At 42.7% G+C, this 60,948-nt stretch overlaps 1 pseudogene; it reads left to right on the top strand.

The window, feature by feature from the left end:
* Positions 1-19,130: 19,130 nt before the first annotated feature.
* On the top strand, positions 19,131-28,955 carry LOC101411418 (acyl-protein thioesterase 1-like; annotated as a pseudogene).
* The last annotated feature ends 31,993 nt before the right edge of the window (positions 28,956-60,948 follow it).

Here is a 60,948-nt window from a genome sequence, read left to right as displayed (position 1 = left end):
TCTTGTACTGAATAGCAGAATCTTGGGGAGGGACTTCCAGCAGTCGTCTTGGGGTTATTGATGTCTACATGGACTCTCTGCCAGGTTCCAGATCCATCTACTGATTCCCTGCCTTACTAGCCTGCGTCATTACTGCCTGTGGCCCTGTGTATAGGATTGGCAGTGAGGAGACTCTCTTGGGACAGGCTAAGGGGAGCTCTGAATTTGGAGAAAGGGTTGGAAGAAGGAAATTACATTCAACGGTAGTTCTGCTTTCTTTCTTTTTCCTTCTTTGAGGTCCCAAGCTGGAAACTGAACCCAGGACCTCTTACGTGGGAAGCAAGTGCTTAGCCACTGAGCCACATCAGCTCCCAGTGGTAGTTTTTATATGCAGGGCTAAATAAAATTTAAAAATACACATCCGTGTGTGGGATTCCTATTGGTTTTTTACCTTTGTGTGGTTTTACTTTCCTCTGTCATTATCCTAATGGAACCAATAAAACAAAACAAAATTAAGATTTTGTCCCTGTAGCCTGTATTTTAACTCCAGGCCCAAGCTTTTACTGCATTTTCTAATGAAATATGACTTGTCAGAGTTAGAGGACTCATTTGAAATTCAGGACCCAGCACTCCCCTTTTCCAGTGTGGTGCCGTGGTGAAGGTGGCACCCAGAGTCTGAAATTAGGGTTAAAACATGGGCTCAGCCACTTGCTGGTCTGGTTCCCTTGGCGGAAGTGATTTTTCGTCTGCTAGCCTTCAGCCCTGATATGCCCCTGGAAATGATTTTAACAATTTTCTGACACACCGCTATAACTTCTTAAGAAAACGAACTTGGAGAAGAGTAACAAACATTTGGACAAGGCAAAAGCTCTTTTCCTACTGGTGTAGTTGAAATACTTTGGTGGTGCTCAAGGAGGACCACAGTCATTTCGTTTGCATTTCAAAGGCTTTTAGTGATTATCTTTTGCAAACACCTTATTTTACAATGCAGAAAAACAGGCCAGGAAAGCAAAGTGTTTTCCAGAGCCATTTTGCCTGTTCCTTAGGCAAGGCAGAGGTACCTAGACAAAGGCAGAGCTGGGTAGAGCTGGGCAGAGCTGGGCAGAGCTAGTCCCTCTCTCCTGAAGCATCATTTTACTAAATACTGTTCTAGAGTGTCAGAGTACTTTTATATATCGAAAATGCCCTCCTAGTTCATAAAGAACAATCCAGGTGTAGCACATGCTTTGTGTTTTCCTCCCATTAAAAAATAAAAGGCTAAAAATAATGCCATCAGCGTCACATAATTATTTGGCAACTATTTTCATACTAATTTCACATTTTAAAAATAAAGTTACAGTCATAATGTATACAGTTTATGCTACACTGATTTAACTTAGGGTTATGCCTGGACAAGGGCAGAGGTGGGTGGAGCTCGTCCCGTTTCACCACCGAAACGTTCAGTGCACAGTCTCCAAAAGGCATCTCCCTCCTGAGAAGTCTGCCGATGCACCTTGGGAAAAAGCTATCCACTCCCCAGGTACCTTGTTAGAAGGCTATTCTAGTGTTCTGGGTCTGGATTCCATCAGCCTCTGTCCTCTTCCGGGGAGGTGAAGGTGATGGAGAATCCAGGCCAAGAGTTTTCAAGAGTTTCCAAGGGTGATTTTTTTAAAATGAGAAGACAATATAAAAATTTGTCCACAGGTGGAGGCTTGATCTCCCTCTTAGGAATATAAAGTGCCACAGAAACCACAGGGCTGAGGTGGAGCCACGCACTTCCCTGCTGTACATTTCTGAGAGCTCACAGCAGGGTTAGCCTCTGTAACGGAGCTAGGCGGTAACTCAGACCTCCACTCGCCAAACTGTGTGGATTTCGTGGAGATAGCTTATGTACAGGCGTCGGTACCTGTCAAGTGCCAAGCAGATGAAGAGTTTGCCTGACTGTTTGAGTTACACTGGGAAAGCCAGGGCCCACCACAGAGACTGATGCATTGGAAATGCTTAAGGCAGGTCCATGTGAAACATCAGGAAGGTTAAAAATTGTCTGCTCGTTACATTGACCATAACCCCAATCTTAAACCTACACCTAATCTAAAATTAACCCTTACCCTAGCCTTAACTCTAATCTATAACCTAAACCCTAATTCTAACCCTTTCCCTAGCCCTAACCCTAACTCTAACACAAACCCTAAGAAAACAAACAGGAGAGTGGATGTGGCTCAAGTGGTTGGGCACCTGCCTCGCACTTCAGTTCGTGGTGCCTCCTAAAGAAGACAAGCAGACACAAAGAGCTGACATGATAGGCAGACACATGAACAGATGCAATAAGCAGTTGGGCATCTGCCTCCCACATGGGACATCCCAGCTTCAGTTCCCAGTGCTTCTTAAAGAAGATGAGCAGACAAGGAGCGGAAATAATGAGCAGACATGATAGGCAGACACATGAACAGATGCAATAAGCAGGGAGAGGATGTGGCTCAAGCAGTTGGGCACCTGCCTCCCACATGGGATGTCCCAGCTTCAGTTCCCAGGGCTTCTTAAAGAAGATGAGCAGACAAGGAGCGGAAAAAATGAGCAGACAGATGAGGGAACCAACTCAAGGGGAGCAGGGGATAAAAATAAAAAAAACAAACAGCAACAACAACAAAACCTACAAATTGCCTGTGTAACAGCATATGTTTGTCCCAAGGCAAAACAGCTTTCAGGATCTTGGTACTATTCCCAAAGACTGACTGTGACACTATTAGGCGGGTAGTTACAAGCCCTAAATAATGCTCCCCTAAGTGTTTCTTCTGCTCTTACTGCCTCCCAGCCCTTGCACACCCATCTGATTTGGAAGCATGTACAAGCTACAGTCAGGATCAAGTGCAGCCAGAAGCAGAGCACAGAAGTGGGAGACACCCAGAGCTGGCAGGGCAAGTTGCTGCTTGTCTCCGACCCTTGTGCATTTTTTAATAGACTTTATTTTTTAGAACAGCTGTAGGTTTACAGAAGTACACAGAAAGTGGAGTTCCCATACACCACTCTCTCCCACATAGTTTCCTCTATTATTAACATTTGGCATTAGTGTGGTATGTGTGTCACAACTGATAAACCAATATTATTATGATTATACAATTAACAAAAGTTCATGTTTACATTACGGTTCACTCTGTGTTGTATGATTCTACAGTTTGCTTGTTTGTTTTTAAAATTTATTGTGGTTACATATATACAAAATAAAATTTCCCTATTTTAATCACTTTCAAATATACAATTCAGTGTTAATTACACTCACAATGTTGTGCTACCATCACCACCCTCTATTACCAAAATTTTTCCATCATCCCAAACAGAAACTGTGTACCCATTAAGCAAAACCTTGGGTATGTTTTTTCATTTGTTTGTTTTGTTCTTTGGTATGGTCTTAACTGCAGAATATGGGCAAGAATCCCTTCTGAATCGTCCCACCCTGTTGGAAGGAGGCATTCCAGGAGAGTGGAACCATGGGGTGCCTTGTTGTCTACGCGTATTCCGGGGCTGCAATGCCGGGAACCCACCTGAGAGCCACCCACTTTTGGGGCTGCTGATCAACTCTACCCTCCTGACAGCACCACCCTCCTAAATCATGCTGGCCCTTCTCAGAACACACTGTGGGACTTTCTCCGCCACAACTGCTTCCTAACTAAGGCTGCTCCTCTGCCCTGGGGTGAAACATTCCTTTGCATCCCCTCCCTCTGGCTTTATCAGCCTTCTCTCTCTCCTGCTTTCTGTTATTCCGGATCTCCTGCGACTCCTTCGACTCCTTCGCTGCCCTGGCTGATTCTCATGTCTGGGGTCAGGGTCATCCTCACCTCCACACTTGGCCTAAGGCTGGTTGACTCCAGCTTTCCACAAAGTGGACCCATGGAGCACCTTAACTTTAACGTAACTTAACGTGGATCACTTGCTTGCTGCCTCCATTTGGCTGCATGCCCCCATGACCACGCTCTAGGTTGGACTAACGTCCAAGATAAGAAACTAAAGCAGGATACTCTCTGGCCACAACTCCTGGCTTTCTATATTCTCTTGTGTCCTCCCCATAACTTTGACCTTATAGAGACTCCTAATGCCTGGATCTCTGGACTTTCAGTCCTACCCAACTTTCTTTTACTCCACGAGGGAAACTGAGGCCCTCGATGCTCCAGGTGTTGGCCAAATGCTGCACTCTGTCCTGGCCTGTGGACAAAAGGACACAAAACTGGGCAGGTGCCCATTATCCCCGAGCTTCTCCCCCCAAAACATAAAGTGAGTCATGTGTATAATTTTAAATTTTGTTGTAACTACATATAAAAGGTAAAAGAAGACAAGTGAAATGAGTTTTTATCATATATTTTATTTCACCCAATATGTCAAAAATGTTATCATTTCAACATGTCATGAACATAAAAATCAATGCGGTGTTTCACCTTTTTTTTTTTTTTTCACGCTGTCTTCAAACTCCAGGGCATATTTTTCACAGACAGCACAGTTCCATTCGGACGTGCCACGTTCAAGTGCTCAATAGCCACGCCTGGTGCATGGCTCCTGTCTTGGACGGTGCAGGTCGAGGGAAGGTAAACTCCCTCACACTGCCCTCGTCCCTCACCCGCCAGCCCGTGGACAGCCACAGATGTCAACGGAGGCTCCGTCCCTGCTCCTGTGGGAGGCAGTATTTCCTGATGGCCGACACTGTCTGGGTTGAACCTGAGCGCTGAGGCACCAGGGGTGAGCGACTCAGTCCAGACCCAGGTGAGAACGAGGCTGGTGGTGAGGATTCATCAATGCATGAACAGAGCTGTGCTCTGGGCTCTTCTCCCGGGGGCATTGCTCCACCCGCCAGCTCATCTCTGCTTTTGAGCCATCCCTGCCCTTCAGCCTACAACGGCAGTTGAGTTTCCCCCTTCTAAAGAAAGTGTTCGTGAAAACCTGCGTCCCCTCCATCTAAGACCTTGCTCCTTCCCGTCTCACTCACACTTCATCAGAGGGTATTTTATACCCAAGCTCTTCTACACCTCCCTTTCCTTTCTCTCCTCACTGCAAAAAGCTCTCACTCACATCCATCCCCTGGAACAGCAGTAGCTCTTTAAACTTAGGGCTTCCATCAGCTTCCAGGTCTTCGATGTAATTCTGAGAGGCAAGAAGCGAAGCAAGAGGTCTCAAGGATGGAAGAGGTGGTGGTCATTGGACCGTGGCGGAGTCCGTTTGGATTTGGTATTGCAAGGAGAAGGGAAGGGGAAGCCTGTAGTCATCTATTATGAGAGGATTCAGACAAAGCAGCAGCAGGTCTGGAAAATGCTTTTTTTTTCAGACCTTACCAGCTTGTGAGTACAAATAAAGCTGCTTTAAGATAAATGTCCAGATGGAAACAACCCAAATGTCCATCAACTGGTGAATGGAAAAGCAAAATGTGGAGTGTCCATCCAATGGGATATAATCGTCATAAAAAGGATGAAGCACTGGTACGTGCTACAGCATGGACGAACCTTGGAAACATGAGGCTGAATGAAAGAAGCCAGTCACGGAAGACCATGGAGGGTATGATTCCATTTGTATGAAATGTCCAGAAGAGATGAATCTATAGAAATCTGAAGTAGATTATTGTTTGTTGAAGGATGGGGATGGGGAGATAGTGGTGGGGGTGATAGCTAAAGAACACGGGGTATTTTTTTAAGTGATGAAAATGTTAGAAAAAAAGCATTTAAATAATCATCAGGTGGTTCCTCCTGCCCCAAGTGAACTCCTGGACACAGAACACATTCAAGCAGAGCCTTTTGTGCATCTTCTGAGAATTCCTACATGGGCAGGGGTTTGGACCAGAGAGCTTCGGGGATCATTTCTAACCACAGCTGGGGAAGGTCAAGAGCCATTCAGAACTTAAAAGGCTACATGTTTGTAGCTGGCTTCTCCCCACCTTGCAACAGAGTGTAAGAAGACACTCTGACCATCAGAGCAGGAAGGAGGCCACGCAAGGGGCTGCTTTAGGACCTGGGACTCGGCTCACCTGTGCTCTGAACGTCCTAGACAATGGAGCCAGAAAGGAGAAATCAGATTTCCCATCTACACATCTGAAATGGAATTCACCACTGGAGACTTTATCAGGGAAGGCATTATATGGAATTGCATTTGTGTCCTCGCAGCAGATCCCAAAGATGGATTCCTACCCTACTTCTTTTTAATCTCTCTATCTTTTCAAAGTCTCTCCTTTTGATATTTAAATCATTCAGCTCAGCCCAGATTTTTGGTGGAAATTGTTTCCTTCTCTTTCCTTGATTTTCTGAAGCAATCTCAAGAGACTTTATTAGACTGTCAACACATTTCATTTCATTTGCAAATTAATCCAGCCAGAAACAAAATAAAAGTTTAGGTAGCTTGAAAAGAGACCATTTGATGGTTGTTAAAATGTGATTTCAACTAATGTTCCTAATCTCCAAAAGGAGATAAACAGATTTGCAGCTTTCAGTGGCTGCAAAGACTTGTTTTCTTACTTCACACAACCTGCTGTTTGGAGGTAGTTGTTAACTATTTGTCCTTTTTATTTACACCAGGGTCTACATTACTAAAGAACCCTTGGACTTGAGCAGTCCATTCAGATTCAAGAAAAAGGGTTCTGATGGAGCTCTAACACATGCCACACAACACGGACGAACCCTGAAGGCATCATGTTGAGTGAAATAACCCAGACACAGAAGGACAGATATTGTTAGATCTCACTTACATAAAATAATTGCAATATGTAATTACATAGAGTCAGAAACTAGAATACAGGTAACCAGGGTCCAGGGTAGAAGTGGGGAATGGGGAGTTAAAGCTTAGCGATATAGAGTTGGTGTTTGGGGTGATGGAAAAGTTTTGGTAACAGATGGGGGTGATGGTAGCACAATACTGCGAATATAATTAACACCACTGATTTGTGTATTTGAAAATGGTTAAAATGAGAAATTTTATGTTGCATGTATGTTATCACAATAAAAATCGCAAAACCACATAGAACCATGGAACACAAAGAGTGAACTCTAATGTAAACTATAGGCAATATAATTCTAATAGTACGGGCCCCATTAATTGCAACAAATGTACCACACTTTTGCAGAATGTTATTAGCAGGGAAAATTGTGTGTGTGTGTGTGTGGCAGGGTGTAATATCGGAACTCTATACTTTCTGCATGATTTTTCTGTAAACCTACAACTGTTCTAATAAAAAATATGAAAAAGTGGCTACGATTACAGCATAAATCTAAATCTCGATTCATTACTTACTTTGTGCTAAATAGGCATATGGCTAGCTGCTTTATAAAAGGTCATTTCATGCTTAAATAAATTGCATGGGGTGCATGATAATTAGGAGACGACCCATGAAGAAAATGGAGCAGTGATGGGTTCCAAAGTAAATGAAAACATGGCAACATGAATGAACTTGAAGAACTTGAAGCATGTTGAATGAAATTAGGGATGCAAAGAGATGGATATTGTATAACTTCATTGATAAGAAATAATTAGAAAAAACAAACCCATTGAGTCCAAATGTAGAATATTGGTTCCCAGGAGACAGGGCAGGGGAGGGGACTGCAGAGTTGATGCTTAAATTGTGCAGAGTTTCTATTCGAGTTGAGGGTAAAGTTTTGGAAATGCATGGTGGTGATGGGACACAACGCTGTGAACATAATTAACAACACTGAATTACATCCATGAATGTTAGGTTAAAAGGGCGAAACCGTAGGTTGTATGTACATTACTAAAATAAAAATTTTTAAAAACGTAAGACTGTACAACACAAACTGAACCCTTTTGTAAATGATGGGCTATAGTTAATAGTACAATTATAAAAACATTCATGAATTATTACAAATGTATCACACTAATGCAAGATATTAATAATAGGGTGGTATATGGGAACTCTTTATTTTATGCATGATTTTTCTGTAAACCTACAACTACTCTAATTTTTTAAAAAAACTAAGTGTACTCTGACACCAGTGCCTCTCCAGCAGAACCTGTGTTGGGGGAAGGGGCTGCTGTGAGGAACAGAAGCAGGAGGGTAACTCTGGGGTGCAAAGAGAGTGATTCCTCTTCATAACTAATTCATTAGTGGCCACGTCCCCTCAAAGTAATACTCATTGATGACTGGCCATGTTTAATGCTGGTTCTATACGATTTTGTAGTTATGCTTGACAAATGTAAGTCCTGTTTTGTTTTTTTTTTTTGCGTTTGCATGATGGACGTGTTTGTGATCTCAACAAATCCAGGGGAGTAGAGAGAGAAAAACTGGTGTGTTCCCAAGAGAAAAAGGAGGAGTCCTTGAGAACTCATGGGAAAACGCATTTCCAGAGAAGATAGTGTTTAGGGAAGGTGGAGCTTGCCCAGGGCTAAAAAGGGGCTTAACTGGGCGGGGCCCTCTGGGTCTTTTTACCTGACTCTGCGGAGATGACCCTGTCCCACTGGGACTCTGGGACGGGCAGATTCACCATGGCATGCAACGGTGAGTTCCTGTTCCTGTCGTGGGCGTTTTCATCAGGACAGCCTGGGCAGTGTGGCCTTCCTTTTCTTTGTGATGTATGGTGCATTGTGAAGGGAGCTTTCACTCAATATGATTGCCTTTAAGTTTCCTGCCTACGGAGACATTTGGTGTGGAGATTGGAAAGGAGGAAGGCAGTCCGTGGGACACCATGCTGTGGACGTAACAAATACCATTGAATTGTATACCTGAAAGGGAACTTTTAAATTATATGTATTTTACTACAATAACAATTTTTTAAAAAGTGATAAATACGCTCAGTGAAATAAGGCAGACAGAATATTGGCTAATTCCACTTGTATTAAATATCTGGAATAGGCAACCTTATAAAGACAATAAAATAGAGGTTACCAGCGTCTGGGAAGAAGAGGTAGTAGGCAGATAATGCTTGGTGGGTATAGAGTTTGTGTTTGGCATGATAAAAATTTCTAGAAATAGATAGTGGTATGATTGCACAATGTTATGAATGTAGCTGAATGCACACTTAAAAATGGTTAAAAAGGTAAATTTTATATCTATTTTACTATAATAAAAAGTGTTGGGTAGTGGTTGTAGCTCAGTGGTTGAGCAACTGCTTCCCATGTATGAGGTCCTGGGTTCAATCCCCAGTACCTCCTGAAAAAAAAAAGTCTTCAAGAAAAACCTAAAAAATCATCTTTGAGAATTTAGGAATTATAAGAGATCCATGGATGATACCATTTTTTCAATTCAAAAATTGGGGGATTTTCCTTTTGCATGGTGGTGTGGCACTTTCAGGAGCTCCATTTAGGCAGAAAAAAGGCATGGCTGGCCCTCCTCTGGATGAGTGCTGGGAAGGGAAGAATTGCCAGAGCTTCTCCTGCATCTTGTATGTACTTGGCCTATTTTATTCCATTGAGTGGATTCTGTTCTGAACTGATTCATAAAGGAGTCCTGAATTTTAGGAGATGGACTCAGGAGGTCCAAAGCTAAAATTGAGGACTATCCCAAGTCACAGGCAAAAATATGTAAGTTAATATATAGGATTTCCTTGATTTTAGGTTTTTCTCACATTCCATTTCCTATGTTGTGATTTGGGGCAATCTCTTTTTTTTTTTATGCATGATTCTCTCTCTCTCTCTCCCTTCCTCTCTCCCTCCCTCCTTCCCTCTCCCTCCACTCCTGCGTGGCGCGGCACTCCTTGCGCGCATCAGCACTGTGCCTGGGCCAGCTCCACAGGGGACAAGGAGGCCCTGGGTTTGAACCATGGACCTCCCATGTGGTAGACAGACCCCTAACCACTGGGTCAGGTCTGCTTGGGCATCTCTTAATATTCATTTATTTTGGGTCCTAGCAATGGACAAAAATAATGTGTATTTGGTAAAAAAAAAAAATTTACAGGAATCTAGGAAGAGCCCACATGCCCATTTGTGGACAGGTGTGCAAAGTTGTGATGTAATATTGCAGACACCCACTGCAGTGTTTGGGCACACCGACTTGCTGGTACCCCTAAAGCCTGTAGGAAATCCCTGCGTTGGGAGATGGGGGAGTCTGGGAGTGTGTTCTGAGTCAGTAGTTTATGAAATTATGTAAATATCATGTCATGGGAGGTGGAGGAGTGAAAGGGCTTTGCAAAATGACCAGAGCTTTAAGCATGGAAGTGACTTTCTTCTTATTGGGAGCCTGCAGGTTCCAAACTGAATGGGAAAGGAGAGAAATGTAGATAAATGGTCCTTCTAAGGCAGAGGTTTTTAATATTTTTTGTTCCATGGACTTTTGACAGTCAGGGGAAATGAATACTACTGCAATTTATTTATTGCGTACATTCGTAAGTGAAGGAAATGCTAGATTTCAGGTAGAGGTCAGAGAAAATAAAGATAATGAGTCAATTTTTTTTTTCAATTCAGGCTCAGGGACCCCCTGAAACCTCTGGTCTGTGGACCCCTGGTTAAGAACCCCTGTTCTAAGTGTTTCTTCTCTTAAACTGCATGTCTGTTTCAGTACCTAAAGGAGGCCAGAGGCGCCGGAGAACGAAATTCGACAAGAATCAGTGCGAGGTTCTTACAGAGGCTTTTGAAAGGGACCCTTATCCTGGTATCACCATCAGAGAAGAACTGGCTGCAATAACCCGGATTCCAGAGCCTAGAATCCAGGTAAAGGGCAAATGCAGCCATTTATATTATATCTACTCGGTGAGGAGGTAGGAGGGTAGTGGGGTTGAGGAAACAAGTGCTTATTGTTTGACAGGCTAAAAAAAAACTTGTTAATCTCCCAAGCCCCTTGTGGGGAGGTATTCTCCCCATTTACTGGATTGGAAAAATAGAGATGGGGGAGATTTAGAAATTTAGATTATAACCCTGCCAAGGGGTAGAGTCTAAATTGGTTTATGAGGGTTGGGTTTATCCATATTTACCACACTAGAAATTAAAACTGAGAAATTTCGAAATACTCCTTCACTTGTTTAAAAATAACGATTCTAGACCCGTTGCATGTTGACACACACAAAACAAACCCTATAATTTCAAGACCAGACAGTTCCTTGAGAAGGGTGGCAATAGAAGACAGCAGGTTCTCGGATCTGCTCCTGAATTCCATCTGTTGAGATGTGCCATGTAGTCAGTCTCTGGAAAACTCCCCTGTGCACTCATGAGAAAATGGGAGGGAAAAAGGCAAATCATGTCTTAGAATTGGTAAGAAAATGGTTTTGGCCTCAAGGATCCCTGAAAGCGTGTCAAGGGTCCCCAGGGATCCCAGATCCCGTTTTGTAGGTTTGTTCTGTCCTAGTGGTTCTCAGCCATGGGGTGCACTGGAATTACCTTGGGGTGGGGGGAGGCTTTAATAAAGGACCCCTGGGCCCTGCCTCTAGAAATTCTGATTTAATTAGTCTAGGGGAAGCCCAAGAATTAGGATTTTTACAATTCCTTAGGCTGATTCAAGCTGGCAGTCAAGCTTGAGAACCACTGCCTTGAATGAAATCAGAACCTCTGGGAGTGGGGCCCAGGTATCCACAGTGTGGAAAAGCTCCCCAGGTGATTCTAACTGTACCAGGGATTGAAAATCCCTTCCGTACACCCAAGACTTTTTAGCTGCATGTTAGAATCTCTTGGGGGAACTTCTAGAAACCATCAATGCCCTATCCCAAAGCATTTGAATCAGGGTCTTTTGGGAGTGGTCGAGATGTCTGTGAATTTTCTTTTTTTTTTTTTTAGGTACTGGGGCGGGGGATTAAACCTCAGACCTCATATGTGGGAAGCTGGTGCTCAACCACTGAGCCACATTGGTTCCCCTGAGGTGATTGGTTCATTGGTTTGCTGTTCGTTTTTGTTTTTTCTTTCTTTCTTTCTTTTTTTAGAAGGCACTGGGGACCAAGCCTGGGACCTCCCTTGTGGGAAGCAGACACTCAACTGCTTGAGCTACATCTGCTCCCCAGATGTCTATAAGTTTTTAAATTCCCCAGGCCGGGTGGGTGTGCAGAAATCCTGTCCCACATGCTGGTTCTCAAACTTGCCAGCACATTGTCATCGCCTGGAGAGTTTTTTAATGTGTCCTGATCCCTGGCCCCATACCCCCAGATTCTGGTTTCACTAGTCTGGGGTTTGACCTGGGAATTCCCCCAGGGTGATTCCCAAAGGCAGCAAAATTCACCCACAGCATACCTCAGGGCACTGGCAGTTCTCCTGTCCTGAACCTCTCACCCACTGTGGCAAGCCCTTCTTCACCATCACCTCACCCCTGTCGTCTTGGAGCTTCTCCAAGGCAAGAATTGTGTCCCTTTCTCAGTGGATAAAATTGTGGTGATTTGCTACAGCAGCAGTAGGAAATTAATACAGTGTATCTTCAAAATGTTGAGATACTAGATTACAATCTTCCAGCTAAAAGTTCATCTTCTGTGAAACAGTATATTTTATTCTATGTTTTTCAAAATGTGAAAAAGAGAAAGGTTAGTCCATGGATATTTAGAAAATGAAAACAACCCCCACTGTCAAAAAAAATTAATTGTGACCTAGTTTTTTGTCAATCTTTCTATGACATTGGTGACTTCCACCCTCAAATTCAATTCCTTCAAGTAAAAAAAAAAATCTATATGACCCAGAGATAGTTAAGCAAATCATTGTCTAGAGGGTAAAGGGTATTAGAATAAGCTGGCCTCAGGTTAGGAGATAACCTCTTCCGCTGGAGGGTGAGGAGAGTGAGGACTTTAGAAAAGGTAACATGAATGAAATTTTCGCCAATGAATTCCAGTACCCTCCTTCCTAAAGAGTCCTGCTGCTCCAAACTAAAAAATGAACCAAGATACAGAAAGGTTTACAGATAGCCCTACAGGTTGAGAGCCAATCCAAACTTTTGATTTAAAGAGAACTGAAAGACCTTTTTTCAACTGCCTTTTGAAATACGTAATTCTTTACGTGTGTGGGGGGAGGGGCAGTTGCCCACTGTAATGTTATCACAACGTTATATCACAACCCTGAGGACTTTCTAGTTATTATTTCACTGAAACCTAAAACAACCTGATTAGGTAGACACAGTGTCATGACCATTTTAAAGACAAAGGAGCTGACCTGGGCAAGTTCAGGAAACTGTTCAGGATTGCAGCTAGTAGCTTCTGGAGACAGCTCAGATGCTCTACTTGACACTGCACCTCAAGGCTTAGAGGGGAACCCCGGAGGTGGTTAATTCTGCCTGGAGTGGCTGGCAGATCCAGGCGGTTTGCAGCATTGTGCAAAGGCGCCCTGGAGGCGAAAAGAAGGATTGGTTTGGAAATCATCTGCAGCTTGGCAGTCCCCGGGCTGGGGTGTGTGTCTGGGGTTGGGAATAGGTTTGTAGTTCCAGGAATGCCAGGCTGAAGAACTGGGGCGTTGTCTTGTAATTTGAGGGGGAGAATACATATTTCTCCTCAGAGAGAATGCTTGTGCCAGCACCACTGTCTGGAGGACTTCAGGGTGTGCCTGGAGCCTGGAGGCTGGCTGTCTTGTGTTCCTGGTGAGAAAAGGAGAGGCCAGACTGAGTGGGGGACTAAGAAGGGTGAGGAGGAGGCCCCGGAGAAGAGGGATTATTCCTAGGAGCAGAGGAGACCGACCCACCATACCTCACACCTAGGTGGAGGGAGGAGGTGGGAGCTCATTTGGAGAAGCCTCCAAGGGTGTGGCTGCCCGGGCTGATGTGGTGTGAGGTGCCCTGCCCCAAAACCGGGAGAGAAGAGAAGGCACTGATTGCATTTGAAAGAGAAGAGGAGGGGTGATTCTGATTGTTTTGCACACAGGACCAACTTGGACTGGGTGAAGTCTCAAAAACATACACAGAGGAATGGGAAATGAACTAGAATATGTAGTGGAAAGAGGCGTTTACGCAGAGACGTGTCTATTCTATTTGTTGTTGTTGTGGAAATAAAGACTACCCAGAGGAGAACAAACAGGCTACTACTGATGCAGAACTTGTGTGCAGTGAGGAGGTCAGCCACGTCTCTTGCCTTTGCAGGGATTCAAGGCTGGGCAGGGGAGCAGGACGGCTTTATAGAGAGAAGAGGGAAGGTGGGAAGGTGCCCTGATGGGCAGCTACTGGCATGGGGCAGCTGGAGGTGGGCATATAATGTGATTGGTTAGGGGGGCTTTCTTTTTTTTCTGATTGGTCCTGAGTTGGAAGGGAAGGGGACAAAAAACAGGGAAGCTGTCATCATTGACCAAGGCCTGGCCACTCTGGGCTGGTTGCTGCAGAAGCTGACGGTTGGAGTTCTGCTGTCACGTATGGCCTGGTCACTGTTCATTTGGATATTTGGCCTCTGGTTATTTTCCCAGAGCTGAGCACAGGGTTGGTTTTTTTAAAATACATATTTGATTATTTTGATAAACACTTGCTTAATGAGTAATGACTATATCTGCTTTTCAAAAAAAGGCAAAGATCCTCAGGGATTAAAAAAACTGTCTGATGGTATTGGGAGGCTTTCAGGAGGGATTGCCTTTGACCTGACTAACAAAGGATAAAGCTGGCCAGGTGGAGAAAAGAAGGTGGCGAGAGAGAAAGTCCAGGCACAGAGGAGAACTTGAGTGAAGGACAGAGCATCAGAGCTCCTGCCTGGGTGCCCAGGACTGCTGCGGTGCACTGCCGTGTGTGTGTGTGTGTGTGTGTGTGTGTGTAAGGGGATGCTGGGGGAGATTTGGCTGGAAGGTAGGTGGGCTACGTGGTGAATGGTTTGAATCAGCCTGGCCAAGGACTTTGCTGCAGTCTAAGCTCTAGCAGAAGTGGCTGTACTTGACACTAGCAACCCCAGGTCTCATGCTGCATGGCTATGGAAATTATAGGCTTAATTAGAAAATGCCTTTTCTTTCTCTCCCTCTCCCGGTCTCCCAGGTCTGGTTTCAGAACCGAAGAGCTAGAATCCAGAGGAGAAGCCAGAGGAGCTGCGGTGCTGAGACCTCCTGGGCACAGGCCCGGGTCCCGGGGCGGGGTGGGCCTGGCGTGCGCCCCCCCAGGTACCCTGCCCAGTTCAGCTTCCTGGAGGCCCCGAGCGACGCCAGCTGCTTGAGCTGGGAGTCTGGGGACGCTGGCGGACACGCGGTCTTCCCTGTGCACCCCAGAGTCCTGGGCGTGCCCAAGGCCCCGCCTGCCCCAGGGGCTGCGGCCGGGGCCACGTGCGCGCTGCGCCAGGACGCCAGCGGGCCCGCCTCTTGCAGCCAGAGCCCCGCAGCGCCCCTCCAGCCTCCGGCTTCCCCGCAGCCCTTCTCAGGGCTGGAAGATGGCGACGCTGGGGCCCGAGTTCCGCCGGCGGGATCCGGAGGGACCCAGGAGCCCAGACCCCGCCTCATGCACGGGGGGCGCACCCCGCCGGGAGAAGGCCCGCGTCCGGGCTCCAGGGGACAGCAGCCAAGTTGGGAATGGGGCCCCCTGCAGGCCCCCCAGCAGCCGCTGCCCCGGCACCCGAGTGCCTGGGAGCAGCGGCCGCCGCCCCCTCCTCAGCGCCAGCAGCCCTGGCACCGCCTTTCTCCCCCGGGTCTGCTCTGGCCTCGGCTGCAGGAAGCGGAGGCGTCGGCAGCGGTGTCCATCTCTTCGTCCCAGACAGGACCTGTGCGGGGAGCCCCAGAGCGCCGGCGCCCCCAACCGGGGCAGCTGTGGGGACAGCACCTGGACAAGCCGCTGCCACATCCAGGACGTGGAAGTGACCTCGGCGTCAACCCATAGGAGACCGATTGTGTACGGCATGGCTTATCTATAACGTTAAATACTGAGTGACGTTGGAAGGGAGTACAGGGATGTGTATGCTTTGACATGGAAAGATCCCTCAGACGTATTTGTCACTGAAATGAAAAGGTGTCAGGATGGGAGGGCATCAAAAGAAAATGCAGAGGAAATGAGGCAGGCAGAAAATAGAAGGAGAAAAGGGGGCACTTGTTTTATCTGTCTATCCGTCCATTTGACTGAATGAACATGCAGCACTTACAATGTCTTATAAACCCTGAGAGAAGGGGCAAAAGGGACAGAACGAGGACGGCTTGTAGAAATGTGTCCTGACAACCAAGCACGGCTATTCGCATGCGGTCATTTCTATGCACATTGAGTGGCCTCCCCCTCTGGATGCACAGCTCTGACAGCTGGCATTCCCAAAGCTCCCTGATCCGTTCTTCCTACCTGCCCAGCTTGATTTCACTTCTCCCTGTGTCCAGCCACACAGCGCTTCTTTGAGCATGACCCTGACTTGGGGCAAATAGTTTCTTGAAAACAAGCTCTTCTCCCAACTCTTCTTACAGTGCCGACTGCAAACTCCTGAGTAAAACGGAAGGGTCTGAGTAAAACGGAAGGGTCTGAGCAGAGAGAAAGAAATCAGGAAGATGAAGGAAATGCATCTCTCATCTCCAGGAGTTCACACAGTCTAGGGCAGGGGTTCCTAACCAGGGTTATGTAGAAAGATTTCAGGAGGCCTGTGAGCTTGAATGAAAAAAAGAACCGACTTACTAGCTTTATTTTCTCTGACCTCTAACTGAAATCCAGCATTTCCTTCACTTGAGAATGCATGCTGTAAATAAATTAGAGTAGTATTCATTTCACCTTATTGGCAAAGGAGGCCGTGGAACAAAAAATGTTAAGTGACAGGACTAGGCTCCAACCCTCGCCCCCATAACACCCACCACTTGCAGAAGCTGCAAGTTTATTATTAAACCTGTCCCATTGTGGAAGGGCGACCAGCCGTTTACTCAGAGGGAGCCACATCCCATGACAGAACAGCCCCCATCCAGAGCCTACACGTTCGGATACAGTTCATTTCCTCACAGGAATAGAGAAGCCAGGTGACCCACCAACCCCTCACATGCCCCTAGAATCCACTGCCCCTAGCCATCCCTATTGGCCCACGGGTCTTACCCAGCCCCAACCACTCCCGCTGACTAAGCACATTCCCCCGTACAGAAGTACTGTATAAATTCATGACCACCTCTGCCAGGGGTGGGCTGAAGTTTCCCCAGACCCCCGCCATGCTGGCGGTGTGGGGGGGCTGAAGTTCACTCTTCAGACCCTCTGTTGGGAAAGCGTCCCAATAAATCCTTGCTTGTAATCGCTGAGCTCCGCGTCCCGATTGTCTCATCTCAACATCTAACATGAAGAACCCCTGATTTAGGGGCTGCATTCCAGCAGGCAGGCAGTCTGCTTACCCAGGGAAGACTGTCGGAGAAATCACGAAGACCCCTCTCTTTTACTTGGGAGGTCATGTCTTTGGGGATACCAAGAACCAAATTTAGCTTTACCCGATTTATAAAGGAAGAACTGGTATAAGTCCAGAGATGAAGCCAGAGACTTCCATGGCTCTGTAAAATCTGACTTTAAAAAAATCAAGGAGCCAAGTCAAGCACAGTACCGCTTCTCCAGGGAAAAGCTGGGTCAATCACACATTAACCTTCAGTGGCTACCTTCCAATTCTGTGAGATTAAGGAAGTGCAGACACATTCACAAGTTTGAGCATGCAATATCCAGAACATTTGAGAAAGACGAATCAACTGCCTCTTACTGCAATTTAATTCCCCTTGTTATCCCCCACAGCTGCTAAAGATTCTAAGATCCTATCGTGGTTGCAGGTCTTTGAGCCCAAATCACTCACGTATCCATCAGAAGACATTTTTTCTAGCCTATAATCCCAGCCCCTATGTACCCCCCACCATTTTCTCTCCCCAAAGTTCTGTCTAAATGCAAGAGGGGTAGGTGTCTGATTTCCCCACTAGACTGAATTCCTGGAAGGTCCATGATGGGGACCAGAGCCCATGTGTATTTGTTGGATGAAGGGATGTTCTGGCTTTCCCATTACTGGTTCCAAAAGAAGGGAAGGGAGCAGGGTTGCATGGCAGGGGGCTAGGATAGTTTTCCTTTGTTCATGTCGAACCAGGAAGAACAACTGGCTGAAGGTTGACATAAAGGGTGAGATTTTCTGTCTGCCACCCGGTCTTTCTGAAACTTCTTACAATGTGTGAAAGCCAAATCTGCATGAACAAACATTAGCTGATGCCTACTACATGGCAGGTTGTTGGCGGGGCTGGAGAGAGGGGTACTTCTTCCTGAACTATTCCACACCTAGAACAAAGCTGGGCACAGAATCTGCCGTCACTAAGATAACTAGGTGAGTGATGAACATGCTTTCTCTGAAAAGAGCCCTCAACGTTTCCAATCTCTGTAGATGCAAAAGGACTGAAATGAGCTGTCTCCCACTCAGTCTCTCCACAGAGTTTTCCTATATTTTTCCCAGGAAATTTGTTTTTTTGCTAGGGGGAGCATCTTGAAGTGGATTTGGTAGGAAATGACATTTTACGGAAACGTACCACCGCTCGCCTTCCTGGTTGCATCGGTGGGGGAGAGGCAGGCTGGCCCTCTCCAGCAGCTTCTGCCCTTCATCCCAGGCTCCTCCTCGCCCTGTGTAGAGCTCAGGGGCTGATCTGAGAAGGCCTAGCGGGAGGGGCCTGCGGTGGACTGGGTTTGGTCGGTTGTGCTCCTCCACTTTCTGGATGTAGGCACTTACGGAATAGTTCTTGCCTTGGAGCCTAATTTTCTTAATTACGCGGAGCATATGAAAGCCTGGCTCAGTTAGGGGATAAGAAGACTTAATTGGGAAAATAAACAAATACATAAAAAGAAAAGACACAATTCTGCTGTTAATATGGAAAAGATGGTGGCCACAAACAAAACTTGAGAGGCAAGCTAGGGGAAGGGAGGAGTACATGAGGGCATACATAATGGCAGAGAAAGTAATAAATTCAGGTAATGATGTATAGAACCCCCAAAATGAAAGTGCATCTATAAGTGGGCAATGCATACTTAAAAAGTAATACAATTTAAAATAGCGAGGGAAACGGACTTTGGCCCAGTGGTTAGGGCGTCCGTCTACCATATGGGAGGTCCGCGGTTCAAACCCCGAGCCTCCTTGACCCGTGTGGAGCTGGCCATGCGCAGCGCTGATGCGCGCAAGGAGTGCCGTGCCACGCAAGGGTGTCCCCCGCGTGGGGGAGCCCCACGCGCAAGGAGTGCGCCCGTGAGGAAAGCCGCCCAGCGTGAAAAGAAAGAGCAGCCTGCCCAGGAATGGTGCCGCCCACACTTCCCGTGCCGCTGACGACAACAGAAGCGGACAAAGAAACAAGACGCAGCAAATAGACACCAAGAACAGACAACCAGGGGAGGGGGGGAAATTAAATAAATAAATAAATCTTAAAAAAAAAAAATAAAATAAAATAGCGAAATGCCGTCTTTGTAAGATTGGATTAAAAAATGAAAGCAATCACATATGGCCAGATATTTAAGAACATGCATAAGAGCTTTGCTTACGATGGTGAAAGCTGGAAACAATTTGCCAAGTTTAATGAAAGTAATATAGTCAATTATATGGATCTTCTGTAACATGAACTATTACGTACTTATTTCAAACAATGTCCTAAATGATTATTTAATAATCCATAGTCTTGTTTTCAACATCTAGGTGAGAACCATTTAGCTAATGACGTTCCTCATTTTAAAAGGGAAGGATCTGAGCAGTTAATTAGCCAAACCCGACTTCCTTCATTTTCTTTTTCAACAAATATTTCCAGCTGAATTCTAGACGCCTTTAAAGGGACGTAGAAACCTTTCTAATGAATCACTTGAAACTCTGAAATGCTCCACATCCTGGTTTGATTTTAGCACAGGTCAGAGCCTGTCCATCTGAGCTGAAACCATCTGCTGAGAAGCTCTGATTTTACAGAGGGAGGGGAGGAACTGGCCCATAGGCTTGTGATAAGAAATGACGTCTTTGGGCTTGGTGGGACCAAACCACAAACACTGAGCAAGCATCAGGTTAAAGAATTGAGCCTGATCTTTCCCTTCACACCCCAGGAAACAGTTCACAATCCCAGAAGTGTATTTTCACTTCTGGGAACTCTCCCTTTATCTATGCATCTTTGTAACTCTTCCCTGGCCTGCAGGGCTACTCACTTTTTCTAAGCTTGATGTCCTTCCTGCTCTCTTCCTGTAAGATAGAGGAGAAAGGCAAAATACAGCGGGAGGTAGGAGATAACTGAGGCTCTTTGTTGAAATCTACCTTTAGGTGCCCAGGGGGATTTGGAGACTGGGAAGAAGAAAGAAGGTGAAAGCTGGCCCCCCAAAAACCTCAATCTCTGGGTAGGTGGCATCTGTGAGTTCTCTGAAGAGTATATATGGCAGCTGGTACTGGTGAAAAGAGCGCCGTAATTCCATCTGAAGCCCTGGTTTTCATTTTGGGCCTGCCACTGAAGATAATTTAATGGCTATAGACAACAATTCCTGCCTGCCTCATAGAGTTAGCTGAGTAGAGTATTTGAAAGAATCTTTGAGTGGTGTGCAAATATAGGGCATCTGTGATTTTGTGTGATGGGTTGGGAATGCCAGTTCAGAATTTTCAAATATATTTGTGTCAATTTAAAATGATCAAATTAAAAGGTGGAATGAGAAAACATTTGTCCCATAGTCACAACAGCTTTCAATTTTGAAGGTCTCTTTGCAGGGGCTGATCCTAACTTCTTTTTGTCTGCTAGCCCCAGATGAAAAATTTCTATTCCTCGTATGTATCTTTTCACTTCTTGCTGATTTCTCAACTTTGCTATTCTCATCTCCTGCTTGCTGCCTTTTCTCCATATCTGGGAATCCAAATCCTTCAGTTGGATTTGACTGGGGAGAAGCAATTAGAGAGTCTTACCTCCTTTTATTTTTATTTATTTATTTATTTATTTGTCTTTCTGATGTTCCAGTGCTCTCTGTATTTTTTTTATTGACTTTGTAATAATATTACCTTAAAAAAATATATATATATGAGGTCCCATTCAACCCCACCGCCCCCACCCCACCTCTCCCCCCCCCCCCCCCCAGCAACACTCATTCCCATCATCATGACACATCCATTGCATTTGGTAAGTACATCTCTGGGCATTTCTGCACCTCATGGTCAATGGTCCACATCATGGCCCATACTCTCCCCCATTCCATCCAGTGGGCCCTGGGAGGATTTACAATGTCCGGTGATTGCCCCTGAAGCACCATCCAGGGCAGCTCCATGTCCCAAAGACGCCTCCACCTCTCATCTCTTCCTGCCTTTCCCCATACCCATCAGCCACCATGTCCACTTTTCCCAATCCAATGCCACCTAATTTTTTCTTCCCTTCCCCCCTTTATTTCTTTATCTCCTTCCCCCTCCCTCCTTTATTTCTTCTTCCTCCCTTCTCCCCTCTCCCCATCTCTTCTCTTTGAGTGAGATAAAGGTCAACAGCCGTGGGCATTATAATTGATGTCACCTCTTCCATGGGCTTTGGGGGAGTGGGAAACCTGGGATAGGTAATCAGAGTGAGTGGCAGCAGGTTATACAACCCCACTCAGCCGGAGGACAGCCTAGTCTCTGCCTTGCCTACCCAAAAGGGCCTTGGGAAGCACTGGGTTTGTGACAACCTCTTGTATGCTGTGTCAGATTTTATTGAGTCTCTCAACAGAATGGAGTGAATTGGACAGACACTTGGTAATCACACCCTCGCCCCATTTTAGAATGACTTTGGGAGAGTTTATTAAAACACCAGCAATAACAGTAATGGTTGCCAACATTATCTGAGCAACAACAAAATCTTGCTAAGACTGCATTAAGTGATTGATGTACAAATTTATTAAATACAACAGTTCTAGAGAGATAGATACTATTGTTATCATTTTACAAATGTGTCAACTACAGCTCGGAGAAAATAAATAATGACCTAAGGCGTCCAAGTAAGTAGGGTCTGAATGCTGTGACTCAAAAGTGTGTCTGACCTCAAAGTCACACCTATCCCCACCATAAGTTACCACTATCCTAAATTTGGTGATGGTCATCCTTGTGTTTTTCTTTACATATTAATAGAAACCAAATGCATTTTTACTTCCTCACCTCTAGCAAAATATTTAGGCTATTTATAGAAATCTAGGTTGGAAATGATTTTCCTGCAGTGTTGAAAACACAGCATGATTGTTTACTTCCAATGTTGCTGTTCAGAAATTTGAACCCCATCTTATTCCACATTCTTTGTATTGTGACTTCATTTTATTTTTATTTTTTAAACCTCTCTCAAGGCTTGAAAGATCTTAGTTTGTCTCCATTTCTAATGATGTATCTTTGGAATGGGTCTGCTTTCATCTATTAATGCTGCCCATTGGTTGGGACTTTTAAAAATGGCAAAACTTGTCCATAAGACCAGGGAAATTTTCTTGAGACATTTCAATGGTTATTTCCGTCCTCCTTCCCAAAACACCCTCTCCCCCAATTCTCTCTTTCTGAAAATACTGTCATTTGACATTGGAATTCCAGAAATCATCCTGTAATTTTCTGAAAATTTTCTGCTTTCCATCTTTTTGTACTTTTGCTTTACTTTCTTAGAAATTTCCTCAACTTTATCTTCCATCCATTCTACTGAGTTTTTAGCCTACTTGCCTCTTGTTTTTCCTTTGTTCTCTGGATACTCATTAGTCTTTTTCACACACACATGCACACATATAGATGTGTAATATCATCAAAGAGAGTATACATATGTGGATATAATAATTAATTGTTATTCTTTTTCCTTTTCTAAGCATAGTTTTTGTTTCCTCTAAGTTGCTTCTATCTCTTTGGTTGCTTTGGTCTTCTCTTCCATTTAGAGGCTTTCCTTACATGTTCCTTACATGGTTGGTTGCTCACAGTCAAATTCTTGACACAAACAAGCTTATTTTAAGTTCTGTAAGGAGTTGTGACTTGCTAATCAAGCAATTGGTGAGGGAAGATCTGGGTGTACAATTTATTGGGGGGCCCATGTGTCAACATTATTAGATTTTTCCTCATGTGCCTCTCGGATTTTCCAGAAAGTACTTTCCAATCTCCTGTTTAGAGGGTCTGTATCTGATTTTAAATATTCTGAAAACTAAGAGGGCTGGCCATCTCAGCAATTATTTTTTATTCACTTAATATACTCCTTTTTTGAGAAAGGAGCCCTCATACTCAACTATTCTGGTTAAGTCTCAGTCCAAAGATCCTCTTCAGAGAGTAGTCCTCCAAGTTCTGCAGGATGTTATCCAGTCTCATGGTATGGGAAAGCGAATCTAGGGATATAACAGCTTAGTCTCAGCTGAATTCACTTTTGGCTTAGCATTCATCTCTCTTGGCTTAGCATTCATCTCTCTTGATTTTAAAACATTAGTCATAACATAAAATAATTTTTTTTTCTTAGCTTTCATAGTTTACTGCTGTTTTCTTGTTTCCTGTTGAGGGCATATTGTATTTTCAAAGACAGCCTCCATCATGTTGCTTATCCCAACTGCTCTTCTTGTAATAAATTTGACATTCATTTCATTGAAAGATAGGGGACTCTGTTTCCTCCCCTTGAATTTGGTTGGGTTTGCAACTGGGATGAAGGTGGCAGTATGTGACTTCCAAGACAAGGACACTAAAAAGTTTCCACTTGGCTTTCTTGGGCTTGGAATCCAAGCCGCCATGATGTCAGGAAGCCCAAACTAGTTCATGCAGAGACCACAAAGAGAGGCCATGTAGAGAGGTTTCAGCCAAAAGCCCAGTGATGTCCAGGCTAACAGGCAGGCTCAGTCGCAAATAAATGAGTAAAGATGCCGCAAGATGATTGCAGTCCCTAGCCCTGGTGTCCCCTAGCCTCGGGTCTTCTTAGCAGAGGACCCAGACCTTATGGGGCAGAGACAAACTGTCTGCACTGTGCCTGGCTTCAATTCTGGAACCATAGGATTTTTCATCATAGTAAAATGATATTATTGCACTAAGTGGTTTGTTATGCAGCAATGGTAACTAGAACACCTGCTCTCCCTGTCCTTGTAGTTAGACTTATTTTTTAAAATCTTTTGAATTTGACTGCAGTATCTATTCTAGCACAGAGGTAACCAAACTAAAGCCAGTGGGCAAAATCTGACCTGTGGCCTGGTTTGTTTGTTTTTATCTTGTTCCTTTGTTTTTTCAACAAATCAATTTTATTGCTACATGTTAATAAAGCATAAATCCATCCAAAGTGTACAATCAATGGTATTTGATATAATCACATAGCTGTGCATTCATCGCTTCAATCATTATTAGAGCATTTTCAGTATTCCAATAATAAAATAATAATAAAACAAAAATCAGACGAACAAACAAAAGCTCATTACCTCTCCATCTCTCTATACTTTCCCTGCTGTACATAGCTGCTATTCTGTTTCCATCTCTCTAGTTTATGTGTTTATATTTTGTAAAAACAGTCTTCTGTATATATGCAATATTATCCATATTCATATTTCACATGAGGTTTACTATGTTACACAGTCCCATGTTACATTTTTTAGCTTTCCTTCTAGTAATACATATGACCTTACACTTTCCCTTTCAACCAGTTTTTTTTTCAACCACTGTTAAACCCATATAAATAGCTCTGCTAGTCACAAACACCATGATGTGCTCTCACCATTTCCATTAATTTCCAAAGATTCATAAACAGCCTTTTACCAATTCTGCACAGATTAATCCTCAGCTTTCCATTCTCTACCCCCATTCTATTTTCTGGTGACCTATTTTCTAATTATTAATTCCATATATTTAGTTCATAATACCGCAATTATAAAGTGTTTGTCCTTTTGTGTCTGGCTTGCTTCGCTCTGCATAATGTCCTCCAGGTTCATCATTCATGTTGTCATTTGCTTCACAACTTCATTTCTTCTTACAGCTGCATAATATTCCATCACGTGTCTACATCACAGTTTGTTTATTCATTCATCAGTTGATGGGCATCTTTTGGCAATTATGAACAACACTGCTATGAACATCAGTGTGCGGGTGTCTATTCGTGTCACTGCTCTCAGTTCTTCTGGGTCTATACCTAGCAATGGTATTGCCAGGTCACATGACAAGTCTATATTCCACTTCCTTAGGAACTGCCAAACAGTCCTCCAGAGCGGCTGTAGCATTCTGCATTCCCACCACAGTGAATAAGCATTCCTATCTGTTCCCATCTTCGCCAACACTTGTAGTTTTTTACTTTTTAATAGTGACCATTGTAAGAGGTGTGAAATGATATCTCATTTCAGAACCTTACCATAGTGGAAAAATATTGAAAAACTGAAAAGCAGGTTTATGAAAAAATCAACTGGGAAATAAGTATTAGTCCTCAGGTGGCATTAAGAGCAAATGCTAAACTGCTCCTCTAGTATATTTTGAAAAAGTCCCGCTGAAAATGAACTCAAAACAAACACAACTAAAAAGCAGAGCACAAAGAAATATGATTTGCTCAGTAGACACAAGTTCTCACAACACAAGAACTTAATATCAGAGAAAAGCAATCCAAAAAGAGCTGATTAAAAAAAAAAGTATGTTAAAAATGATAAACCACAAACTCAATGTCGCAACCTCCATGAGATAACAGCCTCTAGGTGGCACTAGTAACTATAGTAAGATACTACATTTGTTGTAAAAATACAGCAAAGTTAAAGAATGACAGAACAACAGCTAACAGCTGTGTAGTGCTGGCCAAGGAGAACGTAAAAAGTATACTGGGGGGAAGGGTGGGGAGCGGGTGGGGCTCAGTGGTTGAGCTCCTGCTTCCCACGTATGAGGTCCCGGTTCAATCCAGTACCTCCTTAAAAATTAAAAAAGTATAATGGGTGGGTGGTAAATATCCCAGGTGACAGGAATTCAAGTCACCATCCAGTTCCTCCCGCCAGATTCTGGCGTTCCTCCTTGACCTGACCTCTCACTGAGGGACCCCTCCGCCTGCCTATGCCCTTTAACCACAAATATCTATCATACTTACTTCCTTAAAATCTCTCACAGCCGTCACCTTGTTTCTGTCCCCACTATCATTATTCTACTTCAGACTTGCTTCATCTAACGTGATCACAGACAAAAGCATCTGCCCCATAAAAAAATCAATGCCCAAGTGGAAATTCTGTATATGCTGTAAGTGCCCCTTAAAATAATTTAGCAAAGAAATGATGGATAATGGGACATAAATTACATGTCTATTAGGAAACAAAAGAAAACAAAATTAGGTATCTTCCATAGACCATTACTAAAATGAATTCCAGATGGATAAAATTTAGGAAAATGTTCTGTATTTTTTAAATTTGGGGGTGAAGAAAAGTCATTCTAAGAATGAGTTGGAACATAAATACCAGATAATAAATGGCAGATGATTTGGTTGTTGTTTATGTTCGTTTGTTTGCTTGTTTTTTAAGCTTTTGCTTTTACAGTAATATTACAAGCATTTGTTTTTAAAAGCAGAATAGTTTTTCAGTACATATAAAGAGAAACAAGTTTTCTGTTCGACCCCTCTACACTGTAATGCCTATTCCCTGGAAATAGGGATACTTAAACTCCTAAAGGAGTTGTTTTTGTTTTTTTTTAAATGGTTTCTCTCTACATTTGTAAATGATATGATTACAATGCTATGTCTGGATTTTTAATTTTATATATTGTCCACTGACTTATTAAAATGGCAGATGAGAATTCAATTTGTTTGGCACCTCTTTAAGTACAACATTTACTTTTTCCCATCCATTCTTTGTAATTATATAACAATTTCTGGGTAAATTATAGGGTTTACATTATCATGATCATATAAATATTATTCAGAGTATTTCATTTGTGTTCATAGTGTATTTTGATTATGTTCTCTTTGGAACAACTTTTTGTCTAGGCCTAAGTAAAGAATTAACTCAATTTTCGTTGCATATTTTTCTGTGTATCAATCATTAATCAATTCCCCAAACCTATGATGAATATATAAAGCACAAATGTATCAGCTGTTCTATCAGCTTTTTATTATCTCTCCTGTCCTCCTTTCTTCTGAGATATTACTCTGGAGTTTTTCAGCTCTCCTACCCAAGCTGTATGATTTGCTTTCTAGACTTCTTTTCCAACAATTGCCCTATAATTCTCCTTCTCTATCATCTTGGGAATTCCTTTCCTCTCTTTTCTCTGTTGGATCATACATTTTTTGGAATCCATATAGTTCTTTTTCTGTCATTTAGTGGAGCAGACTCTCAAGTGGCTTCTTGAGAATCGGTGTATTAAATTTTTTTGAGATTTTGCAGGTCCAAAAATATCCAGTTTGGCTGGATATAGACTGGAAAGCATGTTCCTTCAGAATTTTGAAGACAATCTTTATTATTTTATTTATAATATGCGATTGAGAATTTCAATGTCAGCCTGATTCCCAACCCTTTGTATGTAAACTTTATCTTTCTCTCTGAAAGCTTTTAAGATATTTTCTTTGTCCTTGATGTTAGGAAATGTTATTCCTTTGTATGTGGCACATCAAATCAAATTTATTTTGCTATGCATTTAGTGGCTATTGTAATTTGGAAGGTCTTTCTTTTTAGAAAATTTTCTTGTATGTCTTTACTAGTAAGTTCCTCTTTCTTTTCTTTTCACTCAGTACTCCATTATTTTGATTCAGTCTTCCAAACTGATGTGTTATCCTTTTATAATCATTACACCTCCTCCCTTCTTTTTCCCCTCCCTCACCCCTGGCAACCAATAACCTGTTCTCCATCTCTATAATTCTGTCTTTTCATATATGCTGTAAAAATAGAATTATACTTTATATAACCTTTTAAGTCTGGCTTTTGTCACCCACATAATTCCCATGAGATCCATCCAAGTTGTATATATCAATGACCCATTCCTTTTTACTGCTAACTAGTATTCCCCTGGATGGAGCAGAGTTTGTTGAGCCATTCTTCCAGTCAAAGACATTTGGGGGAAGCAGATTTGGCTCAATGGATAGAGTGTCTGCCTACCACACGGGAGGTCCACGGTTCAAACCCAGGGCCTCCTGACCCATGTGGTGAGCTGGCCCACTCGCTGTGCTGATGTGCGTAAGGAGTGCCCTGCCATGCAGGGGTGTCCCCTGTGTAGGGGAGCCTCACAGGCAAGGAGTGCACCCTGTAAGGAGAGCCACCCTGTGCGAAGAATGCACAGCCTGTCCAGGTGTGGCACCGCACACATGGAAAGCTGACGCAGCAAGATGATGCAACAAAAAGAGACACAGATTCACGGTGTCACTGACAAGAATCCAAGCGGACACGGAAGAACACACAGCAAAAGGACACAGAGAGCAGACAACGGGGTGAGGGGAGAGAAATAAATAAAAATAAATAAATCTTTTAAAAAAAGCAAAAAAGCAAAAACAAAAAACAAAGACATTCGGGTTGTGTTTAATTTGCCAAATGCTGCCAAAGCAACGTACCAGAAATGGGTTGGCTTTTGCAATGGAAATGCATTAGGTTAAAAGCTTACAGTTCTTCCCACCACACACACACCTTTTTTAGGAGGTACTGGGTATCGAACTGGGGTCTCCTATAGGGGAAGCAGGGACTCAACCGCACGGCCACCAAGCCGTGCATGTGCGACAACGTCAGCCTCCCTGCCAGCCATCGTGCCCAGCACCTGCAAGGCCACCGCAGCAGTTATTTTTCTTCACAGATTGGGAGATACAGGGCGTGGATGGGCAGAAGCCTCTGCAGGTGTCATAAGTTCACATATCAAACACATCTGCCTGCATGCACCTGTTGGGCGTGTTACTTAAATATGAACATGACTGCCTTCTCAGTTTGGTATTATTGGGCTTTTGCCCGATTCACAGGAGGATGAGCCTGGAATCAAGCTGGCAGCAGAAAACGTCAAAACTGATAAACTAAGAGATGAGGAATGCAATTCCTTTTAACAGGATTATTTTAGGAAGATTTTCTCAGGGAGGAGCTTTATCTTTATACGATTGCTCTTACCCAGCAGCAGAAACTGGCAGGTGTTGTTGCACTCAGTTGCTGCCTTCCACTTTGGGATTCCTTTCCACAATGGCACTAATAAACATATCTCTATTCTCCAGTGGCATGGTGATTGTGACCCTTTAGTTCCCCTAATGTTTGATTCTCTTGCAGCTGAAAGGCTTAAAACATTGGTAAATCCAGCAATGTAACCTTCAAAACCTATGAGGGCACCATGCACAATTCATACCACCAGGAAATGATGAATCTCAAGCAATCCACTGATGAAGTCCCAGCATCAGCTGGTTGACAGCACTAAGAAGCCTTGTGTGGAAATACCCCTGCATCACTGTAGTAGAAGAGAAAGCTTTAAATGTGCCCAATCCTGAAATCTTGTTTGCAGGGTTAGAATGTTTAACAAATACACACCAGTGACATGGACTACATAACATCTCCTTGTGGGAGATATGTGTTCTTTTAAGTTTCTATATTTGTATTTGTATATGATCCCAGCATATACTAGTATTAAAATAGGTGAAGCAGCTAGTCCCTTTATCTCAAATGTAATTCAGAAAAACAATAAAATACTGCAATCAGAAAAAAAAGAGCTTACTGTTCTAAGGCCATGAACGTGTCCACATCAAGGCATCGTCAGGAGACCCTTTCTCCCAGAGCTGAGCTGAGGGTGACCAGGTGGCACCCGCTCATCCCTCCCCTCTCCTCTGGGTCTTCTGGCTTTAGCTGCTCCATCTGTGGCTTTTCTCTTTCCCAGATTTACTGACTTCACCTGCAGGAGGCTTCTCTCTGTCTCCTCTGTTTTTTTCTGTATCTGCAGCTTTTTATTCCTCTGTTTATAAAGAACTCCAGTAAGAGGATTAAGACCTACCCTGGGTCACAAAACTAATCAAAGATGCTTAATTGAAATAATTTGATCAAAAGGTCCTCTCTTATAATAGGTTTACATGCACAGGAATGAATTAATTTTAAGAAGAAGATTTTCTGGGATTCATCCAGGTTCAAACCACCATAGGTTGTTTCAAGTTTTGGGCTACTATGAATAAAGTTACTAAGAACATCTGAGTACTGGTTTTTGTATGTATGTAGATTTTATTTCTCTTCGATAAATGCCCAAGAGCTGGGTCCTATCATAAGCTCCCTATCCTACCCACCTCTGTTTTTTTTTGGTTTGTTTTTGTTTTATTGTTCACTATACTGAGTGGGATAAACTCCACATGCAAAATTTGGTTCCGAGGTCAAGAAAGGACACGACACATTCACTAAAAGGGTGTTAAAAGGTTTATTACTCATGAAATAAGATTTTCAGGGAAGATCAGGGCAGGTTCTGAAGGGCCCAAAAATGGCTCGAGAGGCTGGGGAAGGGAGAAGGGCTCAGGTTTCACTGATGTTAGGGACGGGGTTTCTGTGCCTGGGCTGGAGCTTGTGTGATTTGAACTTCCCAGGAGAGCCAGATGTGGGGCAGAGAGGAAGAGGAAGAGATGTGATCTGAAAGCTGTCAGCAGCCAAATATAAAAAATGAAGTCAGCCTCTTCATTAATGCATATTTAGTTTTCTAAGTAACTGCCAAACTATTTTTCAGAGTGGCCATCCCATTTTTACATACCCACCAGCTATGTATGGATAATCCAGTATTTCTATATCTTCCTCAGCATTTGGTGTTATCTTTTTTTTTTCAGCCATTCTGAAACCTCACATCTTACACAAAAATTAACTCAAAATGAATCATGAACTTAAAAGTAAAACATAAAACTGTAAAACTTTTAGAAACAAACAAGAGAATATATGGCTGGTCAAAGAGTTCTTAAACTTGATATCAAAAGCACAAGCCATGTGTGGTAATTTGGAGCTGTCTGTACCACAGATAAACATGTTCTTAAACCTAATCCGTTCCTGTGGCTGTGAACTCAGTGTAAGATTTTTTTTTAGATTTATTTCTCCCTCCCCCCTCATTGTTTACACTCACTGCCCACTCTCTATATCTATTTGTTATGTGCTCATCTTCTTTTTAGGAGGTACTGGGAATCAAACCTGGGACCTCCTATATAGTAAGGAGGAGCCTAATCGCTTGAGCCACCTCTGCTCCCTGCTTATTGAGTCTCTCATTGTGCTTTTCTCCTTGTGTCTCTTTGTTGCATCTCTTGTTGCATCAGCTCACAGCAACAGCCTGTTGCGGCAGCTTGCTGTGTTGCTTGTCTTCTTTAGGAGGCACTGGGAACCAAACCTGGGACCTCCCATGTGGGTAGGCAGGCATCCAACTGCTTGAGCCACATCTGCTTCCCTCATTGTGGTTTTGATTTGCTTTTCTGTAATGGCTAATGATGTTGAACATCTTTCCATATGTGATTACTATAGCTTTGTAGCAAATTTTGAAATTGGAGAGTTTGAGCTCTCCAAATTTGTTCTTTTTCAAGATTGTTTTGGCTTTTCTGTGTACATTGCATTTCTATGTGAATTTTAGGATTAATTGTCTATTTTTGAAAAAAAAAGCAATTGGAATTTTGAAAGGCATTGCATTGTGTCTGTAGATAACCTGGGGTGAAATTGCCATCTTAACAACAGTAAATCCTTTGATCATTAACATGGAATGTCTTTCCATTTAACTTAATTTAATTTCTTTCTACAACAATTTTGTGATTTTCAGACTATAAGCTTTGCACTTCCTTTGTTAAATTTAGTTCTAAATATTTTATTCATTTGATGGCACCATAAGTGGAATTTTCTTATTTCATTTTTGGAATGCTCATTGCTAATGTATAGAAATACAATTTATTTTTATATGTTGATCTTGTATCCTGAAGTCTTGCTGAACACATTTATTAGTTCTAGTAACTTTTTTAGTGGATTAGGATTTTTTATGCACAACATCATTTCATCTGCAAAAGACATTGTTTTCTTTTCCTTGTCTCATTGCCCTGGCTAGAACCTTCCAGTAGAACGTTGAATAGTAGTGGTGAGAGCAGATATCCTTGTCTTTTTTCTAATCTTAGGGGGAAACCAAGCAGTCTTTTACCATTAAGTATGGTATTAGTTGTTATCAGTCTGAGGAATTTCCCTTATATTTACAGTTTGTTGTGTGTTTTTATCATGAAGGAGTGTTAGATTTCGTCAAAAAATTTTTTCTGGGTCTATTGAAATGATTATGTGGTTCTTGTCCTTTATTCTTTATCCTTTTGAGATATGTCCTTTATAATGTATTCTATTGATATGGTGCCTTATGTAATAGATTTTTGGATGTTAAGCCAACCTTGCATTCTTTGGATAAATCTCACTTGGTGAAAGTATATAATTGATCCTTTGTATATCTTTTTGGATTCAGTTTGCAATTATTTTTTGAGGATTTTTTTTGTTTAATCCATATTCATAAGAAATATTGGTCTGTAGTTTTCTTTCTTGTGATGCCTTTGTCTAGATTTGGTATTAGGATAATACTGAGTTCACAGATGTGTTCTCTCCTCCTCTATTTTTTAAAATAGGCTGTAAAGAATTGGTGTTATATATTCTCCAAGTGTTTGGTAGAAGTAATCAGTGATAGCATTGGGACCTGAGCTTTGTGTGTTTGTGTGTGTGTATGTGAAGTTGTTTAATCGCTAATTCAATATCCTTACTTGTCATAGGTATATTCTGATTTTCTATTTTTTTCTTGAGTCAATATGAGTAGTTTATGTCTTTCTAGGAATTTTTCCATTTCAACTAAGTTACCTAATTTCTTTGCATATAGTTATTCATAATATTGTCTTAGATTATGTTTTGTTGTCATTTTTATTATTTTTTAATTTTTTAACTTTATTTTGTACATTTAATAATTGAAAATGTAAACAAAAAGTGAAAAGAAAACATAGTTTAATAAAAACATCTATTCTCAATTAAATGTACTGGATAGATATATATATTTTTAAATCATACAATATGTTACACAATATATTTGGTTCATAATAATGCAATCATATAGTATTTATCCTTTTGTGTCTGGCTGGCTTCACTCAACACAATGTCCTCCAGGTTCATCCATGTTGTCATATGCTTTAAGACTTCATTTCTTTTTACAGCTCCATAATATTCCATTGTGTGAATACACCACAGTTCATTTATCCATTCTTCCATTGATGGACACCTGGGTTGTTTCCAGATGTCTGTGTCACTGCTCTCAGTTCTTCTGGGTATATAAGATCATGTGGCAAGTCTATATTCAACTTCTATAGGAACGACCCAACTGTCCTCCACAGTGGCTGTACCATTCTGCATTCCCATCAACAGTGAGTAAGTGTTCCTATCTCTCCACATTCTCTCCAACACTTGTAGTTCTTAGATTCCTTTTTATTTCTGTAAGGTTGGTAGTAATGTCTCTTTTTTCATTCTTAATTTTAGTAACTTGAGCCTTCTATTTTTTTCTTGGTCACTAGCTAAAGATTTGTCAACTTTGTTGATGTTTTCAAAGAATCAACTTTTGATTTTGCTGATTTTCTCTATTATTCTCTATTATTTTCAATTTCAATCTCATGAGACATGCTTAAGGGAAAGAAGGATGAGAGCTTCTGAAAGAATAAAATACTTGGGAGCAAATTTAACCAAGATGCAAAACTTGTACACTGAAAACCACAAAACACTGCTGGAAGAAATGAAAGAAGACCGAAGTAAATGGCAAGACATCCGTGTTCATGGATAAGAAGACTTAATATCATTAAGGTGTCAATATTACCGAAAGCAATTTACGGATTAAATGCAATACCTATCAAAACGCCACTGACCTTTTTTGCTGAACTGGAAGTCAATCTTCACGTTGACATAGGATTACAATGGGTTTAAATAGCTAAATAGATATTGCAAAAGAAGAACAGAGTTGGAGGTCTCACTCTTCCCAATTACAGAACCACAGTAATCAAAATAGTGTGTTAATGGCATAAAGATAGACATTTAAACCAATGGAATTGAATTGAGAGTTCAGAAGTAAAACCAACCATCTATGGCCAATTTATCACTTGGGTGCTAACATATTAATCAGCAGAATAGAACAGTCTCTTCAACAAATGGTATTGAGAAAACTGGATATCCACATGCAAAATTTGGATTCCTATCTCATGCCATACATGGAAATTATCTCTAAATGGATCAAGGACATAAATATAAGAACTAAAACCATAAAACTCTTAAAAGGAGATATAGGTGGGAACATGAATAACCTTGGAATTGGTAGTGATTTTCTAGATATGACATCAAAAGCATGAGCAACAAAAGAAAAAAATAGATAAAATGGACTTTAACAAAATCAAAAACTTTTGTGTATCTAAGGACATTGTCAACAGAGTGAAAATATGACCTACACAGTGGGAGAAAATAATTGCTAACCATATATATGATAAGAATTTAATGTCCAGAATATATAAAGAATTGCTACAATTTAACAACAAAAGGACAAACAACCCAATTTTTAAAAATGGGCAAAGGATTTGAATAGATATTTCTCCAGTAAAGATATACAAATGGCCTAAAACCACATGAAAAGATGTTTAACATGATTTCTCATCAGGAAATGCAAATCAAAACCACAATGAGATCCCACTTACCTTCTAGGATGGCTATTGTTTAAAAAACAGAAATGAACAAGTGTTGACAAGGATGTGGAGAAATTGGAGCACTTACACATTGTTGGTAGGATTGCAAAATAGTGCAGCCACTGTGGAAGTCAATTTTGTGTTTCTTTGTTGTGGAAGCAGAAAAGATTCAATGATTGCGTACTGAAGGCTAGGACTCAGGAATGTTCTGAGAAGGAAGATTTATTACAACTGGCTGGGCCCAGTGGACTCCTGTCCAAAAAGTCAAGCCATGAATAGGATTTCTTTTCTTTTTTTTTTTTTTAATAAAACAGTTTATGTTTGAGTTTTAATGCAGAAATTCACTGAAGGCTTTTCTATTTGTTTTTTTTTTAAGATTTATTTATTTTTATTTATTTCTCTCCCCTCCCCCAGCCCCCATTGTCTGTTCTCTGTGTCTATTTGCTGCGTCTTCTTCTTTGTCCCCTTCTGTTGTTGTCAGTGGCATGGCAATCTGTGTTTCTTTTTGTTGCGTCTTTCCTGGGCAGGCTGCACTTTCTTTCGTGCTGGGCGGCTCTCCTTATGGGGCACACTCCTTGCGCATGGGGCTCCCCTATGTAGGGGACACTCCTGCGTGGCACGGTACTCCTTGCACGCATCAGCACTGCACATGGACCAGCTCCACATGCGTCAAGGAGGCCTGGGGTTTGAACCGCGGACCTCCCATGTGGTAGACGGATGCCCTAACCACTGGGCCAAGTCTGCTTCCCATAAATAGGATTTCTGGGTCCCTTTTATACAGAGGATGTAGAAGTGGGGAGTCAAACAGTGCTTTTATGAAAAAAGGACTTTTCTTTATTGGTTTCTTAGAGTTTTACGTGTTTGTCTGAGTACCAGATAGGTTTTGAATTAACATATCCCCCACCTTCCAGGTAAACTTGAATTACCATATCACCCACATTCCGTCTGGATGTAACTTTGAATACACACTGGTCCACGTTCTTTCTGAATATTTAAAACCTATAGGGCTTTTGTTACTTACTTGGCTTTCTAGAAAATAGGCACACTTGGATACAGAATTAGATAATTTTGAATTCATGCACAGGCTATATTACTTCAGAAAGTTAAAATTACCATATGACCCAGCAATCCCACTTCTTTGCATATACTACAAAGAATTGAAAGCAGGACTCAAACAGATATCTGTTCATCAGGGTTCATAACACCATCATTCATAATAGCCAAAAGGTAGAAGCAACCAAGTGTTCATTAATGACAAAATGGGTAAGCAAACTGTGGTATATACACACAATGGATATTAATCAGGTACAATAAAAAGGAATAAAACTCTGATACATGTTCTAACATGGATGAACCTTAATGACATCATAAGCCAGACTCGAAAAGACAAATGTAAAATCTCACGTCAAATATCTTGAATAAACAAATTCATAGAAATAGATAATAGATTACAGGTTATTAGGATGGAGGTGAGGGGAAGAGAGAGTTATTGCTTATTGGATACAGAGCTTCTGTTTGAGGTGATGAAAATTTCAGGTAATGGATGTTAGTGATGATAGCACAATATTGTGAATGCAATTAATACCATTTAATTGTTCATTTGAAAGTGGTTAAAATGGGAATTTTTGTGTTTTATTTTTCTTTGTTTTTTTTTCTTTTTATTGGAGAAGTTGTAATTTTACAGAAATATTATGCAGGAAGTACAGAGTTCCCATTACGCTGCCCTCCCCACACACACATTTCCCCATTATTAACATTTTGCATTAGTGTGGCACCTTTGTTACAATTGAAAAAACGTTATTGTTATAATTATACTATTAACTCTAGTCTATAATTGTTTACTTTAGGGTTCACTCTGTGTTGTATCATTGTATATGTATTTTTAAATTATTCCAATAACATATATGTGGCCTAAAATTTCCCATTTTAACCACTTTCAACTATACAATTCAGTGGAGTTAATTATCTTCACAATGTTGTGCTACCATCACCACCATCCATTACCAGCAATTTTACATCATCCCAAACAGAAAACTCTTTACCAATTAAGCATTAACTCTCCATTCCTTTCCTGGCAATTAGTGTGTTAGGTGATTCTCCCTGAGCAGGTTAGTAAAATAGAAGACTGTTGCGTATTCAAAAATATTTGCATAATGGAATAGTATGAGTTATTTGTACTGTTAAAATAGGAAGGGGAAGTGGACTTGGCCCAGTGGTTAGGGCGTCTGAACCACATGGGAAGTCTGTGATTCAAACCCTGGGCCTCCTTGACCCATGCGGAGCTGGCCCACGTGCAGTGCTGATGCACACGAGGAGTGCCATGCCACGCAGGGTTTTCCCACGTAGAGGAGCCCCATGCGCAAGGAGTGCGCCCCATAAGGAGAGCCGCCCAGTGCGAAAGAAAGTGAAGCCTGCCCAGGAGTGGAGCCGCACACGCGGAGAGCTGACACAAGATGACGCAACAAAAAGAAACACAGATTCCCGGTGCCACTGACAACAACAGAAGTGGACAAAGAAGAACATGCAGCAAATGGACACAGAGAACAGATAACTGGGGCGGAGGGGAGGAGAGAAATAAATAAAAATAAATCTTAAAAAAAAAAGGAAGTTAATAAAAATCAGGCGATGGTTGTATCAAATTTGAAGTGTCTTTTAGCACCTGTATAGTAGGTGTTCAGAAGCATTTACACTAGATATAAAGATGAGAGACTAACATTTCCCTTTCTCTGGCTTGATTCACAGCTTGCAAAGCCATAGGGATTGTTGTCTTAGACTTCAGTCATGATGAAGTTTTGCAGAAAGCATTTATTGCTCAGGTTTTAAAAAGGGCAAGTTTTTGGCAGGAGCAACTTGCACAGAAAAGGAATGCTATGCTTACACATATGCACTCAGTAAACCTTCAGAGAGCGTGGAGTAAGATACTACAGGATTCCTCATCCCACCCTGCCCCAGTCTGTGGATTCTGATTATTTAGAACCCTTCTTTTGTTGCGTCACCATCTCATATTCATGTTCCAGGCAATGTACCTTTGATTTATATTTCAAAGGTTATTCGTGTACAGTGAACAGTCATTTCATGTCTGTGCACCTTCACTCAAGATGTATTAAAAATAGCAATGGTAATCAGATCTGCTTTCCCCTGATTTTTTTTTAAAGATTTATTTATTTATTTAATTCCCCCCCCTCCCCCAATTGTCTGTTCTCTGTGTCTATTTGCTGCGTCTTGTTTCTTTGTTTGCTTCTGTTGTCATCAGCAGCACGGGAAGTGTGGGCGGTGCCATTCCTGGGCAGGCTGCACTTTCTTTCGCGCTGGGCAGCTCTCCTCACGGGCGCACTCCTTGCGTGTGGGACTCCCCTATGCGGGGGACACCCCTGTGTGGCACGGCACTCCTTGCGCGCATCAGCACTGCACATGGGCCAGCTCCACACGGGTCAAGGAGGCCCGGGGTTTGAACCGTGGACCTCCCATGTGGTAGACCGACGCCCTAACCACTGGGCCAAGTCCGTTTCCCCTCCCCTGATTTTTGGTAGTCAAAAACCATTATCTCCATGACAGCCAACAATCATCTTTTTGTGCATTTGGAACCTTTGGCTATTTCTAATAATGGAAATGAGGATTTTGAATTTCCCGGTTTCTCTCTTGTTCTTTATTGATTCTGTACAAACAGTGTTGAAAACTTGTGTCATGTACTTACATGCATTAGGAAGAGCCAAACAAAATGTCTTGCAGATTCCCCAAATCATGGACCTACATTCACTTTACTCTTCTGTTAGAGGCTTTTACTCTGCCAATTTCTCCCTTCACTTGGAATAATTTTATTCCTTCCTTTTATTGCCACTGCTTCTCTTGGCCCCCAATCTCTGCCCCTTCCCCACCATGCCATTCCCAATGATTCTCACATTTGTCCACTAAGTTTTGCCTGGAGAAGCCCTTTTCTCTCAAAGTCTGCCCAACAGTCCCTAATTATTATAATTTTCCAATCCCAAATCACTATTACCTTCTCTTACTTCTTCCTGTACCACAAAACTAAATTTGTCAAAAATGAGGACCAAATCGTTGTTACCTCTACATCTTTCTCCATATTCTCATAGTGTATCAACAAATCTTTCACATAAGAGGTGCACATTCTCTTTTACTTGAATTGAAATGAATGCATTCAGAATCCATCACCTCTGTTTTTGCCTCTTGTGGCCTTCTTTATATTTGTAATTCCTTTTTTAAAAAATTTTATTATTTATTTAAAATTTTTTAAAAAATTAATAGATCACAAGGAATGTTACATTAAAAAACATAAAAATAAAACAACTAACGAAAAACATGAGGTTCCCTAAAATGGGAAATTTTGAATTGTGTTTGTTACAATAGTAAAAAGTTAAGAAAAAAAGAAAATCCGCGAACTCCCCATCATGCTGTTCCTGAGGTTCCTAGCAGGACAGTATTCTCTGTTTTTTAGATTTCTGATGTTTATTTTATATATGATGTCCAGGGTTATTAACTGGACTTAGCAGGAGACTAGGGAAAAGCAGAGCTGCTCCGTTTTCCTGAAAGCAGAACCCCGCTGTCTCTTCAAGTGACATGAACCTCACGCTTCGTTTATCTCCTTTTGGTACTCTTTAAGGGATGCTTCCTATACAGAAGTGACGGCAGACGTTAAGTGACTGGACCTCTGCGTCACTGCTGAGTTCCTGGTCTATAAAGTTTCCTGTATCATATTCTGATTTTCTTTAGTAAATAATTTCCTGGGTGTGGTCAATTTGATATCATCTGAAACCCAGTAATTTTGATTAACGCCTGCGTATTAAGCTTTTTCCTTTTGATGCTTTTCTTTACATTTTTATTTTAACCTCCAGGTTTTATTTTTCGAGCTCCTGAATAATGTTTCTCATGTATTTTCTGATTTCTTGAATCGAGTTAGGTTGTCATGTTTCTCTTCACACAGTTTCCCTTTATTTTGCTTACATGATTTGAATTTATTTAGCAATCCCAAAGCACTTGACATGGGAAAAAAAACCTCCATAGAGATCAGGAAAACAAAGACAAACAAAATTAAAAGTTGGTGCCAGGGAAGCAGACTTGTCCCAATGGTTAGGGCATCCGTCTACCACATGGGAGGTCCAAGGTTCAAACCCCGGGCCTCCTTGACCTGTGTGGAGCTGGCCCATGTGCAGTGCTGATGTGCGCAAGGAGTGCCCTGCCACAGAGGGGTGTCCCCCGCGTAGGGGAGCCCCACGCACAAGGAGTGCGCCCCATAAGGAGAGCCGCCCAGTGCGAAAGAAAGTGCAGCCTGCCCAGGAATGGCGCCGCACACACGGAGAGCTGACACAACAAGATGACGCAACAAAAAGAACAGAAGCGGACAAAGAAGACTCAGCAAACAGACACAGAGAACAGACAGCCGGAGTGGGGGGGGGGGGGGGAGGGGAGAGAAATAAATAAATAAATCTTAAAAAAAAAGTTGGTGACAGATGTGAACTAGTAAAATTATAGAACAAGGAATTTAAATGGCAATAATCATATGAAATGGTGTCCCAAGTAACTTGTTGCATTTGCTCCAAGTCCTTGCTAACAATTACCATTTTCTCCCTTTTTAATCTCAGGCCATTTGGCTGAAAAGCACACAAAAACTCTTAACGGAAGTACTTTGTGCTGTATTTAGTATCCATTTGAGGTTTGAAGCTTTCCTGGGGCAGGCTGCATTTCCTGGGTGGCTGGGGAATGCCTCCATAGTAAGGAAATACCTGGAACCAGAGACTCAGGACTCAGGGCAGATAAGGAACTGGAAATAAACGTATGTAATCTGCCCTGGGGAACACGACCTCACCTTCATCCATTCTTTTTTCACAGAAATCTGTACGGATGCCTGTGTTAAGTTTTCTAGGGCTGCTGTCACAAAGCACCACCAACCAGGTGGCTTCAAACAACAGGACTTCGTTCTCTTAAACTCTGGAGGGCAGAAGTCTGGCCTGAAGGTGTCAGCAGGTCGGCTCCCTCGGAAAGCTGGAGGGAAGACGTCTTCCTTCTTTCCTTGCCTTTTCCAGCTTCTGGAGGTTGCTGATTTTTGTTCTTGAGAGTTCATCTTTTTAATCAGCTCTGTGAAGAATATCCTAAATGAGACATGAGACAAAACAGAATATTTCTTTCTTCCAGTACTAAAAAAAAATGACATTCACATACTTTTTTTGGAGGTACTGGGACCAGGGATTGAACCCCAGACATAGTATGCTGGGAGCTGGCGCTCAACCACTGAGCCACATCAGCGTTTTTGGTTTTGTTTTTTTTTTGTTTGCTTGCTGTTTGGTTGGTTGGTTGGTTTAAGGAGGCACCGGGGTCCCCGGGACCTTCCATGTGGGAAGCCAGTGCTCAACCACTGAGCCACATCCACTGCCAACACTCACGTACAAGAAGTTCTTCTATAAAATCAGAGACAAACGCACATTCCCGATGCAGATTTTTTGTAGATGCATTCAAAAACTGCTTCCTAACCATGATAAGGAAATACTGCATGCACGTTTTTATTTTTTTATTTTTATATTTACTTATTTATTTTTCAATTCCAAATAGTAACTCTTTTATTACTGAAGTGAAGAGTAAAACGTAGCCTGATTTATAAATTGAACATTCCCTTTTTTATTAAGCATTTTATTTTTTAAAAATTAATTAATTAATTAATTTTTAATGTTACATTAAAAAAATATGAGGTCCCCATATACCCCCCACCCCCTCACCCCATTCCTCCCATAACCACAACGTCCTCCATCATCACAGGACATTCATTGCGCTTGGTGAATACATCTCTGAGCACTGCTGCACCACATGGTCAATGGTCCACATTATAGTTTACACTCTCCCCCAGTCCACCCAGTGGGCCATGGGAGGACATACAATGTCTAGTAACTGTCCCTGCAGCACCACCCAGGACACCTCCAAGTCCTGAAAATGCCCCCACATCACATCTCTTCTTCCCACTCCCTACCCCCAGCAGCCACCATGGCCACCCCCTCCATCTAAGTGCTACATTTACTTCCATTACTAATCACATTCATTCCAGAATAGAACACCAGTAAGTCCACTCTAATCCATACGCCATTCCCCCATTCTGTGGACCCTGGGATGGCTATGTCCACTCCACCTCTGTATCGAGAGGGTGCTCCGACTCCACTTGGACGATGGATGCAATTCTCCTGCTTGCAGTTGTAGGCACTCTCGGCTCCCTGGTGTGGTGGTTGACTTTCTTCACCTCCCTGTCAGCTGGCTGGGGTAAGTCCAATAAACCAGAGGGTGGGAGCTGCAAGTCTGCTGAGGCTCAGGGCCTGGCTATCACATGGACAGTCCAGAGATTCAGGTCCCCTGAGTATACACTAAACCCTAGCGCCAACTACAGATCCGGTAAAAGTGACAGGAGAGGATTGTGAACAAAGATCACACCTGAGTCCAGCTCCATCACCCTCAGGACCACAAGCTCCAAAGAAGGGCCAACTGGCATGGCACTGAACTCCATCTGCCATGACCATAGAACCTGTGGGTCTCTGTGGCCCTCAGAAGAACCAATACCCGGGGTTGAATCTACTTTATCTGTCTCTGGGACTCTGCTGAGGTGTGCATAAGGGCAACCGGTCTGATAACCTCCTGGCTCTTTTTTGGCGACTCATAGCCTTATAAACTCATTTGTGTTTTCCATTCCCCCTTTTATTCAGGGTCAAAAAGCATTTTTAACTCCTGATATTACATGTAGGCTGAGATATTCCCATGCACGTTTTTAAAATGTCTTTAGATGCACATTAATTTTTCAAAACCAGTCTAGTCATTATTGTGACTCCAGCAATGGAAGAAATTATATCCTTGATGTGGGGACGTGGCCACAGGAGTTGCTGAAGGCAGCGAGAGAGAGGAAGAGGTGAGATATGGGGCATTCCAACCATTTTAGCTTTTACCTGCTTCCCTTCGCCAAATAAGGAATGGAATTTAGTGCCGAGGTGGTATTGACTTAGCACTTTCTCGTGCATCCTTTTGACTGGCTATAGGACTGGCTTAAGCTGGTTTCCTTTGTTCCTGCTTAACCCGGGAGTGGGAGACTGAGGCAGGAGGCTGCCAGGTGACATTAAATACTATTTTCTTCCTTTATGTGAAAACTAAACTAACGTTCGTTTCTTACACTCAGGACAGCTGAACTCCCCCGCGGGGCTCCTCACGTGAGTCCTTGCGCAGTGCGCCCTTGACACCCGGGGGCTTCTGGAGGGCACCCTGGCGGGAACGCTGCCAGCGCGGCCTGCGCGGGGCTCTGCGCACGTCAGGGCAGGTCCTGCCGGCCAAGGGTGCGGGCGCGGGGCCTCGTCGCGCTCAGCCAGTTCCAGCAGCCAGGGCGCGGCTTCCAGCAGTCCCCCGCTCCCCGCTCTTGAAGTTCTTCTAGAGTATAAAGAGAGCGCTGTTTTTGGCAAGAGCTAGTGGCGATGGTTGCACAACCTTGTGAGTGTAGTTAAGGCCACGGCCTCGTACGCTTAAAAATGGTTCAAACGGCAAATGCTATTATACGTATTTCATATTTTACCACAATTTTTTCAAAGAAGAAAGCACAATTCTTAGTCCCCCAAATGAAAAATAAACGTGTGATTGGGAGTCATCCTGGTTAAGCGTACCTGTTGTCAAAGATGTCACTTTCTCCAACGGAGAAGCCCGCAGGCTCTGTTCATGCGTTTAGACTGTGGGTGAACCTTCTTGGTCTCCTGTTTAGACTTGAAAGAAAAGTAAATCACTGCATGGAAGAGGAGGGGAAGCCAATGGGGGAAATATCTGACTATTACTCAATATTATTATGAGTCGGAGACAAAGGGGACTTTGTGCAAAACCCTTTTGTCTATTGTCTACCTCCTGGTGTGTTTAATTTTTAGTTTCCTGCCTTGTGAAAGAACTAAACAATTAACTTAAGGACTGGCAAGGAAAAGGAGTCTCCCAAATTCTTTGGCTAAGAATTCTCTTAAAACAAGGCACAATGGGGGCTGCTAGAGAATACTGCCTTACAGGAGGTTCTCGGGTACACAGACTTACCATGCCACCCATTCATTCATTCATTCATTCATTCAATACACATTCATCGAAAGCTTGTTTTGAGCCAGGTAATACAGTAGGTGTTAAGGATAAAAATGTGAGTAACTCGGGGGTCATGGCTTCAAGGAGACCATGTTCAAGTGTGTATGTGTGTGTGTTTGTGTCTTAATGTGTCCGTGTGTGTTAAAATATTTGTAATAGTTAGGACTTTGTTTTGTTGGACCAAGGATAGATAAATAGACCAGGAGAATAAAAAAGAGACCAGAAATAGAACAACACATGTACTCTCACCTAGTTTATGACAAATGTAAAAATGCAGGGTCATTTGGAGAGGCATATGGAAAAGATAAATATTGACCCTTCCCAACTCAATACAAAAAATACCAGATGGATTGTAGATCTAAGGGTAAAAGTATAAAACTTCTAGAAGAACCTATAAAGATCTTCAAGACCATCCTTCAATTTGACAAAGATTTATTAAACAAAACACAAAGAGCTCTAAAGATAAAGGGAAAAAACAGATCAATTATACTATATTAAAACTAAGAACAGATGTTACTGAAAAGACAACTTTGAGACGGAAAGCAAACCACAGAGTGGAAAAGGGTATGTGCAGAACATATATCTGACAAAAGACCCATATGCAAAGAATGCCACAAAATCATCCAGGAAGAAAGACAAGCAACAGCTCAGTGTAAAAATAGGTGATAGACTTGAAAAGGCACTTCAAAAAAAGACAGTATCAAAATTGTTAATACATGCTGAATTACATTATCCATCACTGAACGCAAATTACACCCACCCCTCACCAGAAGGGCTAAGATGAAAAAGAGAAAATATTTTTAAAAATCGTGAGGATAAAAATCAAATGGACCCCCTATACACTCCAGTATGGAGAAAAGTGCTGCTACAATCACTTTGGAAATCTCTTTGGGAATCTCTATTGAAGTGTGAGCATATACTATCAGCCAGCAATTCCAGTCCTAAGTATATTTCCTCCCCACCCCCCCAAATGCTTACATATGTTCACCAAAAGACATGTATAAAAATTTTCATCACAACATCTTTCACAGTAACCCAAATTTGAAACAATCTTAATGTCCGCCAATATCAGAATAAAAAAACCTTTGATAACATTCAAATGATAGAACAGTGTGATATGATCTTTTCAGTGAACTGGTTATATATTAATGAGAACAGTAACTATACTCTACATGCATTACTATTATAAATATAATATGGAGTGAAAAAAGCCAGACACCATAAAGCACATTTTCCACTTATAAAAGGCCATGAAGAGTAAAACCGATGCGTGGAGCAGAGTTACATATGGAATGAAGTTGTGAAAACCAGCCACCAGGGAACCTCTGGAACACAGGTGAAATTCTACGTCTCAATTCTTGGATACAAGGATTCCACCTAGATGCGTTTTTACTGTCATGCACTTCAATAAAATATTTGCTTAAAAATATCAGATAGGAGAGCAAATGTAGTTCAGAGGCTAAGCATCTGCTTCCCATGTATGAGATCCAGGGTTCAATCCCCAGTGCGTCCAATAAATAGATAGATAGATAAATAGATAGATAGATAGATAGATAGATAGATAGATAGATAGATAGATAGATAGATCAAATTTTTTTGGATATATGTATAATTCTCTGAACCTTTATTTGATATATATATATATAAAGTAAATGTTCAGAGAATTAAAACAAGTGGTATGATAAATACTAATAGCTAATTTAGGTCAGAGGTTATTGGAAGAGCTTTCTGATGAGCTGATGTTTAAGCTGAAATCTGGGTGGTAAAAAACCATGATGTGAAGATCAAGGGAACTTAGCATTCCAAGTTCACAGGGAGCAGATATTGCAAAGCCCTCAATTCTGCCACTTATTCTCTTTTCCTTTTAGTGATACTGTATGAAATATGACCTAAAAATTTGGTGCCATTAAATTTAATGTGAAATTCATTTTCCTGAACTTTTAGATGGAGGCTTGGTTCAGATGGCTTCTCCAACTTCTCCAAGCTCCCTCTTCTATTGTTTTTGAGTAGTGTGCATTTCTTAGGAGACCGAGAGCGCCTGGCTCCGTTCCTCCCACCCAACATGTATCTTCTTCCTTTCATTTCTATTGCCCACCTCAAGCCCAATTCCGCAGTCTCTCCTCAGTATGGTGCCCTTTCTTAGAGGGCAGCTCTAGCTGTCCAACACTGCAGCCTCGGACCTCACTGGATGTCCCTTACCTCCCTCACTACTGGAAAGGAAAAAAACCCTGCTGGTGAGCTCAACTCCTGTTCTTCGGTTGGACAACTGGGCGTTCATCAGAGCACCTGTTGACTCTCTGGGGGTATTTCTGTTCTCAGGCTCACTAGATGCCCATTTGCTCCCTTCTGCTTTCTCTTGCACAGTTATTGATACAGTGAGGGTCTTGGGTTGTTGATGGTTTGTGCATATTCACCATGCCCTGCCCATTTCCATTTTGGTGTTCATTAAGATACCTTATCATAGAGTATTGCTGCAAATCATGTGCACAGGCTTTTTATTTTGCTTTCTGTTTCTGTTTTGATGTGATGATTTCATAAATCCCAAAACTCAACTACTGCTGCTGCCGCCATTTTCCCAGGTGTCCCTTCTCAAGATCTCCAGGAAGATCTTGAGATTCAATAGAGATCAGAGATCTCTCATAGGGAAGTTAATCTAAATTCAGTAGAGAGATCAGAGCTCTCTCATAAGAAATTAATCCCCCAAGGCAAGGATTTTGCACTTACAATGTGAACCAATTTGTTTACCCTGGATGAGCCCATTTTCTTTTAGTTGGCCACCTGGGGGGATATAAGGGACATTTACTTTGCACAGTTCTCATGGTAACTCTACATGTGCAGCCAAATTTAGTCCTCACTTGGTCCTCTCGCCTCCTGATAAGCAGCCCTAAACTACTCCTTCAGGACCGATTTTCTTACAAGGCCCCTGGTCTTGAGCCAAAGTATCTTACTCTTCGGGTAACCCCCCCAACTGGGCTTGAAGAGAGTAAAAATTCTTGGCATTCCTTCAAAACAGAAATGAGCTTCCCTTTCTGTGAGAATTTTCTTCTTTGAGACAAATAATTTGATTCCTTTCCCCGGGCATTGCTCTTCAGTTTTGCTTTCTCACAAGTCATCATCAGGTGAGCCGGTCCTTTCACCCCAAAAGCTTGTGGCAAAAATGCATACTTGTCAGTTAAAGAAAGTTATTATGCATTTCTTTCTCTGCTTCCAAAGAAAAACATGCCTGGTTTTTCACCTGACACCTCTTTGGTATTGGACAGGTATGAGAGAAAAAAATTAATATTAGATTTGGAGCATTTGGAGTTAGTCCAATTGTTTTCTCTATTTCTCTTCCAAAACTGAATTTAAAACATTTGTTTCCTTAAATGGAAGCCTTACTTTTGTATCCAAAGAGTGTTTCTTAAAAATGCAACTTGTGGGAAACGGACTTTGGCCCAGTGGTTAGGGCGTCCGTCTGCCACATGGGAGGTCCGCGGTTCAAACCCCGGGCCTCCTGGACCCGTGTGGAGCTGGCCATGAGCAGCGCTGATGCGCGCAAGGAGTGCCTTGCCACGCAGGGGTGTCCCCCGCGTGGGGGAGCCCCACGCGCAAGGAGTGCGCCCGTGAGGAAAGCCGCCCAGCGTGAAAGAAAGAGCAGCCTGCCCAGGAATGGCGCCGCCCACACTTCCCGTGCCGCTGACGACAACAGAAGCGGACAAGGAAACAAGACGCAGCAAACAGACACCAAGAACAGACAACCAGGGGAGGGGGGGAAATTAAATAAAAATAAAATAAATCTTTAAAAAAAAAAAAAAAATGCAACTTGTTATTCTTTAGTGCCCTTTTATAAATATAATTAATGGAAGTAGAGAAGAAAAAAATTAAAATGGATAAGATAAACGCACTTGGTTCTGAGCTCAACTTATAAACTCATCTATCAAAGAGACTTAGTAGCAATAATTTGATTATTATTATTGTTATTATTACCCTGTTCCAGAGCAATCCTGTAGTTACAACTTATTGTTCAATAATCAGGTTAGAAGAAAATGGGCTAATCTGACTGCTTCAAGACTGGGCGTGAGTCTTCCACATGCATCTGCTAAAAAAACTTGGAACCCTTAAATAACCTGCTGGTTCTGGCCTCAATTTGCATACGGGGAAATGAAACCAAAGTGCGCAGGGGCAGAGCGTTGAGCTGTGTGTCGTGAACCCTGGAAAGGGTTGCTGTTCTCTGTGGAGGGGGTGGAGGTGGTTTGTTGTGTATGTGTGTGTGCCCCAGTGAGAATTTTGTCTGGCTCCTGAAGGCAGACTTAGATAATGTAGTCACAAACAATAAGCCAGGCAGTTTATTAAACAATTTTTAAATGCACTAATCAATATCTGCTGTGCAGCTGCTCCATGAAATACCCCTCTCTATGTGCCGAAGAGAAAAATACTCCCTCTCTCCGAGCCATCGATAAGTTTTCAGTATGGGGGAGCGATATGGGAACTCTGTGTATGTTCTGCATGATTTTTCTGTAAACCTACAATTGCTCTAATAAAAGAGTTAATTTAAAAATTCGGTAGAGATAAGAGAGCAGAACATGGAAAGACCGACCCTGTGAGGCAGTCCATGGACCTCCAAGTGCGTAAATGACACAGATAAATCATCAAAGTCAGAGAAATGTCCATTAGGGTTAAGGGATATTTGGGAGGTACTTCATGCAAATTCTTGAGGAATCTGTCAGAGGTGGGAAGAGTTTGGGTATGTTCTGGGAACAACTCTGTGGACCTTTGTAGATGGATCAGTTTTCTCGGCTGTAAAGACAGGTTAGGATCTTCTCATGGAGGTCCCAGAAGACTATTTGAAAATTGGCCCAGATTTTAGATCTTTTTTTTCCCCTCCATGTTATCTGCCTGAAAGAATGCAAATGCAGAAATACTGGGTAAGTCTCATAATCTGTTTGACACTCTGGCACTCATTCAGTCAGTACTTAATCCATGGCCTGCTAACTCAGTTCACGTCCCTCTGGAGCATGTTTCTCAAAGCCACTCGCTCAGGGCTAGTCAGGTCCTAATATCCAGTTAGTTGTAAATCACTGTGTATGGGAAAAGAGGCATCAATGGGAAATAGGAAATCATCTAATTAAGGAGGTTTCACTTGAAGGTCTAATTTGAATTAAATCACATTCTAAAGAGGAAATGAATTGTAAAGATTTTCCAGCTTTCCTGTATTTGATTCCAATGCCTATTAGCTCATGGCAGAAATGCATACTTGTCAGTTAAAGGAAGTTATTATGCATTTCTTTCCTGCTTCCAAAGAAAGTGAATGTTCTGTAAAACATTATGAAAGCAAGAGCAGTACAGGGAGTGGGGGTAGGGGGAGCAGGGCAGGAGGATATAAAAGCTCTCAATGCTTTTCCCCACTGTCCTCAAACCCTCAAGTCATTTTCTTTTTTTTTTTTTTTTTGGTACTGGGCCAGGGATTGAACGTGGGACCTTGTATATGGGAAGCCTGCACTCAACCACTGAGCCACACCTGCTCCCCTGAGTTGAATTTTCCAGTTTCCTTTTTTCTCTTTTTAATATATTTTTATTTATTTTTTAAAAGATACGTAGATCACACAAAATGTTACCTTAAAAAAACATATGAGATTCCCATATCCCCTCCCCCCACACCCCCTACTTTTCCCACATCAACAACTTCTTTCATTAGTGTGGTACATTCATTGCATTTGATGAATACATTTTGGAGCACTGCTACACAGCATGGATTATAATTTATGTTGTAGTTTACACTCTCTCCCAGTCTATTCAGTGGGTTATTGCAGGATATGTAATGCCCTGCCACTGTCCCTGAAATAGCCAAGTCCCGAAAATGCCCCAATATCACACCTCTTTTTCCCTCTCCCTGCCTTCAGCAATTCCAGTGGCCACTGTCTCCACATCAGTGATATAATTTCTTCCATTGCTAGAGTCACAATAATTCTATAGTAGAGTACCAGTAAGTTCACTCTAGTCCATATTTTATTCCTCCATCCTGAGGACCCTGGGATGGTGACGTCCACTCCACTTCTAAATCGAGAGGGGACTTAGATCCCACATGGCTGATGGATGTGGTTCTCCTGCTTGCAGTTGTAGACTCTTTCGGTTCCCTGGTGTGGTGGTTGACCATCCTCACCTCCCTGTTAGCTGACCTGGGTAAGTCTAACGAACTGGAGAGTAGGTATTGCAACTCTGCTGAGGCTCAGAGTCCAGCTGGCACATGGACAGCCCAGAGCTTTCTGTTTTGTTTTTAGGAGGCACCAGGGACCGAACCCACAACCTCCCATGTGGGAAGCAGGCGCTCAATTGCTTGAGCCACATCCACTCCCCTAAAGTTATATTTTCATAACTTGCCATTATTCATGGAGCATTGTTAAAGGACATTTAATATTTCCCCTTCGGGAGTCACCCCAGTGAACTAGTATCACCACAACTCCATAGCCAGCTCTCTTAGGTCAGGTTCTCCAGGAAATGGACTCAGTGGGGAATTTGGTGCAGGGATTTATCAAGGGGTACTCTCAGTACCCCCAGCTGGGAGGCAAGTCTGGGCAGACAGAAGTTGAACTGAGAGGCAGCTGCAACAGAAGTTTCTGTCAAGCCTGCAGGGAGCTCTGAAGCTGAGAATTGCTTGACTTTGTATCCTCCATCAAAGTCATTAGATCCAGACTCTTCCCCCGGGGAAGGGACACACCCCTGGCAGAGGACAATTCCTAGGGAGTGATTTGCTCCCGGGAGGAAGCGGACCTCCATCCTGCGAGGGCATGTGGCGGTGCACTCAGCTCCAGGCAGGGGAGCTGGCAATTCTGATATACAGCCAATTCCCTGCTTTCCCAGCAACTGCGCTCATTTTCAGTCTTGATGGTTCATGCTCCTGTTTACAACTTCATAGCCTTTGTCTGTTTACTATCCAATCATTAAAATCTAAATGGTAGGACTGATTAGGTGCTCAGTAGAAGTCAGTACCTAATGGGAGGACTGTTTCTCCATTAGAAAATTCAACACTTAAAAGAACGTGCACACTCAGGGGCGAGAACCACGAGTGTACACTTTGGATGGATTGTACAAGGGCGGGGACTGTAAAACACGGAGAACCCAGGGGTGGGTGACGGGCTGCGGTTAACAGAACAAATGTGATGACATTCTCTCATGAACTACAGCAAGTATACACATCTAATACAGGGGTGGTTTGGGGGGAAAATACACCAAATGTATTTACTGCCAACTACGGACTACGGTTAGCAGTAATATTATGAGATGTTCTTTCACCACTTGTAACAAACGTTCCATACCAATGCAAGGTGTTGGTGGCGGGGCGATAAATGGAAACCCTGTTTGTTCTGCATGACTGTTTTTTAAGCTCACAACTTTTCTAATTAAAAAAAAAGTATGTATACTAAACTCAATGTGAAATCCTGAATTAGATCTTAAAACTTAAAAAGATGATTGGAAAACTGATGAAATCTGAATAAGATCTGTATTTTAGGTGTTTTTTTAAATAGCAAATAGATATGTTTTGAACAAGCACTGTGTACATGAAAAAATTAACATTTCTAATGTGAAAAAACAAACAAACAAACAAACATGGACAGAACCTGGCTTTGTGGAATCACGGTGAATTTTGTAGAATCTGCATTACAAATGTGGCTAGCCTTTTCTGTCTTGTGGGATTGTTGTGTGTGCCATGAAGAAAGAGCCTTTTCTTGTTGCCCTAATTCAAGTCCCACCTATACTTAGGTTTGGGAATGGATAGAGGGATTTGCAAATGTTTCATGGGTAAAGCTGGTGTCCCTCCTCAAAAATTGTATTCATCAATTTATATAAATATATATATAACTGTATATATATATATAACTGTGTGTACACACACACATTGAGAATAGGATAATAAACTCCTTTTAAGCTCACTATTGCATTTGTGGAGGAATATTACGTTTCTTAGTGTCATTCTGAGGGCCTGCTCCCCAAAGATTGCTTTTACACTTGTGTCTATATTTTTTTCTTAAACAAAACAAAACAAAACAAAAAACTGGATAGTTTCCTTTAGGGTGACTTGAATTTTGGACCCTTCTTGGAACCATCGTTATATATCAGTGACGGCCAAATCTACTGCGTGTTGAGCTAAAAGTTCTGCTCAAGGTTAGAATAGTGCAAGCATCAGAATCCCTATCTGCACCCCTCTCCCCCAGGGCTTGTTAAAACACAGAAAACACAGGGTTGGGTCCCACCCCCAGAGCTCCTGGTGCAGTAGGTCTGGGGTCTTGCCCGCGAGTTTGCATTTCTAGCCGGCTCCCAGGAGATCCTGGCACCGCTGGTTTGGAGAGCACACTTGCAGGTGCTGGGAGAGGCCTATGCTGTAAACACCTCCTTGTAGTCTAGAGTTTGTCCACTAGGTGGGGCAGTGGGCGCGGTACTGCGGTGGTTTTCCAGGCTCAGGCTGGATTGAGTGTTTTAAGCTGTTAGGTGCCAGCTCTTTCTTCTAGATGGGCTTATCCGAGCCAGCACGCGTCCCTCCCTTCCCATTTATATCTTTTATATGAGGACTTTTACATTAAATTGTTATGACCTGGCTTTGGCTGTGGCATTCAGACCTCAAAAGGTAATAGATTTCAAAGAAATAACCTGGTAATGAATAAAACTGCCATGAACTCTAAGTCTTTTTTTTAATAAAGGACCTTTTGTTACCAACGTGGTCAGCATATGCACAACAGAGCTGAAGAATATGAAAGGGCCTTAATTTTTGCTTTTTTCTTCCTACATTTTGTCTGTCAGGGTCAATAGAGGATCCATTTACTTGTGAAATTAATTTCCTAATCATCTGTAGTTCTTGTCAACTCATTTTTTGCACAGGGCAATATGAGTTATTTCTGTTCAAAACTAAAATATGCTTGCAACTGACAGCAAGATAAGCACAGGGTTTTTCATTACTCGACTAGGCTAATCAAAGAAAATGTTCTTCATTTGGGGAGAGGGAAGCTAATTAAATTTGCAACCAATTATATGTATTGGAGAAAACATACAAGTAAATTGCAATTTTGAGTGGTGTAAGTCAGCATGATGATTAAAAGCAGGGGTCAGGACCAAATAAAATATTTATTAACTCTATATTGAAGTCTGCATGACTGAAGTCTTCACAAGTTTGTGATGGGCTTGGCTATGAGTAAACCCTGTGAATTTTTGTCCAAGAATCTTAATTGTTCAGTGCAAGCAACATAATTGCACTATAAATTATATATCTGATTTCTAGCAGTTTTCCAAGTGATATAGAAAAAGGCAATGATCAAGAATGTACATTTGTGGGGGGAAAAACACACACCAAGAAAACACTCTACCAGAGAAAAGTAAAGGTGTGGGGAGAAATGTGAAATTATTTTGGTACCAGTAGATTTCTTGGTTAATAAGAGGTGTTTATCAGAAATCTTTTTTCTGTATGTTTCATCAGACTTCAAGTTAGTAAAGACAATCTTGCACTGTCAAAGCCAAGTGAGCAGGCGCTGTGGGTAGGGATGGCAAGCCTTCACAGGTGCTAATTTGCAGGAGAACCCACACTGCTTCTGCTCGAGAATGAGGAGACGCTTGCTTCCCTGGGAAATAGGGGGGACTTAGTGGCCGAGGGCTCATGGCAAACACACCCAGTGTCCCTCACGTGGTCAGAGCAGGAGCACCAAAGAGACAGTAGCCACGTCTTCATGAAAAGACTGGTGAGAGAGTGATTCTCAAAGTGGGGTCCCGGCACTAGCGGTACCAGCATGGCCTGGGAATGTGTTCGAAATGCAGATTCTTGGACCCTACACCAGATCCCCTGAATCAGGAACTGGGCTCCTGGGGACCAGCAACCAGTATTTTAGCGGGCCCGCCAAGTAGGGTTGCCAGATTTGGCAAATAAAATCACAGGACCCCAGTTAGACGTTTTGGATTGAAATTTATTTTGATACTTAGTGTTACCAGAAAGCATTACGGTTTGTTTCCATGGAGGAACTCAAGGGTGTCAGAGTGGCCTTTTGCCATACCATCCCTCACCCCCTATCCCTCAAGTGTTTTCCAAGAGAAGCAGGAATGTCAGGGCTATCCCCATCTCCAAGACTACATTTTTTTTTTTAGAAAGGAAAAATACTTAAATACAGAGGGCACAAGAAATAGCGTTTATATTGCTCATGACAGACATTAGCTAACCAACCAAGGTTGGTGGAATAACAGGGTCAAATAATATCTAGCAAACGTGTTAAAACAGAAAAAAGAGAAGATAATTTACTGTACTCTTGTTACTGGTACATTTGATTACCAACAGAAAGTCTAGCCTCTAGTATCTGAGTATCTGATGAAAGCCAGATTCTGAGAAAAGATTCAGTATGTAGAAGAAACAGTGCATCTTGTGCTTAAGAAGAATAAAAGGAAGCATCTGAAGATACGGGTTTTAAAAATATTTCTACTGGGCACATTAGAATTGAGATAGTTATATTTAGTCTGGACATATGACCCCAGGCTGGCGATTATCTGTGTGACCTTAACATTGATCAGAGTCAAACTCACAAAAGATCATTCCAAGATCTGGACAAAAAGGCTTTCAGTACTGTTGGCAAAAATAGAAGCAGCTGTCTTATTTGGTGACACAGATCCTCAAAAAAACACCCCCACTTGGAAACTACTTTACTGGGGTCTGTAATGACCATTATTTACATATCCATTGTCATGAAATTGCTGTGTATTGATTTTCATCTTTTATGATCACCACATAAACAATGACATGGAAGACTCAAAAATAGAATTGCAGGCATATAACCTCAAACATATTAAACTAGAAGTTTTATTGACAAAAGCTAGGAGGTGGCAGGAATGCCAGAGAAGGGAAGAGTTGGGTGGGTACTAATATTCTCATACAATAAAGAGGCAAGTTAAGTGGACAAAATAAAAGTGAACAAAGAATTTATAGCCTAGTCATGGATCAGAAAATTGTGATGTAAAATTTTAAAGAAGAGCAGAGTTAACCACCAAAAATGCTCTCACATAGGTTCCTGGGAAGCTGCATTCAGTGATGAGTGGGGCAAAGAGGATTTTCATTTTAAAGCTTTCTGTGCAATTTGATTTCCTTCCAAACAAATGGAATTACTTTTATAAAGAGAAAAAGGAGGAAACTTCCCAGCCCAGCTGGATCCAATGAGCAGGAAGTTTTAAGTTATTAATGAGGCATTTATGAGTTACTGAGAATCAATGAGTAATTACAGTTAATTATGAACTTTCAATGTTATAATAATTAATTAATGAGTTATTAAAGGCATTTTCAGTTATTAATGAGATACTCTCTAACTCTGGTTCCTGTGGTCCCCTGTTCAAGTTGCTAAAAATAATAAAATAGGAATTAATTTACAAATATTATTATACTTTAAAATCAAATTAGAAAAACCCACAGCTACTCCCAAGATCTGTAGTTAAAACAAGTAGAATACACACCACCCCTCCACCAACGCGGCAAACATTCATGGCACGTGGCTCTGGGCCAGGTACTAGCTACAGTTGGGAAGAATGATTTCGAACGCAGAGGGTAGCCTTTTCCTTAAGCCATTCCCCCTAAAAGCATTTGTGAACTGTCACTGATACTGAACTACCACTTTAAAAAAGTTAAATTAATTTTTACAAATGGGGGAGACGCAGTGGCCATGACACCCCCCTGGAAGCCCCCTGAGGGAAAGACCTCCACCCAGGATGAAGCTGGAAAGATTCCCTGAGACCCCAGCCAGGAGAATCCCATTTGGAGGGAGAACCCTGTCGGGATCCAGGAGAAGCCCAGGATACCTTCAAAAGGCCTCGCCATTGGTCGCCTGGGAACTGACAGGTGGGGCAGCCAATCAGAACCGCCAACAGCTGGGGCCCCGCCCCGCCACTATGAAGAGGGAGGAGTAAAAGTTTTAAAGAGCAGCCGGCCTGGGGTCCTGCCTTGGACTGTGGGCTTTTCTACTTGTTCCTTAATAAACTCTTTACTCCCTCGCCTACCCTACGGCGTGTCCTTAAATTCTTTCACGCAGCCTAAGCCAAGAACCTAGAAGCCCAGAATCCAGAGCCTCCACCAACATATCCACCAAGCAGAACCTCCTCCTCGCCCGCCCCGCCCCGCCTCCCAACCTCTGGTCTACTTTCTGCGTCTGTGAACTGGCTATTTCTAGATATCTCATATAAGTGGACATCATATGCTCTTTGTCCTTACGTGTCTGGCTTCTTTCACTCAGCATAATGTGTTCCAGGTTCATCCATATTGCAGCCTGTCTCAGAATTTCATTCCTTCTTATGGCCAAATAAGAGCTGATTGTGTGGATGGATATACAAGAAAATTTTGTTTACCCATTAATTGGTTGATGCCCACTGGGGTTTTTCCCACCTTTTGGCTGTCGAGAATAATGCTGCTTAACTACCACTTTTAAACATTTTTATATTACACAGGCACTATGAAATTATATTTTAAATGGTTTTGTATTATACTGTGTGTGTTTTAGGCCCCTAACAGTTCTGAGCTATCATAAAAACAAAGTTCAGTCTAGGACACAACCTGAGCATATTATCTTCTGCCTAGGAAGTCGGTTTTCCTTTCACAATAACAACCATTGCAAACATTTCTAGAAACTTTTACAGTGTTTTCTTTGGAGTGCTACATCCAGCCGTTATCTGATTTATAAGCAGTGGCCATTTAGTACTTCAAAGTGTCGTGAAATAATTGACTCTTTGCTGTCACTAAGGCACGCAGCTTAGCTTAAATATTTATTCGGAATCCCCTCCAAGGACCTTAAGGGTCCTTGAGAAAAAAGGAGCCAAACTGAAGGGCACTGAAGTGAAGAACGCTCACCCATTTGCTGTGATGTGTAGGGTCTGGGAAGGACTTGCCGTGGAGCCTCCCTTATCTGGAATTCAGCGGGTTTTCTAAGAGGTTTCTATTTCTAGCTCTTTTTACAATCTGAAGCCCGCTTGATGAGCAGCAATGTACTCGAGAAAACAAAAGCAAGCGGTTCAGTGAAAGTGGATGAGAGCTGTCGGACGAGGGCAGGCTCAGGCTGCTCTGCCCTTAGTGCTCACAATCAGTTTAAAGGCACCGACCATCTGGTGCCTGGAGGAGCTTTGGGACCACTGCTCCTGCAGATGCTAAGTTGCTGGAGGCCTGCTGGTCCTGCACGGAGAACACCAGGCAGGGCCACAGGACGTCTTCCCAGAAATGTAGCAGAGAGAAAGAAAAGGAAGGAAGGGGGAGAGGGAGGGAGGGAAAAAGGACTCTTGTCCTCTAGCCTCCCCACCCCGGCAATTTTGACAATGTAGCTGGATTTTGTCTAGGTTCTTGGCTAAGCTGCTTGAAATGAATTTGAAGAGCAGGCCACGGTGATTAGGCCAGTAATTTATTAAGGTCGGGAGGGAAGAGAAATGGGAGAAAATAACAGATCAGGGGTCCCAGGAAGAGAGGAAGGGGCTGAAGGTGATAGAGGCCTGCTTTGCAGACTACAATTCCCCATTATGTAAGTCCCAGGTTTACGTGCGTGTTGATCCAGATGGGGGCATCGAAGCCAGAACAGGGCAGGAGCAGGCACAGGGACAGGGCCTTACTTGCCTTTTAAACCCTTAATTATCCCGCCCCTTTGCCAATGGCATGGGAGGAGTCCTAGCTGTTCGCTGTTCTGATTGGTTACCCTACACATCAATCCCCCTGGAAAGGCCCAATGAAAAGGACCCCGGAGAATATCCGGGGCTTCTTCTGGCTCCTGGAGGAAATCTTCCAAATGGGAGTTCTCACCAGGGTCTTCCAGCAGCCGTCTTGGAGTTACTGCAGACCACCCGTGTTACTGGCGGCGGTTTTTCTGCCAGGTTCCAGATCCATCTATGGGTCCCCTCTCTAGCCTGCTTCAATAGCGTTTCTACTCCTTTCACCCACATTGTCCTCGCCGCCGTGACCAGACCCTGCTGAGCAGTGAACGGGCCCTCTCTTGTGGACGCCATCTTGGACTCTGGGTCCCTGACCCAACAATCCACTTCCCCATCCCCTGCAAAACTCAGAAGACCGCTTCAGGCCCAAGTCATGCCTCCCTTGGGGTTGTATTCAGTCTTCCAAGTCCTGTGAAGTCCAAGAGAGTGTGCGTAGAGAAAAAGATCAGTCAGCACGGAGGACTTAAAACCAGGCCCTGAGGCCACCCGTGTCCCTTAAGATGAGGGTCATTTCTTAAAACTCTTCTTACAATTCCGGGGTTTTTTATTTTCTTTTTTTCTCTGCAATCACTATTTTTTAAACCCAGCTAACTGTGTAGGTAGAAACGGAGGTAAATGTCAGAACATTTTTTTCAGGATGTTAAAAAAGAAAAAGTTAATTGAGCTAAAACAACTCAGAGAAATGAGCGTGAGTCCTTCACCTAAAGGGAATCTTGTGGTGGGCCTCGTAGAAATACGTAATGCTTTCATTTCCTGCAGTTTTGTTTTCTATTGAAATTTGCTTTGGTGAACGACTGAGTTCATCTGCCCAGGTGAACGTTTGCACAGGTGCCCCTGAGCGAGCGGGGACAGGTGCAGCGGCTGGGCTTAGCCAGCAGAGCAGGCCCCGGGAGCTGGGGGGTGGGGGATGGGCATGTCTGGGGAGTCACACTGCCTCTCGAACCCCCCCCTCGCCACCCGCAGACCCTAGGGAGCTGCTCCCCCACCCTGAGTCCTGCTGTTGTGTCCGTCACCTGCATTTATTTCTCCCTGAGCTCCTGCTCTGGTGCTGGCAGGCCACCGTTCTTTGTGTTTGGGGTCCATCTCTGCAATTAGGAACTCAGTTTTTGAAGGTAGGCGAGGAGGCAAAGCAGGGCCCAGCATAACCCGTATATAGCAGGTGCTGCAAGAACTTTGTGCGTGCCAGCCTATTGTGGGCTGAATTGTGGCCTCCCAAAAAGATATGATGAGATTCCAGCCACCTCAGAATGAGACCTTTTTTGGAAATAGGGTCGCTGTAGATGAAACAGGTTAAAATGAAGCTGTTAGGATGGGCCCTTAACCCAATATGACTGGTGTCATTATAAGGGAAGTTTGGACACAGAGAGAGACACGGGGTGGGGGAATGCCACAACTGAAGGTGACAAGGAAGCCCATGGATTGCCGGAAAACACCAGAAGCTAGAGGAGGAAAGGAAGGACCCTTCCACACACGTTTCAGAGAAGACGGCCTTGAGGACTCCTTGATTTTGGACTTCTAGGCTCCAGAACTGCGGGATAATACGTTTCTTTTGTTTTCAACCCCCAAGTGTGTGGAACTTTGTTGTGGCAGCTGTTTTAGTCTGCTGTGCTCTGCAATGGGCTGGCTTTCATGACGGGGATCTCTTAGCTGACAAGCTTACAGTTCTGAGGCCATGAAAAGGCCCAAATCCAGGCATCCTTCGGTGAGGCCTTCTCCCCCAAAACCAACTGCCAGTGATCGTGGGCTCCTCTGTCACCTGGCAAGGCCCACGAGGAGTCTGCTGGTCTCCTCCTTCTCTTCGGGGTCTCATTGCTTTCAGCTTCCGGTTTCCATGGCTTTCTCTCCACTGCTGTGTCAATTCTCCCAGTCTCTCTCTCCATGTTTATCCCGCTTATAAAATACTCTGGTAAGAGGATTAAGTAACTTAATCAAAAATTCCCACCCGAAGAGGTTCACACCCAGCTTTCAGAACTTGATTTCCTGGGGGTACCTACACTTTGACATGACCACAGACACCCTACAAACTTAAGATACAAGCCCACTCCGGCTGCCAAGGTTGAGCATGTGTAATTTGAGGACACAGTTATAAATGTGACTGTCCTCTGTGGGCAGACGGCAGTGGGGTGGGAAGGGGGGCCTCTAGGACGACTGAGGTCACAGGGCATGCTGGAAGGACAAAGTTTCAGGGAGGCGGACGAGCCTGTCTTACCAAGGGGCTCAGCAGCATATCTCAGAGCTCGGTGCACCAATAAAATCATGTTTGGGGGGAGGGAGATGCTGTAAGCAGAGAAGGAGCAAAGGGCATGGATCCCAGGAGCTCTCACCATCCCCCAGAAAGGTGCGGGACACACTTGGAAAGCATTCCCATAGACTGAGACCCTCTTCACATTGCTCCTAGGTTCAGGGGCTGGAAGGTTCTAGGTAGTATGTAACGTGGAAGCTCCTGGCCAAGAAGGAAGAAGCCTCATCCAGAAACTTCTGTTGAGCCACGTCAGACCTTCATGGTCAGCTTGCTGAGCTATGGTAAGGGGGCGGAAATTAAGCCTCCAAGTTACTTTAGATTCTCATCTCCCCAGAATTCCAACTAATCCTCAGTTTCCACAATGATAAAAGCATATGGGACGGTGAGCGGATGTGGCTCAAGTGGTTGAGCTCCTGCTTCCCACACGGGAGGTCCCGGGTTCAGTCTCTGTTGCCTCCTAAAAACAAAAACAAAACAACAAGCAAACAAAGAAAAAAACAGCTCAGAGGAGCCAATGTGTCTCGGCGGTGGAATGCTGGCTTCCCACATACGAGGTCCTGGGTCAATCTCTGGCCGCCAGTACCTCAAAAAAAAGCATATGGGACAAAATCCCAAGGCATCCTTGGTTGCAGATTTTTTAAGCAGTTTTATAGAGATTTGCCTACTCACTGTACAATCCATCCAAAATGTATAATCAGTGACTCTCAGTGTATAAAAGTCTTATGAAGGCCATTACAGAAGGGGTCAGATAATATATATTCAAGAAAATGTTGCAGGATTTTCCCAGTATAACATTTATTATTTGTAAAAAGATCTACGATCTATTTGTCAGGGTGATTCAAGTATTGAAGCCATACAAATGGTCTTCAAAAATCTTTTTTGTTGTTGATGTGTTTTTTTAGTTTGATGGTTCTACTTTTTACTTTTACTTTTGAAATAATTATAGATACACAGGAAGTTACAAAGAATGAAGAGAGGTCCTGTGTACCCATTATCCAAATTTCCCCAAAGCTCACAGAGTAGTAACACAGAATCAAAATCAGGAAAATGACCTTGCTCATGTGTGCGTGGAGCTCTAGGCCACTTTATCACATGATGGAAGAGCATAACCATCACGTCAGCCAAGGTTCAGGACTCTTCAGCGCCAGGATTTCTTTCACACTACCCCTTTTTAGTCATCCCCTCTATATCCCTAGCCCCTTGCCACCACTAATTTTTTCTCCATCTTTATATTTTTTTTCATTTCAAGAATGTTATATAACTGAAATCATATAGTATGTGATTTTTGAGATGGGCCTTTTTTTTTAAACTCAGGCCAATGCTCTTGAAATTCACCCAAGTTGCAAGTTGTTGCCTACAGTAGTTTCTTCCTTTTTATTGCTAAATAGTATTCCATGGTATACCACACATACCACAATTTGGTTTGTTTTTAACCATTCACCTATTAAGGATCCCTCCTCCCCCCCACCACCCTCAGTTTTGGGCTATTACAAATAAAGCTGCTATTATCAATCATGTGGGAGATTTTTCTTTGGATGTAAATTTTTTATTTTTCTTGGATGCCCAGAGGTTCCACTGTTGGATGTGTAAGTTTATTTTTGTTAAGGAACTGTTAAGTAGTTTCCAAAGTGGTAGTAACATTTCACAGTTCCACCAACAATGCAGGAGCAATCCCGTTTCTCCACACCCTTGCCGGCTTTTGTCACTATTTTTCATTTTAGTCATTCTGGCAGGTG

The sequence above is a fragment of the Dasypus novemcinctus genome, chromosome 8 (assembly GCF_030445035.2).
Source record: "Dasypus novemcinctus isolate mDasNov1 chromosome 8, mDasNov1.1.hap2, whole genome shotgun sequence".
Taxonomy (NCBI): domain Eukaryota; kingdom Metazoa; phylum Chordata; class Mammalia; order Cingulata; family Dasypodidae; genus Dasypus; species Dasypus novemcinctus.
This window is presented reverse-complemented; position numbering and strand designations above follow the sequence as displayed.